The sequence below is a fragment of the Callithrix jacchus genome, chromosome 17 (assembly GCF_049354715.1).
Source record: "Callithrix jacchus isolate 240 chromosome 17, calJac240_pri, whole genome shotgun sequence".
Classification (NCBI taxonomy): Eukaryota; Metazoa; Chordata; class Mammalia; order Primates; family Cebidae; genus Callithrix; species Callithrix jacchus.
The window spans coordinates 4,400,485-4,472,573 of record NC_133518.1 but is presented as its reverse complement, the minus strand read 5'-3'; the positions used below and the strand labels follow the sequence as shown (position 1 = coordinate 4,472,573).

The 72,089-nt window shown below is 44.3% G+C and overlaps 4 pseudogenes; 3 read left to right on the top strand and 1 right to left on the bottom strand.

Moving 5' to 3' along the window:
• The first annotated feature begins 42,171 nt into the window (after positions 1 to 42,171).
• Positions 42,172 to 42,819, top strand: LOC144579944 (ubiquitin-conjugating enzyme E2 E3 pseudogene; annotated as a pseudogene).
• Positions 42,820 to 57,936: 15,117 nt separating this feature from the next.
• Positions 57,937 to 58,685, top strand: LOC118150961 (large ribosomal subunit protein uL30 pseudogene; annotated as a pseudogene).
• A 1,590-nt stretch (positions 58,686 to 60,275) lies between these two features.
• On the top strand, positions 60,276 to 71,618 carry LOC144579998 (haloacid dehalogenase-like hydrolase domain-containing 5; annotated as a pseudogene).
• On the bottom strand, positions 60,808 to 61,752 carry LOC144579997 (aldo-keto reductase family 1 member B1 pseudogene; annotated as a pseudogene).
• Positions 71,619 to 72,089: the final 471 nt, after the last annotated feature.

Here is a 72,089-nt window from a genome sequence, read left to right as displayed (position 1 = left end):
CCAAAAACAAAAACCACATGATTATCTCAATTGATGCAGAGAAGGCATTTGACAAAATTCAACAGCCCTTTATGCTAAAAACCCTCAATAAACCCAGTATCAGTGGCACGTATCTCAAAGTAATAAAAGCTATTTATGACAAACCAACAGCCAATATCATACTGAATGGGCAAAAACTGGAAGCATTCCCTATGAAATCCAGCACTAGACAAGGATGCCCTCTGTCACCACTCCTATTCAATATAGTACTGGAAGTTCTAGCCACAGCAATCAGGCAAGAAAAAGAAATAAAGTGTATTCAAATAGGAAAAGAGGAAGCCAAACTGTCTCTATTTGCAGACGACATGATAGTATACCTAGAAGACCACATCACCTCAGCCCAAAAACTCCTGAAACTGATAAGCAACTTCAGCAAAGTCTCAGGATATAAAATCAATGTGCAAAAATTCCAAGCCTTCCTCTACACCAATAACAGACTTAAAGAGAGCCAAATCAAGAACGAACTGCCATTCACAATTGCTACAAAAAGAATAAAATACCTTGGAATACAACCACAAGGAAAGTAAGGGACCTCTTCAGGGAAAACTACAAACCACTGCTCAATGAAATCAGAGAGGACACAAACAGATGGAGAAACATTCCATGTTCATGGTTAGGAAGAATTAATATCGTGAAAATGGCTATACTGCCCAAAGTAATTTACAGAATCAACACTATCCCCATCAAGCTACCATTGACTTTCTTTACAGAACTGGAAAAAATCACCATGAACTTCATATGGAACCAAAAGAGAGCCCGCATAGCCAAGTCAATTCTAAGCAAAAAGAACACAGCGGGGGGCATCACACTACCGGATTTCAAACTATACTATAAGGCTACAGTAATCAAAACAGCATGGTACTGGTACCAAAACAGAGAGATAGATCAATGGAACAGAACAGAGGCATCAGAGGCAACACAACATATCTACAACCATACAATCTTTGATAAACCTGACAAAAACAAGCAATGGGGAAAGGATTCCCTGTTTAGCAAATGGTGCTGGGAAAACTGGCTAGCCATGTGTAGAAAGCAGAAACTGGACCCCTTCCTGACACCTTACACCAAAATTAATTCCAGATGGATTAAAGACTTAAACATAAGACCCGGCACCATAAAAACCCTAGAAGGAAATCTAGGCAAAACCATCCAGGACATAGGAGTAGGCAAGCACTTCATGAACCAAACACCAAAAGCATTGGCAACAAAAGCCAAAATAGACAAATGGGACCTAATGAAACTCCACAGCTTCTGCACAGCAAAAGAAACAGTCTCTAGTGTGAATCGGCAACCAACAGAATGGGAAAAAAATTTTGCAGTTTACCCGTCTGACAAAGGGCTGATATCCAGAATTTACAAAGAACTCAAACAGATTTATAGGAAAAAAACAAACAAGCCCATTCAAAATTGGGCAAAGGATATGAACAGACACTTTACGAAAGAAGACATATATGAAGCCAACAATCATATGAAAAATTGCTCATCGTCACTGGTCATCAGAGAGATGCAAATCAAAACCACATTGAAATACCATCTCACGCCAGTTAGAATGGCGATCATTAAAAAATCTGGAGAGAATAGATGCTGGAGAGGATGTGGAGAAAAAGGAACACTTTTACACTGTTGGTGGGAGTGTAAATTAGTCCAACCATTGTGAAAGACAGTGTGGCGATTCCTCAAGGACCTAGAAATAGAAATACCATTTGACCCAGCAATTCCATTACTGGGTATATATCCAAAGGACTATAAATCGTTCTACTACAAGGACACATGCACACGAATGTTCATTGCAGCACTGTTTACAATAGCAAAGACCTGGAATCAACCCAAATGTTCATCGATGATAGACTGGATTGGGAAAATGTGGCACATATACACCATGGAATATTATGCAGCAATCAGAAATGATGAGTTTGTGTCGTTTGTAGGGACATGGATGAATCTGGAGAACATCATTCTCAGCAAACTGACACAAGAACAGAAAATGAAGCACCGCATATTCTCACTCATAGGCAGGTGATGAAAAATGAGAACACATGGACACAGAGAGGGGAGTACTAAACACTGGGGTCTATAGGGGGGAAAGGGGAGGGCCAGTGGGAGGGGGAGGTGGAGAGGGATTGCCAGGGGAGAAATACCAAATGTGGGTGAAGGGGAGAAAGCAAAGAAAACACACTGCCATGTGTGTACCTATGCAACTGTATTGCATGCTCTGCACATGTACCCCAAAACCTAAAATGCAATTAAAAAAAGAAAAGAAAAGGGACAACTCATCCCTGCCTCACTCATTTCCTCTTACTCATTGATACACCCATGCTCAGATTGCCTTCACTGGCAGGCAGGGCTCTGCACCACCCCTCTGGCTGGTCTTGTGTCTAGACTGGTCTACATGAGCCTTCCCTCTGCACGATATCCAACTGAATCTCACTGAAATGCAAATTGCACCATGTTACCCTGGTGCTTCAAATTCCTCAGTACCGCAACCTGATCTCCTGGAAGGTAAAGTCTAAGCTCATGGGCATAGTGCAGAGTTCCGCTGGACAAGGTCTCCTCCACACCCACTTTCCCTCCAGTCTTGGCATTCACCAGGGCACATGCTTCCTTCATGTCACAGATCTGCGTGTTGCTTCCCAGACACTCATGTGGGGATGCCCATGCTGAGAGTCAGGATCTGATGTTGGCCTGGCCAGGTTTGTAACCTGGTTCTGCCTTACCAGTAAGATGACTGGGGGCAAGTATTCTACCTCTCTGTGCTGTAGGCTTTACATCTGTGACCTCGAGACAATGCTTTCTCTGTAGGCTGTTTTAAGGATTAGATGTGTTTAGTCACCTAAGGCAGCAGTCCCAAACCTTTTTGGCACCAGGGATCGGTTTCATGGAAGATAATCTTTCCATGGACAGGAGGGTGTTTCTGGATGAAGCTGTTCTACCTCAGATCATCAGACATTAGATTCTATAATGACCATACCTAGATCCCTTGCATGTGCAGTCACTCCTATTAGAATCTAATACCCTGGCTGATTTGACAGGCAGCAGACCTCACTTACCCACCACTCACCACTTGCTGTGTTGCCCAGTTCCTAAGAGACCACTGACCAGTACCGTCTGTGGCCCAGGTTTGGGGACCCCAACCTAAGGCACTTAGAAAAAGCATGGCAAGCCTTCACTGGCAAGCATTCCTTGTGGCTGGTACCTTTCTGCCCTGCAGGCCCTGGCCCATGCAGCCCTCTCAGCCTTAGCCAACTCTTGCTCAGAGAGCAGGGCTGAAGAGTGCAGTTGGGCTCAGCAGGACCTGAACTTGAATCCCAGGAGCACCTGGTACCAATAAAGTAGTCTTGAGCATCAGTGTCATCAGCTGTAAAATGTAAATAATGATAATTCCCATCTCATGGGGTAGCGGTGAGAATAAAATGAAAACATGTGTTTAAGCACTCAGCACAGTGCCTGGCTCAAAGCAAGGGCTCAGTATACATTACCTGTCCCATTTGTATTGACGCCATGAAGGACTCCACTCAGACACCTTTTTCAGGACCATCTCTCTCTCTGCCATGACTGCTTCCCTTTGCCTGTGCTGGGAGAGCCCTCTAGTGCAGCTCTTGTCACGTTCCAATGTAAATGGGCTATAAATTCCTCTCTCCTACCAGAGCGAGACCCTGAATACCCCCAGAGTGGAGACCCTGAGTCTTCTATCCTGGCACATTTGGCCATATCCTGTGCTCAATAAAGTAAGTGTTCTGCTGAACCTAAAGGAATTTCTCCAACAAGAGTAGCTTCATTAAGTCTTCTGATCAAGTGAGGCCCTTCATATTAGAAATGTCAGGAAAAAAAAATCTTAGTGATGCTACTGTCTCTTTGCTTCCAGACCTTAACACAAGCAAGCAAGCAAACAATAACCCAGAAAGTTGTTTGGTGTAAGGCTCAGGAATGGACAGACTTCTATTAATTCTTAGAACTGATGCCAATGAATAGACTGATTGTATTGATAAATCATATATAAAACACACAAATGCTTTTAGTATTTACTTGAAAATTCCCCAATTGTTTTAGTGATTTTTGGAAAACCACCACACATAATCAGTGTAAAGTCTGGAACTATCCTTTAAACAAAACACACAACATAATATTTATATTGAAATGTATTTTCCTTCAAAAGCTTTCTCCATTTGAAAGCCACTCTTATAATCATGTGGGGACCAGCCCCTTTGGTATTGCCCTCAGGAGCACATTAGATCTTGTCTTCAGGCACAGTTTTACTTTTTTATGGGGTGTTTGATTTTGGGAAATAGTCAAAATTATCTGGTGCCAAATCAGGCAAGGTGGGGAATCAGGATCCCAGACAGACATGATGAAGGGCTGGATGCAGCTCTTAAAACAGATATGGGAGGCTTGTGTGAAAGAAAGTCTTGGATGACTGATTGAGAGTCAGTGTTGAGTAGGGACGGAGACTGGCTGCAGATGGGCTGAGTCAGAAGCTTGAGCCTGCTATCCATGAGCTATATGACTTTGGGAAGCTCCATTTCTCCATCTTAACAGTGGAGATAACATCACCCTCCTGCAGCATTGTGTCATGAGTCAGAAATAAATGTGCATACATGTGTAACATGTGTTGGTGCTAAACACAAGTAATTATTAACTTTAAAAAGTTATAAGTGGCTCTGTTAGAATAAGTATATAATTTTCCAAAAGGGCAATTCTTAAAGACAGCATGTACTTATTCCCAGCATTCATTCATTCATCAACTCAATTTTTCAACAAATGTACACTGAGTACTTATTTCAGACCTAGTACTGTTTTAGGTAAAATTATAATGAAACTAACAAATCCTCTGTCCTCCTATAAACAATATAATATGAAATAGAGTATCAACAAAATGATATAAAAAACTAAAATGGAATAAGGAGGATTAAGAGGAACAGTGGGAGAGCTGATACTTTTATATAGGGTAGTGAGGAAAGGCCTCACTAGGCATGAAAACACGAACACATTCAGGGAACAAGCAGAGATGAACCATGTGGACCACTGGAAGAAGAGAGTTTCATATTAAGGAAAGAATGGGGCAAAAACTTTGAATATGTTTTCTTGTAATAAACGGATGGATGGATGAATGGATAAATGGATGCATGAGTAGATGGATGCATGGATGGACAGATGGATGAATGGATGGATGGACAAATGGATGGATGGATAATGCATGGATGGGTGGATGATGCATGTATTCATAAATGGATGGATGCATGCCTGCATGCATGAATAAATGTATGATGCATAGATGGATGGATGCATAGATGAATGGATGAATAGATAGATGAATGGATACATGGATGAATACACAGATGCATGGATGGATGCCTGCATGTATAGATGAATGAATGAATGATGGATGCATAGATGAATGGATGGATAGATGGTTGGATGGATACATGGATGAATGCACAGATGCATGGATGGATGCATAGATGATGCATACATAGATGCATGGTTGGATTGATAGGTGGATAGATGGATGAATACATGGATGGATGGATGAATGAACAGTTAGATGCATGGATGGATGCATGTATGTATGTATGAATGGATGATGGATGAATGGATGGATGGATGGCTGCATAATTGGATGGATGGATGAATGGATAGATGGATGGATAGATAGATGGATGCATGTGTGGATGCATGAATGGATGGATCCATGGACAGATGCATAGATAGATGGATGGATGCATAAATGGATGAATGGATGGATGGATGAATAGATGAATGGATGGATGGATGGATGGATGCATAGATGGATGCATGGACAGATGTGTGGATTGATGCATAGATGGATGCATGGATGAATAGATGCATGGATGAATAAATGCATGAATGGTGTATGAATGGATGGATAGATGAATGGATAAATAGAAGGATAGATGGATGCATGGATGGATGATGGATGGATGCATAGATGGATACATGAATAAATGGATGGATGAATTGATGGATGGATGTGTGGATGGAAGCATGAATGGATAGATGGATAAATGTAGGTGTGGATGGATGTGTGGATGGATGGATGGATGGATGCATAGATGGATGGATGGATGCATGGATGGATGGATGGTTGGATGGATGCATAGGTTGATGCATAAATGAATGGATGGATAGATGGATGGATGGATGCATGCATGCACAAATGGATTCAGGGGTGAATACATGGATGGGTGAATGATTAAATGCATGGATGGATGACTGGATAGATACATAGATGAATTGATTGATACATGGATGGATGGATGCATGGATGAGGAATTGGAGAGAGAGAAAAATTGTTAAAAAGAAAGGAATCATACTCTTTGTGTATCCACACCCTAGATGGGCTGGTTATGCACTCAGGTGCTCTCTGGGATTGTGGAATGCTGGACCATGCTGCACTGTTCCTGCCACCTCAAATGGAATGAATTTACTGAAGGGCATTTGCTAGGATTTGAACCTAGTTTTGTCTGAAACCTGTAACCCAAGTCACCCGTTCTCCATGAAGCCATGAAAGCATTCCCAAGGTCCCAGTCAGGAGCCCCTCTGAAGGACTGAAATTATTCCCCCAAAATGGCTCAAACCTCTACATATCTCAGGATCACCTGGAGTACCTGTTAAAATAAGATCGTGGGGCCTCCCCACCATAGCTTCTGACTCAGCAGGCCTGGGGTGGAGCACAAAAGTTCACCTTTCTAATGAGTCCCCAGATAATGCTGATAATGGTGGTGCAGGGACTTCACTCTGAGAACCATTGCTTTATGTCAAATGAGTGTCCACGTTCCCTCAGTGTAATGTCTCAGTCTGATCATGGCCAGAGATACAGTAGGGCAGGAGCAGAAGTGTACCTGAAGGAATGTCTGCTGAGGTGTACCTGAAAGAATGTCTGCTCCCAGCCACCTCCAGCCTGGACGGAGGGTAAAGATGAATGGAGAGGAGGGCCCAGCAGGTCCAGGCATCACTTTGCTGAATGACTTTATGCTAATTCCTTTCAAACTACCACCTACTATACCCACCCAGCCATTTCTCAGCACCAGAGCTGAGGAGCTGACAGATCACACAAATGAGGAAGAGGTGCAGCTGATGTGGAAAGCATCATGGTATTATCCTAATGGCCCTGCCATGAGACACAGTCATGAAGAAAATGTTGCCCATACTGTTCCAGGCCATCACCAAGGAGTTACCAGGTGCACCTTCTCCCTGGAAGGGTGGGATGTCAAGGCCTTTCCTTAACACGTTGTTTCTGAGCTTCCCAGAACAAAAGTCTCTGGTCCTTGGTCCTCTGTCCCTGGAGTCACAGCCCCAGCTGAGACACTCATCTTCCTTTGGCCAGCTGCCTTGGAGATACAGAGGGCACAGCCCACACAGCAGTCTCCAGCCAGGGAGGGCCAGTTAGACTCAGAGACACATCAATACCAATGGGGGTGGGCAGACCCTATCAGAGATGCCTGGGGGAAAGGACCATCAGTGGGGCACCCTGATTCAAGATCCTGCATCCTTCTTTCCAGCAGGCATTGCTGAGTTTGCTCCAACCATTCCTCAGCTGGACATCACAGTATACAGTCCCTGCAACGCTAATGCATATGGGCATTTCTGTAAAGCACTGCCTTACAGAAAGTATGGGGTATAAAGCTTATCCATTGAGTACTGAACTCACTTATTCATTCATGCAACAAACACTTTTTAAGCTTCTACTATGCAACACTGTCCTGGGTATTATATCTCCAATATATAATATGATATGAATATGAAATAATATAATAGATATAATAATGAACATGACAGACAAAGCCCCTTCTCTCATGAAGCTTCTCTCATAAATTAATTTAAGTCACTAATCTGTAAGTTCATTCAGCACATGTGCAGTTGCTTACAGAGTAGGGCCATGTTCTTTGTGGTCCTCCTCCTGCTTCCCAGGCCACACCCAGCCCCTGGTGGCAGGTGTCACCTGACATTTTTTCAAATGCTCTTTAAGCATCCCCATGTGGCTCACATCTGGCTGTTGGCCTGCATTCGCAGCATGTGAAGCTGGCTATCCATGGTAACCAGTGTGTGTGGATATGCCCTAAGACCAGAAATGAGCAGGTGGCCTTGAGATTACTCGCCCTAGGGCAAGTTCTCCTGGGACAGAGCATAAAGCATGTGTCTTTCCAGAGCTCAAGGCAGATACTCAGTTAGGACAAGACTCTGTGTGCTGTCCATGGCTGTTTCTGGGACACAGAACCAAGCATCTCACACCCATCAGCACAGACCATCCCACCCTTCAGCTATAGTGACAATGAAACTGAAACAGAAAATCCAACCATCATTTCTCAGCAACCAGTCACCCAGAAATCCCCCACCTACTCCTTGAGGAAGTTCCGAGTTTTCCATCTATTTGTCCACAGGCCCTATGGGCATGGTTACCTTTGCTTGGGTGTCTTCTCCTGAAAACAGCAGTGCTGCTTTCCGTTGTGTTCTTTGTTTGGCCCCATCTTGCTTGTTTGTTTAAATCAAGCTGACTATGAAGGAAGATAAGCATCATAATAGTTTATTCTAAGAGTCTGACAGAGGTTTCCTATCATGCAGAAGCACTGAACATACCAGAGAAAAATAAGAAAAAATGTGTAACTTCAGAGAGAAAGGCATACAGAAGGATTAAAGGGATGGTAAGAAAGAAGAAAAATAATTTTTTTTTCTAAGATGGGTTTTCACCAAGTTGGTCAGGCTGGTCTTGAACTCCCAACCTCAGGTGATCCACCCACCTTGGACTCTGAAGTTCGTGGATTACAGGCATGAGCCACCATGCCCGGCCAAAAAATAAAATTTTTATATTGACAGTAGGATTGTGATATGACCTTTTCCTCTGTTTTTTTTTTTTTTTTTTTTTTTTTTTTTTTTTTTACTTTCTTTATTTCCAATCCACCACTGAAGCCCAGGGATGTCCAGGTAAGAAGGATGGATAATGAATGACAGGATTGACTGTGCAAAAACAGCATGAAATGACTAGTGAGGTTTCCATCACAATACAAGGCATAGGTGGAGGAAGGGCTGTGACCAATCACAGGGAACCCTGGGAAACAGGAGATGGTCTGTCTGGGTGGCTGAGCCAGGGGTGTGCTGAATCAAGCTCAGAACCCTTAGAGCAGCACCTGTAAAGGAGGAGAAAGTTTGTAAAGGAGCCCATCAGCCCTGAGCATCTAGGATACATCCAGCCCTGTGCCAGGTGCTCTCCTGTACATAATAGCCATGTGGGCAGCTACCAAGCATTGTAGGATGTGTCAGGTGCTGAGCTAACTGCTGTGTGTCTTATCTCCACTGGGTCACTGTAGCCCGTGAGGAAATGTCCTAATCACTGTCTCAGAAAACCTGAGATGATGGGGTTCACCAGGCTGAGGGACTTGCCTGTTTGGCAAAGTGAACCCCCGTCTGTCTGTCTTTGAAGTTAGTACTTTATCTACCTTCATGGCACTGACTCCTGTGGAAATGCACAGAAATCAGTTTACAGGAATGGAAGAGGGAAGGTCCATTTCCAGTAGTGAGAATAGCATGAGCCAGGCAAGGACCCACAGGAAGCCACTTGACAAACCAAATTGTCAGTGTAACTAAAGTACTGAGAGCATAGATGATGTGCGGGAACAAAGCTGGGAAGAAAGGCAAGGTGGAGCCTGGGAGTCTGCAGAAGCTGGGGCTGGGCGTGGCGTGGGAAGCAGGAGGGCCTTGCTGACAACATTAGAGGAAGACCACAAAGAACATGTCCCTAATCTGTACACATGCACACTGCTGAATGAACTTATGGATGAGTGACTTAAATGTCTTTTGTTTATTTCTAATTTTATTTATTTATTTATCTTCAGATATGATTTTTCTCTGTCACCCAGTGCTGTGGTGCAATCTTCCATGCCTGGCTAATTTTGGTATTTTTTGTAGAGATGAGATTTTGCCATGTTTCCCAGGCTGGTCTCAAACTCCTGAGCTCAAGCAATCCACCTGCCTTGGCCTCACAATGTGCTGGGATTACAGGCATGAGCCACTGCATCCAGCCTCAAATGTCTTTTAGAGAGGGAACTGGCAGTAGCATGGAAGTCCAGGAAGCATGTGGAGGCTGTGAGACCTGCAGAAGGGGGTGCAATATGGACCTCAGGAGTCAGGACCCTGCCGCGGTGCAGATCTGACAAGTGGCCGACACTCAGCAAATGGCCGGGAAGGCTCCACCCAGTGTCACAGACCAGTATTCTGAGCTCCAGGACTACAGACATACAGAGATGAATGGGGGAAGCAAAGAAGAGCCAGCTGCTGAATGGTTCATTCTGCCTGCAAACCTCACCCCCTAATCCTGCCTGTGGGTTTGGTATCATCTAGGTCCATGGGCCTGGGTGCACCAGGCAATAAATATCCCCGCTGCCTTTTCCAGTGATGGAAAGGGTGTTAGATGTGCTCTGTGCAATTTACATGACACCTCCTATCTGTCCCCAATAATCCCCTCAAAGAGTTATTGTCTCATTGGGTAATGAGAGTTTCCAACCTCACTTGTCTTGCAGAGTAGACCTCGACTCATGAAAGCCGCCTCTCAGAGTCCTCCTGAGGGACTGCTAACCTCTCTTCCTGGGTCCACAAGGGGCATGGTTTCAAAGCCAAGAACTTCCCAGAACCATGCCTCCATCACCCCCGCACCCTATCCAGGAGCTAGAGTTATTTGTCTAACTTTCCCACCCACAGGAAGGTAGACCACCCAGGTAAACTTCCTTTGTTTAGAAAGCCCAGGAAAAGCTCTGGGAGAACTGTGGGCTGGGCAGCTAATCGAATATCAAAGTCAAGGATCAATCACTCCAGCAGAAGTCTGAAGGAACTCCTCTCATGGGACAAGAACCCGAATAGGGAGGGAGTAATTCCCAGATTAAAAGTTCCCCTGACCCTTACCTGTGCAGACTCCATCTCTGGATCCCTTCCCATGACAGCATGGGAGCTCGCACTCTCTCTTTTTCTTTCTCTCTCTCTCTGCCTAATAAATTGCTTTTCTGCAAAGCTCTTAGTTTTTCATATTTACTTGAATAACATCACTGTGCACCTGGGTCTCCTCCCCATTCTTGGATGAGTGAGAGCTCAAGAACCTGGAAAAACACATCTGATCAGGGAACACTGGGCATCATTGGAATGCCCCTGCAGCCCATCTCCTGTCCCCCGGTTACAATCCCTCTCAGGTGAGGATCCCACAGCCTCAGACAGGCTCCATTGTGTGCCTGGAGGGCCCACACCCCACCCTGCAGGGGCTGCCCCTGGACTTCCGTAGCTGGGTCTCAGGAGTGTGGAGTCACCTGCTTGCAGCCATCTGGCAAGAGTTCATATTGAGGGTGGCAGGGGAAAGAGCCATCCTCTTCAGCTATGGAAACTGAGGCACAAGAGACTAGCATTGTCAGGCTTCAGTGAGCATCTGTTGTACTTTGCAATAGCAGACCAGTGGGGTATCCATTGAGAAGAATTTTGGAACAGCCAGTGGCTTACTTTGTTAAGGGTATGGGTGAGCTGGATTGGGGACTGCTGCTTTATGTGACCTCAGCAACAGCTTAGCAGAACCTGGCTGTGCCACTTTACTCCAAGAAGCTGCTCCCACAGCACAGCCTGTGCCTTAGAGGGGGCATAGTGTAGCTTTAGCTCCCATTCAAGAAGGGAACCCTGCTCTGGGCCTGAGGAGCCTAGAGAACAAACCTACAGAATGTGCTCCAATTCCTGGGGTATGCCCCGCTTAGGGCCCCCCCCACCCCTGGACTGGAGGCCTGGCTTGGCTTCTCCATCTTGGATGCAGTGTCTCTACACTCACCTTGCTGATGACAGAGTGAACATCCTAAAGCCCAGCACTACCCTTGCCACTGTGCCCAGGACCCTCTGTGTCCTCCACTGTCCAAGGGCACTCAGGCCTTCCCAGTCTGTTCTAACCTCATTCCTTCTTTCCCCACACCACAGCCAGAGCCCAAACCATATCTTCCCAATACCTGATGGGCATGCACACCCACTGCCAGGTTGAAGAGGGGCCATGTACTTTGGTCTACTATGTGTTGTCCCCACAATTTTATTTTGTATTTTCTCATCATCACCGCCAGACCCCCAAACTTTCCATTTCATATTCCTAGGTAACCATAAAGTGCAATCTTTCCTAGATGATTCTCCAATAATTATTCATAGCATCCCTGTCATTCACAAAAATGTCCAACTTAGATGACAAGATTCTATGGGTATTCTGCAGACATGCCCTGACTCATGGCCCCTCCAAGCCTGAGCAAAGGGAAGCCCTGCTCTTTGTCCCACCCTATTCCCAAGGCCCAGCCAGGTGCTTTTTCTGGCACCCCTCTATGCTGCCCATAGCCATGATCTCACCATTGCTGACCCCAGGGCACTGTGCCACAGGGTGACAGGGGTGAGAGCACATGGTTGATCTCTCTTCTGAAGTGCATGTAAAAGGCTGTGTATGAGTATGGAGCATCTTTCTGGGTGTTCACCCAATTTTTCAAGAATTGATCACCAAAAAGTGTTCTCTGACTACTCAGCCAGGCCAGGAGGCCAGGTTCTAACCAGGGCCTTGAGCTGAGGACAGGGATAGCTTCACTCATCAGGCCCTTCCTAGGCTGCAAGACTGGACAATGTCACAGAGCCAGGGCAACGTCCACCCCAGCTCCTCATGGGCCACCAGGGCAAAGGTCTCCAAGCCTCCAAACCTTTCTGTCTGCTGTCCTGAAGGCAGGGAGGGCCAGGGCAGCCTTGCTGATGCACAGGGGGACAGCTGAGGCAGGAATTCGGGCTTGGTTAAGCCCCAGATCTTCTGAGTACCACCCAGTGCTCTATGATTCTCTAGGAGGATCCTGGAAGTGCCAACAATGGTGTCAGAATTGCTGGAGTCCTTCAGCCCACAATAATCTTTGGGAAGCCTTATAGGCTGCTTATTGTGCTGGTTTCAGATGAGGTGCTAGCATCTAAGGATAGGAAAAAAGAAGGAAAAGAAGATATTTTTCAGGACTGGTTCACCTGCCTTCTAAGGTCCCCTAGGACCCAGATTCACCTCCACAAATGTCACTCACTGCATTTCTGTCCAAGAGGCCTTCATCACAGGCTTTAGATTTTACTGAGAGCTTAGTCCCAAGAGAAGCATCTCAAGTGCCTGGGGAGGCAGCTGTGGGAGAGAAGCTCTTGAACTGCCCTTGAGCCTGAGCATAAAAACACAAGGCTGCTGCAGGAATCAGCCTTACCCCTGGCAGATGCCAGTGGCTCCTCTGTGCCTAGGAGGTTTGGGCAATAGGACAGGGGTCTCCCACCAGCTTCCAGCCCAGGCTTATGTCCCAGATAAGACAGGGGGTGATGAAGCTGCCTGGCTGTGCCTTATTCCAGCCTTTTCCTCAGGAAGAAGAATGTAGTGGGCTTGGATCTGGCAGAAAATGACTTCCCAGGCTCCTTGTACACCTTTCTCTACACACACAAAGTTCAAGAGGAGCCAGGAACAGAGGCAGAGACAGGGGTCTGGTGGGCCATGTTGGGACACATGGCCTTTATCCCCAGGGCTGAAGTGTGGAGCTCTAGGGCCTGGAGCAGGGAGGAGGTTGTGGCTCTGAATACCCTTATAGAGGATCTGGTGCTCAGCTGAGATCCAGAAAATGCTTGCCTGTCTTTTAACCCAAACCCATCTGGTGTCCAGGGTCCCTTGCCATGTCTTTCCCTTGTGGAAGTGTCCAAAGCAGGCCAGGTAAATCTAAGGAAAGAAGAGTACCTAAGCCAGCATTTCCCCTTACCAGGTGCGTTGCCAAGCCCTGCTCTGCTTGCTTTTCTCATCAGCTGCTTCTGGTCCTGGCAGCTTTTACTGCAGGATCCAGATCTCCTGGACTGAAAGGGACTTAAGTATCATGATGAGGAAAGTTAGTTCGCTGCTGTGAGATTGGAAAAAAAAGAGAACCGAGCAGAAAGGGCGCTTGAATTAAGCGTTTCATGAAAATGAGGTACTGCTTGTGGATCATTCAACCCGTGTCCTCATGGCCTATCTGAAAGCCCCAGAAGCTCACCTCATCTTAGCCAAGCCTGACCCAGGGCCTGTGGCTCTTCATGTCCCTGAGTCCAGCTCTGCAGAGACAGGGCCCCTCCAGGATGCTGCTGTGCACCAGAAGATCTCAAGACCACCAATCGCTCTTTCTCCCATGACCCTGAGCACATCCACCAGACCCCCAGATCCCCAGCAAGGCCCCACTGTCCCAACCCCAGAGTGACCCTGCAGCCTTACCAGTCTACTTACCAGTCCAGCTAACCTTAGCAGGGTATCTGAGTGGCAGGAGTGCAGGGTTTCCACAGAAAGAACAGGATGGCAGATTTGATTTTTTTTTGAGACAGAGTTTCGCTCTTGTTACCCAGGCTGGAGTGCAATGGCATGATCTCGGCTCACCACAACCTCCACCTTCTGGGTTCAGGAAATTCTCCTGCCTCAGCCTCCTGAGTAACTGGGATTACAGGCATGCGCCACCATGCCCAGCTAATTTTTTGTATTTTTAGTAGAGACGGGGTTTCACCATGTTGACCAGGATGGTCTCGATCTCTTGACCTCATGATCTACCCGCCTCAGCCTCCCAAAGTGCTGGGATTACAGGCTTGAGCCACTGTGCCCAGCCGAAAGATTTGATTTTTGAGTGTATGTCTCATGCAATGATTGAAACAATGTATACAAAAACTAATTCATTATCTAAAATTCAAATTGAATTTGGGGTCCTCTGTTTGTATTTGAGAAACCTGGCCATGCTGCAGGTGTGGGAACTCCCTTCTGAGCTTGCACTGTGGCTCATTTTCCTCTGCCAGAAGTTTTTTACTATGTAACAGCCTAAATTTCTCCCTCAGCCTCATGCTCACCCCAGCCCTGGATGGCAGCAAGTAGAGAACAAGTGGCTTGCTTTGCAAGGGAGCACCTTCCTCTACTGGCATCTGAAATGGCTCTGCTTCTGCTGGGCCACGGAGAGGGTCAGTTGCCCTCAATCTCTTAAGTGGGACTAAACCAGACTGGCAGAGTCACCTGTGATTATGGACACAGAACAATCAGTGTTTTTCTGAAAAGAACCGGATTAAAAAACATTCTCAGTAGAATACACTGTTTTTGTTACATGGGGTGTTTGAATAAATTTTGAAGACACCACAATAGCATTTAGTAGGTGGGTTAGCAGAAGCCTGGGTCACCTGGCTCCTGTGCTAAGCAGTCCACACTGAGTCCACACTGCCCCCTGAGTCTCCCTACTGGGCCTGTGCAGGTGGAAGGTGACCATCACAGCCAGCAGAACTCTGCTGCAGAGCTCTATGGATGCTTCTAGATCCTAGGTCATCAGACTCTTCTCTCCCGAGATCCCTCAGGAAACTTACCTGTCTTCTTTCCTCTGCCACCACTGCCAGTGGCTTCTGACTTAGTCTACCAAAATGTAATGACTCTGGCTTACAATCTCCCTCCTTGCTTCGATGAATGTTCATCTTCTCTGAGTCTGTTGTTTCCTGTTCAATATGCTCAGCAATGAGAAAAATCAGAGCATTCAAAGCAAGGAAAGCCACAAAGGCTCACAGCAAGCACTGTCTCTGTTGTTCACAGACCTGGAAGGGAGAGTCCCCTCCCTGGTCTTTTCTGCCTCTGGGCATCATTTTTATTTTTCTGGAGAGCTGCCATCATCCCTCCCTCAGTACAGAATCCTCTCTTAATTCCCACACCTGGGCCAAGAAGACCTTCCCACTCCCAGGAGCTCAGTCCTTACCTGACCCTGTTACTTATGAGGAGTGGACATCCAGGTGGGCAGTGGTCCCCAGGTAGGTGCAGGGGCTGTAGCAGGGTCAGGAGGGGAGGACAAAGAATGTCTGGCTCCTTAGAAAGGGGAAGATGGGCTTGTAATCTGCAAGGGCCACTGGCTGCAGGAAGTTACATATGCAGGTTGTCGTTCAGGGTCCAAACTGTTAGTGCTACACACAGAGAATCCCAGGGAATGAACCTGAGAAGGATTCTGTCTGTAACAGAAAGGACCTGGCACTTTCCCAATGGCAGCAGCTGACTTTAAATCTTGTTCTCCCTGCCTTTTAATTAGCATGCCTTTTTGAGTACAAAACAAAAGTCTAACAACTTGGGATTAAGAGAAATGTGAGTATAATATAAAATTAGAAAGTGGAAAAGACTTAGACATGAACTGGGCTTCCCAGGACTTTTGTTCAAAATTAACCACAAACACTCATTGAAGGGAGTCAGGGCTGCAACCTTCAAAGGTAAACTCACTTTTTGGGATTTTCACATGCAAACCTGCAAATGAAGAAATAGCCTGAGCTGTGTAAAGGTCCCCTTTTGCTCTGTTCACTAGAAACACTCCTGTGCTGATGGAGCTCACCATCAGTCTGGACAGCAGAAGCCCACACTTGAAAGGGCTGATTACTCTGCCAGGAGTTCACATTCTCAGGGCTACTGTTTTGGCCAGAGGGCACTGCACCTGACTCACCACCTCCAAAGCTCTGGAGCCTGGTGGTATTTGGGAAAGCCTGAAGCATCTCTTTTCCAATTCCACTTAATCTCATCCTTTGAACTAATGGCTTTACAGTCCCATCAGTGCTCTGAAAAGTGGGGTCACAGATGAACTATTATCAAGAAGTAAGAAGCAGATGATCGATACTGTTCCTGGTTGACAATTGCAGACTGACTTAACTGGGCTTTTTTTTCTTTTTCTTAAAAAAGCTGCAGGTCCATTTGGACAAGATAAAAAAATCGATGCTTTCCCTGCACTCTGAATGGAGGCAGCTTTGTTCTCTCCCTTGGGCTAGCTCTGAGCACCTGCTGTTCACAGACGTCTCAAAAAGCACAAGCTAACGAGGCCCTAGGCACCTTGTTTCAATGAAGGGGAACCTGCCTTGCCTCTTTCTTTACAGGTTGATGGAGATGGGAAGATAGCATACTTACCCTTTTTCTCCACCCAGGCACAGGGGAGCTCTGTTCTGTTCTGTGGGTACCTATTTAAGTCTATCCATAAAAAGGTGACATGGTGACCAGCCTGGTGGCTTTGACCAACATTGACCCTCACCGACCCTCACCTTAGCTTCACTTTGATCTTCCAGGCCAGCCTCCAGCTGTGTCAGCTCCCCAAGTTCCAGGTCTCAGAGACAGTTGGTTTGCAACAGAGAGACGCTGACATCTGGTCTCTGCCTTCTGGTTCGAAAAGAGGGAGGGGAAGAGGATGGCAGGTAAAGTACAGCACAGCACAGCACAGAGATTGACATACTGGGTTTAAGAGTCAGTAAGGCCCTGGTTAGATTTACCAGCTGTGTGACACAGGGTAAATAACTCAACCTCTCTGAGTCTCCATTCCTTCCTCTATAAAGAACAGTGAATTGTTTCCACTTAGAGCATTGATTAGTGAGATACTCTATGCAAAGCCTGGATTGCAGTTTGTGGCATAGTGAGTGTTAACAGCATTGCTGTGATTGTTGTGCTGCTATCATTCTCCCAGAGCAGAGCCAGACACACCTGGAAACAAGCACAGATGGGGGCAGGGCCATGGCACAGAAGAGGTGAGTGATGTCTGGACTGTGGAAGGTGACCAAGGGACATGACAGCTTCTAGAGCTGTAGGGGTAGGGGGATGGGGACAATCTGCATTTCTGCCCCAGGAAGAGAGAACAAAATTCATCTCTGAGTACCGTGTCCTGTGTTGCTTCCTGAGGAGGTGACGATAAGCAGGCTTTGGGTTTGGACCTGGGAAGGTTACTGTAAAAAATTTTTTTTGAGCAACCATCTTTCTTTTTCTAACTCCTTCTCTTCTCATGGTAAAATCTTTAGCCTTAATCTCCACTAAAAAGTATAAAACCTATGAGCATCTCGTGGGTTTCTAAACTATTCAGAGGTATCAGTCTGGAGGAAAGAAAAAAGTGCAGTCCTTTTAATAATGTGCTGTGTGGCCTGATATGGAGCTGAGCCTTCAGGAACTGTGGGAAAGGAGCCTGCATCTCACCCTCATGGAGCCCCATCCAACAAATGCTTCCCCAGTGCCTGGAGGCTCCCCAGGAAGAAATGCCACTCAACTCAAGAAGACAGCCCCATGTGGAAGTTCTCTGAAGAGCTTTATTAGAAAGTCTTGTGATTACTAAGCCAGAAAACTCTTCAACACACACACACACACCTCTAATCATGCTGCAATGAAACGCCAGAGGAGAAGATTTCAAAGGTTTGGATCTGAGAAGCCTGTAACTGTCTCCAGGTGAAAGGGCTTGCAAGATCAGATATATTTATCCTCCGCCCCTGCCCAGCTCCATCTGCAGAGAAGTCTCAAAGATGACTTTTTAAATTTCTGGCTCCCTCATTTTGAAATTCTAACTACCACAGGGAGGCCATAACACAGAAGCAACTGATGTGCAAGATTAAATTACATGCCTGGCCACACATAAACAGTAGCAACATGGCACAGACCCAGTGAGAGACATGTACATGGGGTCAAGGCCACATAGAGCTGACCACAGGAACTCCCAGCATGGTGGCTCCTATTATCCCATGGGCCTCCACAGAAGCAGGTGAAACCCACAAAGGCCCTCCACCTAAGCCCACTGAGGCATAACCTGTGAACCAAGTCCCACATGGGGGCATGGGGCTCCCAGAGTACACTCAAAGCCACCCAAGAGCATCAATAAACACACACACTTGGGTGACCGGATCTAGGTTGAAGACCAAATCCAGCAGGGAGGCTGGATTTTCACCCAATCTTGAGGCTGCAAAGCCAACAGGTGTTCCACAGTGGCAACCTGCCTTCTTCTTTGGCCTGAAGCTACTCTCCATCTGGAAGCTGATGGACAGTGACAGTTAGCCTCATCCATGATGGGAAAAATGAGCCTAGAGTCCATCTATGGGTGTGTTTGGGGCTAGGGAGGCCCTAGAGGAGGTGGATGAAGTCCAGATCTGGAATTTTGTACTCTAGCCTCCTGACCTGCCAAGACTCTCTGAACTGCTTACTTGCCCTCAGCAGGAGTTGAAGAAGCAGGACCACCCACTGTTCTGCCTGAGGTCACCCTTTGTTCTTTATGACCCTGGTTGTCTGAGTCCCAGGCACTGGACACATTATATTTATTTACTTATTTATGAGACAAACTCTTGCTCTGTTGCCCAGGCTGGAATACAGTGGCGGAATCTGAGCTCATTGCAACCTCTGCCACTAGGGTTCAAGCAATTCTCCTGCCTCAGCCTCCTGAGTAGCTGGAATTATAGGTGGCCACCACCACGCCCAGCTGATTTTTGTATTTTTAGTAGAGACAGGTTTTTGCCATGTTGGCCAGGCTGGTCTCAAACCCCTGACCTCAGGTGATTTGCCTGCCTCAGCCTCCCAGTGCTGGGATTACAGGGGTGAGCCACTGGGCCAGCTGCCTTTATTCCATTCAGTCTGCCCCTCTTGTTTTATTGCTTGCCTGTTTAACTTGCATCTGCCTGGCAAGGTGTCAGAACCCTGGTATTGGGAAGTGGTCAACTTGTGTGTTGGTAAAGAGCATTTACTGACAACAGTATAGGTTTAAAAGAGGAAAGTTTATTACAAAGAAGTCAGGTTGCAAAAGGGTGCAGTGGGGTGCCTCATTGTGAGAGGACCGAGCGTGCCTCAGTGAATTTTTCTTAGGAGCATTTATGGACCTTAAAAGGAGAGCTTGAGGGTAATCTGGGTCACGTTAGCCACGTAGGTCATAATAAGTGATTACATTTCTAGACATTTTTGTGCCTTGATATGAGCAAGCATTGCAAAATGAGTTTCCACCTGGCAGTGCAGAGATGTATAGACATGTAAGTTACTTATGAAAGTTGAAAGAGGCCTGAAACCAGATGTCGACTTTAGATACTAGACAAGTTTAATTACTTCTATATTCCCAGATAAGGAGTTTTGCCTCCACATGGCCTGTTTGATGGTCTCCAGGGGTGTTTGCTCCCATTTAAATTTCTCTAATAAGGAGTCTTTTACTCCATTCTCTGTTCAATGGACACCAGGGCACTTTACTCTCCTTAGTGTCTGTCACCTTTTCTAGTCTGTAAATATTCCTGAAAGCAGGGATCACATTTGTATGAGTTCATTCTCATGCTGCTGTAAAGAACTTCCAAAGACTGGGTAATTTATTGAGGAAAGAGGTTTAATTGACTCACAGTTTCACATGTGAGTCACTGGAAGGCCCTCTGGAAACTCACAGCCATGGTGGAAGTGGAAGTAAACATGTCCTTTTTCTCATGGCTGCAGGAGAAAGAAGAGCCAGCAGGGGAAATGCCAGACCTAACACCATCAGATCTCATGAGAACTCACTCACTGTCATGAGAACAGCATGGAGGAAACCATCCCCATGATTCAATTATCTCTGCCTGGTCCCACACTTGACATGTGGGGATTATTGCAATTCAAGGTGAGATTTGGGTGTGGATACAGAGCCAAACCATATCAATATCTGAGCCAACCTCTGTGTCATTTCCAGTGTCGAGCCCTGTGAGTTACACATAGAAAGTGGTCATTACAACTTAAACATGTTAAACATGTGATACAGCAATACTTACATTCTTTTGACCCTCAGATCAAACTGGGCACAAAAGTGGCCAGTGTTTTTGCCTTTTGTGGAAAGGAAGTATGGAAAGTGGGCAACGCACTGAGGTGTGAGATCCAGGCCCTGGAGTTGACATCTGCATTGGAATGCCCTTACCAGAGTGGACTGAAAGCACCCCGGCTGTCAGACAGTCTCCAGGGCCTGAAGTGGATATTTTTTCCTGCATGAAGTCTCCTGCAGGAAAGTGTTTGAATCCTAGCACCTGGGGGAATGACAGTATTTGAGGTGATAACATCAAGGCCCAGAAGGCTGACTCAGAAATGACATCTGGGAGGAAATCACTTAAACCCTCACCCCTTTGCTGTCTTGAACCTTCTGCAGCCTGGGCAGTGGGGTGGCACCCAGAGCACTGGCTTAGCCATGAAGACTTGAGCGTGCACTCCAGCTCTGCCTTCTCCTAATAACTGGGTTATCTTGGAGAGTTACTTTGGTTCTCTAAGCCTTCACACGCTCCTCTATAAAAACATGAAATTTGAGGTATTAAAATAAATACTTGTTTAAAGTACCAGACACACTGAAGTGATCAACGGCATGAATTTTCTTCCCCTTTTTCTTTTCCCCTTAAAACTCAAAACTCCCCCCTCATAATTATGGATTCTCCATATCTTGAGTGCAGAGATTGAAACAGTGGTGGTCAAGGTGATAGGGAAGTTCAATCTAGGTTTTCTGTAGCTATAAAAGATGGGCACCATGGTCATGTTCCCCCCAAATTCATGTTGAAACCTAATCCCCCCCAAAGTGATGAGTTTAAGAGTTGCAGCTTTTTGGAATCAATTAGGTCATGGAGTGGGAAATTTCATGGATAAGATGAGTGTCTTCTTCAAAGAGGTTCAAGAGAAACACTTCATCCTTTCTAGTATGTGAGGACAGAATAAGAAGGCATCATCTGTGAACTAGGAAGTGAGTCCTCCCCAGACACCAAACTTGCTGGTGACTTGGTCATAGATTTGCAGCCTCTGTAACTGTGAGCAATAAATTTCTGTTTTTTATAAACCACTCAGCCTATGGCATTTTGTTATAGCATCCATAGCAGACTAAGACAATGGGTGACTCTTGTTTCAGAAGTATAAAGATCTTGTCAGTGCAGTGGAGGTGGAAGGTCTCTCCCAGCCATGGCTTTCTCTGATTACTGGAGCAGGGACCCTTGTGCCCTCAACATCATTACAAGATGGCTTCAAGGCTGCACCTACCAGGACACATGGCCCCTGCTGGGAATGTAGAGAAAGCTGACATGTCCAAACATCAATCATCTTCATCCTTGTTCTCTCTTTTCTCATTGTATTGATCAATTCATGTTCTGGATCCTACCAGGGCCAAAATCATCTTTTCTGTTCTCCCTGCCCCACTTTAACTTCTTTGAAAAGAGACAGCTCCTCCCCACCATCAGACAATAATTGCTTAACCCGAAATTGAGGAGAAAGGCAGTATGAGCTTGCCTTGGAAGTGAAAGTAATGGAGCAACCTAAGCCCCGCTGGCTAGTCTTGCTGCTTGCAGCAGTGCACACTGGCCTTGAGGTGCTTCATACACAGGCCCAGAGTTTTCTCTTCTGGGATGTTATGGAGAAATGACCATCCTGGAGGAAGAAGAAGGTGTCTCCTAGGGACTTCCAGGCCTTAGCGGTCCAGGGAGGCTCATTTAGCCATCCTCCCTGGCTTAGTTAAGACATCCCATCCTCGAAGCCCTGGGGAGAGAGGCAGCTATCTCTCCCTAGAGTTGTGTCCCCAGGCCTCTGAATTCCGGGCAGAAGCAGGAAGAGTCCCAGCATTTTGTAAGAAGAGAAGGGCAGGTTCATGGTTCAGCCACTGGATTTTAGACACTGTCCTGGACTTCTGACCCTGATGATACCTGAACTTACAGCTGAGCATCTTCTCCTGAAGTTCTCAGTAGCTTCTTGCTTTCTGGAGCTCCTTCTTGCCTGCGCCATCCACTCCATTTCCATTTCAAGGAGCCCCTTGTGGTTGACATTTGAATACTACCTCACAAGAGTCAGCCTTATTTCATACCTCAGCACTGTTCATCTCTTTCCTGCTTTAAATGGCTTCCTCTCCAGGATTCCAGAATCCCAGAATCCCACACTCTCCACCTGTAGTTCTTTCAGTTTCTTGCAAACTTCCCCTTCTCTGCCCCTTCTCTCTGGGAAGTGTTCCTTTTGCACAATAATGGCCACATCTGTAGCTTCAGCCCTGACTTCACTCCTGTATTCTAGGTTTATTTATCTATCTGCCTCTACCACCTCTGCAAGCATCTCAAATTGAGAAGATCTAAAAAAAGGGTTGAATTTACACATCCAAAACTGTTTCACCCATCTTCCTTATTTTTGTAAATGGCATCATTACATGCTCATTCCTGAGACTAAAACACCCTAGGACTCATCCATGGTTCTTCTCTTTCCCTGGAAACACTGGTCTGGCCCATAGGAGATTCTCCTGAATTCTACCTTCTAAGTCTTTTTCTAATCCAACCATCTTCCCTGTCTATCTCCATTGCAACCAGTGCCATTCAGCACACCATCATCTCTTGCCTGGACAAGGCAACAACCTCTTGTCTATCTTCCTTTCTTCCCTCTGAAATAAAAATTTATTATTCTCTCAGAAGGGAGAGCAGCTTTCCAAAGTGTGCATCAGATTGCATGACTCCTGTGCACACTGAACATGATTCTACAGGGCCCAAGAGAGCCAGTCTCCCGAATCATCTGGCTCTCCTGCACACCTCACCATGCCCCAGAACACACATCCTTTACCTCTTTCAACATCTCAGGGATGTTTCTCTTCCTGGAGTCACCACCCCAGGGCTGCACACATAGCCACTGCTTCCTATGACTCAGGCTGGAAAATCACCCACTCAGAAAGGCCTCCAACAACACGAGTCAGAACCTGAGGTTTCTTCCCACCTCAGTCTCTCTCTCTTTATGCTCTATTTAGATTTATATTATCTTTCTCTTTTCTTCTTTTTTTTTAAGTTGTAGTCTTGCTATAGGCTAGAGTGCATTGGCTATTCACAGGTGTGAATAGCTCACAAAAGCCTCGAAATTCTGTGCTCAAGGGATCCTCCCACTTTAATCCCCCAAGTAGGTGAACCTACGAACACATGCCATGGTGCCTCGCTCCTATTTAGATATTTTCACAGCACATATTACTATCTGAATGTGGCTCAACATTTTCATTATTTACCTATCTATTGTCTTTCTTGCTGGCAGTAAACCAGAAGAACATGTTCTCTGTATGCCCACTAAAACATTGTATGTATGCCTGCAATTGCAGCTACTCAGAATCCTAAGTTGGGAGAGTGACTTGAGCCCAGGAGTTTGAGATCAGCTTGACTAATACAGCAAGGCGCCATCTCAAAATATATGTATTGGAAAATTATTATAACATTATCATTTTATTGCATACATTTCATGTATGTATTTTGTGTATATGTAACATATGCATAGCATAACATTTATTATTTTAACCATTTTTAAGTGCAATATTAAGTGACATTAAGTACATCCACACTGTTGTCCAAATATCACCATCTTCCATCCCCAAAACTTTTCCATTAACTGAAACCTTGCCCTCATTAAACACTCTTTATTCCCTTAATCCAGATCCTGGAAACTACCATTCTACTTTTGGTATCTATAAACATGACCACTCTTGGTACCTCATATAGGTAAACTTATATGTTATTTGACTTTTTGTGATTGGTTTATCACAACATATATATGGAATTACAAACCAAAATATGGTATATGCACATGTGTGTATATTTGCTCATGAATGCTATTGATCAGAAACCATTATTTTTATATGCCAGGGCTTCCAGTTACTCTTTGGGGCCCTTTTGTTTACATTTGAAGGACTCCCTTTAACATTCTCTGTAGGGTAGGTCTTGTGGTAATACACTTTCCAGAATTAGTGTTTTTGGAAATGTCTTTATTGTGCCTTCATTTTTGAAGGAGGTTATTTTTTTCAGATATACAATTCTTAGTTGAGAGTTTCCTTATTTGTTTTCTCAGCATTCTAAATATGGCCTTGAATGTCTTCTGGCCTGTAAATTTCCCACTGAGAAATTCACTGATCATCTTCTAGGGAGTCCCTTTTACAAGGCCAGTCACTTTCTTCTTGCTCCTCTAAAGACTGTCTATTTTACTTGATTTTAGGCAATTTAACTATAATATGACTCAGTGTGGGTCTCTTATGGTGATTTTATTTGAACTCATTGAGATTCATGAATTTGTAGATCCAAGTATTTCTTGGAAAATTTTTAAGCATTATTATTTTTAAAAATCTCTGTGTTTCTCAATATCTCTTCTGAGACTTCTGTAATGCATATATTTGTTCAGTTGTCAGTGCCTTTTAAGTCCCTGAGCTCCTTTTGCTTTATTTATTGTTGCTGTTGTTCCTCAGACTCATAACTTAAATTACCTACCTTCAAGTTCACTGATTTCTTTTTTTGACTTTTTGAATCTGCTGTTGAACAGCTCTAGTATATTTTCCAATTTGATTACTGTATTTTTCAGCTCTAGAATTTGTTTGCTTTTTTAAAAATAATTTTGGTTATTTTCTTACTATTTTATGTATTTTTTATATATTGCTTTTCTAATTTTCCTCAATTCTTCACTTGTGTTTTCCTTTAACTCTTTTAAGCCTATTTAAGTGTTATTTAAAATTTTTTTTATCTAGTAAGTCTGATGTGTGTGATTCTTCCAAGAGAGTTTCTGAAAACTTATTTTGTTTTTGCAAATAGATGATGTTTTCCTGTTTCTTTGTATGCCCTGTAATCTTCTTTTAAAAACTGGACATTTAAAGAAACAGATGGCTCTCTCAGTCTTTAAAGACTGGTGTGGCAGACTTTTGCTAATTACTAAAACATGTCATAAGTCTGGATCAGCCTGGGAGAAAGCCTTAAGTTCTTTTCTGGGCATGTGTCCTACCTAGGCCTGTATGTGTGTGTATGCTTTTTCTCTTTTTCTTTCCTCAATTGCTCCCATATAAACAGCTGCTTTTACATGTCTTAATGACCCTCACTCAACTTCTCTCAGGCTGAGGCCTGAGATGTTCTATTGTATTTTTCTGCTTATAAAGGGGAGTCTGCAACCTCACCTTTAGCTCTCCCATGCCTTGGTGTCTGCCGTTGCTTTACAAGGCTTCCAGCAGCCTGAGATCCAAGCCATGGCACCATTCTCCACCTGAGATCCCAGCCAGGCAAAACAGAAATGAGTCCTTTGGGCAGTCGCATACAGAGTAGAATATTATAGATTAGTGCTACTCTCTTTCTTCCAGCCTGTGGGAGGAAACTGGGAATTGTGCTGCAAGATGCCAATGAGGGGTAGAGCGAGAGTAAATATAAATTTCACAGCATTACCTGCTGGCTTAAATGTAACTTTTTCTTGATTTTATGTTTTCTTAGTTGCTGTCAATGCTGGATTTGTTTCAGAGCTCCTATAAAATTTTTATCATCTCTAGTTGCTTTTCTAATTTTTCCACGGGGAACAAAGGTTTGAAGTTTCCAGTCCACTGTCTCACTGTCATCACTTCTGAAAAGCCCATTTTTAACATTATGGAACTAAGACTCAGAAAAGCTGGCAAGTGACAGCACTTTGACTAAAATCTGTGAATGCGAATTTTTTTACTAGTGTTTTCTCTTTTACACAGTTAACCTCAGCTCAGCTTCTAATAATCAGAGTAATAATAATGTGCATACAAATGGCACACTACAGTTTAAAAACTAGTTTTGTTTTCTTACAAGACATCTAGAGATGCTGTGTAGGGTAGTTGGGAGAGGGGGAAATGTCTCATTTGCTAGATAAAGAAACTGGGCTATTTGTCCCAAGTCACATACAAATTAGTAGAAAACTTGTATTAGTCTTTTCGACTCCATATGGTCATTTTGGCATCTGCCCTACACTTTCAGAGGCTTGGAAGGTGCAGGTGGGAGGATGAGGAAAAGCATATCAGAGTGGGATAATCTTCAGGCAGGCACCTCACCTTCCCCTACTCCAGAAGGTGCCTGCCATGCAAAAGCTGTAGTCTATGGCCTGTGAGAAGCCCCTGGAATGGAGCAATGGATGGAAGAGTCACGGGGAGGGTCAGAGCATCAGTCTCGCTGGACCTTGGTTGTGCAGGGTCTGCACTGAGGCTTCCTCCTGTTCCCTTGTTCAGGTCTGCTGGCCTGCTCCTCTCCCTCCTTTTCACATCCCATACTCTGCAGGGACAGCCTGAAGGCTGCTCTGCACCTGAATCCAGTCCCATGGCCAGGAGGACTTCCCTGTGCCCACCTCTTTTGTGACAAAACCTGCCATGGCTGCTGTCCTGGGTGGGGACAGAGGGAGAAGAAGAGGCTGCCCAGGGCTGCAGTTTTTATTCTCTGAAGCTAGAGACACTGCCCAGGAGATTTCATCAGGACTTCTGCTCCCAGACCCCTTTTTCTCCAGACACCCTGATACCCAAGACCTAAAGCCACCTCCTTGGAAGTCTCTTCTCAGTCAATGCCCTGTCTCCTGAGTAAGCTCTGGTCCTCCCTGCTTCCTGACACCCCCTGGGAGGTCCCAGACCCCCTGTACATGCCCATAGCTGTGAGAGTTGTGCAGGAACCGCCCCAGGGACATGGCCTCATTCTGGTGTGCAGAAAGGGCCTGCAGTGAAAACCTGCTTGCACACTTCTACACCAGGACACTGGAGCCTGCTGTCCACCTTGGGCTGGGGATGGGAAAGCAGCACCTAAGGGCTTCATCGCAGGTGAAGTTAACTACAGGAGTAGTTAACAGTACAGTCTCTAAAGCTAAGTTATTGTTGGGTGTGGAAAACAGAGAATAGAAGCGTACAGTTGATGCTCTGCAGTGATCACTAATTTTCAAAAAATAATTGGACAGTTTTTCTCCAGTTACTAATTGTTTCAGACACTTAGGTCATGATAACAAACAAAATCTGAACTACAGTACAATGGTTTCTAACACTCTTGAACTTGGATCTGGTTTGCAGAGTAAGGGAACAAGGGAAAATAATGGAAAGTGCAACTTAACCTGGAAGGTTATTTGGGGAGTAACAACCTCTCAGGAGCATACATAGAGCTCAAGGGTCGAGGGATGTGAAGTGCTATTGATATGAAATTCTTTTCTAAGCAATTTTCCTCAGTGCCCTCAGAAGAGACCTTTAACTATATTCCTTTAGCGTGTCAGGGAAGACACATCTAGCTGCTTCCTCAGTGCCTCCAATTACCACTCATCTCTATTTTATTTGACTTTTATTTGCATAAAGTGAAACTATCTTCCAACTCCATGAGGTTTCAGGCAGAAAGGCATTGAATTGTCAACATTCACATTTCACTCCACCTCTGCTTCGACAAAGACAGATGCAACAAATCCCAGAACAGTTCTTCAATCAATAGAGTTTCCTTTCTTAAAATTAAGAGTGTTTGGAGAGGAAAAATACATTGGTGAAGCAAGGAATTTATATGGCAGTAGAACTATGCTGTGGGACATGGTGGTGGATACGTGGCATTGTGAATTTCTCAGAACTCTTATTGTGCACAATGCAAAGACTGAACCCTAACAATGAAGATTATAGATTTTAGTTAACAATAATGTATTGTAAATGTTTGCTAATTTTAACAAATATACCACAGTAACGCAAGACATTGACAATAGAGAAACTGGAGGAGAGGCATACTTAGCAACTCTGTGTACTGTCTTTTCAATTTTTTGTAAGCTTAAAACTCCTCTAAAACTAGTCTATTAATTTTAAAAAGTAAGTGTTCACTTTTCCATTACTTATAAAAATTACCATGAAATAAAATGGTCTTTCTTTGACAATATTTGTAGTCAAAGTCAATTAAATTTTGCTTTAAAAGATGGTTGCTGGATGCCCCACAAGATGGCCCTTTAGAAGAAACTCAGCATTGCAGCTCCCAGTGAAAGTGAGAGGGTGAGTGGATGCCGCATTTCCAGACAGATCTTTGTTGCCCACAGACCAGGAGACTCCCAGGCGGAGAATGTGTGGGCTGGCACGTCTGATGGGGGCTCTTAGCCAACAAGAGGGTCCCAACCTGGAAAGGGGGTGTGCAGGAAAAAAAAAGAATGAACAGATGGGGTCTGGAAGGTTGAGAAGTCAGATGCTTCATCAACAGCTTTATTGAACTCAGGGTCTGATTATATACATTACAAGTAGAAGTGTTTACATCATGGGATCAGTGTTTCGTGGGAACAGAAAGTTTTACAATACAATCACAAGTCACCATATTTTGGATAAATATGCTGGGAACAGGGAGATACACAATCAGGTTAAAGTGGGGGGTGCAATTATCAGTCACAAGAGTCCGGGTGCAACATCTAAGTTCAAAAGTTTAAAAGAAACTATCTAGGGCAGGAGTTTCACAAGAAAATCACAGGCCACATTATAAATCATTAAGTCACAAGCAGTATTTTAAAACCATATCAAGGGTCCAGGTGCAGGAAAGATATAAACAAATCAATTTTTACTATCAACTTGTTTTGAAGATTTAAGTCATAACTTTAAGAAGAAACTATAATGAATAGAGAAACAAAAGTGGACACTGTGAGAAACAAAAGTAGACACTGTGAGAACCAAAAGTGGACACCATTCCTCCCATCACCTCGGCAAAATAGAGTAATAACTTATGTTATTTTTTTATATATCACATAAGCTTTCTTGCAGTCCTTCTTCCCCATAACTCTACTACCTCCAACAGGGGGCCTGTGTCCAGGATTAAACTCAACCATATAGCGTGACCCACTACTTGGGAGTCTCACATGGGAGCATTCCCACAGTTACCCCTTTCTTTGTTTTCAAATGCAACTCAAAAAGTTTGAGGCGCATTTGTTGGAGAGAGGAGAACACAAGGCGAAAGAGAACTGGAAGAAAGATCATGAGAAGGCGTACAATGACTCCAATGCCAATCAAGGAGGAGAGAGATGAAAGGTGAAGTCCCTGTGACCAGGAAAGTATAGCATTAACTACATCTTTTGCCACAGAAGAATCGTCAAGTAACCTTTTACGGGAGAAGTCAACAGCATGAATTTCTTGTTGTAATTTAAAAGATCCAGAGAAAGGTTGTCATCAGACCAAATTCCCTGAAGATGTGCCTTGACTAATGGCCATTGCCAGGCAGAATCATAGTAAAGAGCATTAGTTACACAAATATAATTATAATCCACATGACAATTTTGAATATTATAAATTTTGTCACCTAAAATGTTTACAGTTTGTTCCAAAGCATTAAGTTTTTCATTAAGTTTTTTGTCAATGTCCAGTTGAGTACCCATAGAAACAGAAATATTTTTAGCAAGGCAGTTAACATAAGTTGCAGTCTGAACACTATGAGCTAAACTAACAGCAGCTATGGCAGCAGTCGCGACCACAGACACAATGGCCAAAATGCTAGCAATGAATATACTAATAAAACATTTAGAACAAACCATAAGGTCTCAGACCTGGTGTAAGATTTGCAGGCCTCTTTCATCATACCAAGAGCCAGAGATATTTACAGGAAGCCTCACATATGAAGGTTGATGGACAATCAATATAGTGGGAACAGGAAACAGTGAGGAATCAAGACAATTAGTCAAAATGCAATTGTTACAGAAAACAGGATAATGACCCTTACATTCTGTGATGGATACATTACCAGCAATGATAGTATAAGGAGAGGCAACACAAGCTTGTACATAGATATCATGTTTAGAAGGATAAGAAGAACTGTGAGAGCTAGCCCTAACAAAACTAGGGGTTAAAGCCAGAAACAATTTCCAGAGAGAAGTGTAAGCTTTTCCTGTTTTTGTAGTAAAAATAGGAGTGCTCCAGCCACCAGGCATTTCATATCGAGTAAGTTCAGTCCCAAGAAGAATGTATGATTGGATAGACCAATCATACAAGGTAGAGTCTGTGGGCAGAGTATAACGAAGGGCTTGTTTCTTCTGGTTGGGAAAACACATTTTCCAAGGGGGTGACGGGTCTAAAAAGGAATTGCTGGGTCGACACCGTCTTCGCTATATAAGAGGAAATTCTGGAGAAGAAACATTGTAAGATTCCCTAATGCCTAAATAGAAAAGGCTCCAGACTCTACCAAACAGTGTCTCACTGAGGAGGATATTACTAGGGCCATTAAAGGTATGAATTTGTTTTTTACCAAGATCAAAGCAGAATGGGCCAGATGGAAATGATAATGAAGAAAGTTGCAGAGAAACAATATTAACATATGAATAATCATCCCAAACTTTTGATGTATAAAAGCACACACGTGGGGTGGCAGCTTGAGCAGAGTAGGTATAAGTAGCCATCTGAGGAGTAATATGAGAAGAAGAAGGAAAGCCAAGAATGGAGGTGTCATTAATGTAAACTGGAAAAGCAGGGTCATCCCAAGTGACAGGTCTAAGTAAAGGGGGGGTCATGTACATATGCCCATAGTGTCTGGGAATGTGGTGGCAAAGGAAAGGATCAAGCAGTAGGTACTTGACAGGACAAAATAGTCATCATAGCAACAAACATAATAATAGGAGTATGAGGAGAGTGTTGTTGATCAACCAGTCGAGCAGCTTCAGCACTGAGTCTTTTCAGTTGTGTCCATGTCGGAAGATCGCAGTGTCAGAAGGCAATCGTCGTTCATCTGGTTCTCCGTCTGTGGCATGACGGTGGAGTTGTCAGGTACATTTGCCGAAAGCAAGGAATCAGGGTGTTTGATCTGTCCATTGACAGGAAATCCATGCTTGACCAGTCATTCTGGAACACACACAGGGGTGTCAGCAGGCCTAGGAAAGACACAAACATGTCCTCGTCTGCAAATGAGGACTGGATCAGGCCCATTCCATTTGTTAGTGAGGACATCTTTCCATAGTACCTCTGGATAAGCAGAAGCTTTCAGGTGCCAAAAGCTGTCAGCTGCTGAACGACCTCCAGAATCAATAGTTAAAAAATTAAGAACATACAAGGCATGTTTAAGCCAATTACGAGGCGTCTTGTGTAATTCAATGCCAAGTTCTCCTTTGCGTAGTTTTTGTAAGGTTATTTTGAGAATTGCATGAGTACGTTCAACAATTCCTTGACCTTGCGGGTTATAAGGAATGCCTGTACGGTGCTGGATCTGAAATTGTGAACAAAAGGAAGAAAAACCTTTGCCAACATAGGCAGGACCATTATCTGTTTTCAATATTCTGGGTGGACCTATTATAGAAAAAATGAGAAGGCAATGAGCAATGGCATCTTTAGTTGCTTCTTCGCATCTTCAAACTTTTGTATAACATCCTGGAGTCGCCTTTCTGCAGTAAGCTCCTGCCGGCTGTTCTCCTCTTTCAGAGAGGAAATAGTTGTCTGAAGTTCTGCTATGATCTGTGAAGATTTGGCAAGCTTCTAAGGGCCAAGTAGCCTGTTCTGTCAAGGGCTCATAAATTCCCTTTCCAATCAGCATGTCTACAGTAATAGGTATATTATCATGATTATTTCTTTCAGCCTGTTCATAAGCAGCATCTTCATAGTTAGCTCTCCATAATAAATGCCACCAGAGAGACATGCTTTAGTCATACGACCCCAGTCACAAGGAAAAAGAACCAAAAGAGTCAAATTTTCAATAAGAGAAATAGTATACAGAGCTGTGGGACCATATTGTGCAACCACTTTTTTTTATCTCTTTCAAAGTTTTTGGTGGGATAGAATCATAATTTCTAATTTGATTTTCCTGATTATCAATTACTTCTATAACAGGATAGAGAGCAGAAAACCTATTATCATCTCTATGCAAAGACATTAGAGCATGAATTAAAGGAGTTATCGGAGCAGCTGTAGTAGATTGCACAGTGACCGGCATGGCTCCGGCAAGTGCTGCTGCTTGCTGCACTATCAGATAAAATTGTTGTTAATTAGTAAGCACTCGCAAACAAAGTGAAAGTAAATCCTGAAACTGATGAGCAAGATCAGGAGGTAAAGTAAAAGTGTCTGATCCAGGGACCCATTGAGGAGCAGCCTCAGGAGTGGGCATGGCAGAGCTAGGTTGAATAACAATAACACCAGTTAAAGGTACATCAGCCAAATTAGAATCATACTCACTATGATGACTGTAAGATCTTCTTTCAGCAATTTCCTTCTGATTGGGAGGAACAGGTGGTAGATCAGCACCTGGAGCACGTAAAGGTTTGGAAGTATGGGAAACTGACAATTTACGTAGGGAAGCAGAAGATGTATAAGGCGGAGCCGAAGGTTGGGAGGGACAAACACACAATCAGAGCTTGCTCCAAACAGATGACAAAATGGTGGCTTGAGGTACATCCTTATTGTAAAAACAGAATTGTTCAATCTTTTCCCCAGTAATGGCCTAAGCAGACTCATCCAACATACCTCCATCAGGAATCCAAGGGCAAATTTCCTGAATGACCTGTAAAAACTCCTCTACTTGTTTTAATTTTATTTCATGACCCTGAGTTTTAATTATTGAATGCAATAACTGTACAAACAAATAATGCTCCTTTGAATTTAACTGCCCCATTTTTACTCCAGATGAAAATTATTCTTACCTTCAGAGAATGATTAAAATATATACAAAATCAATAATACTTGATAATACAGGCTTATCTCAATACTCACTACCACGTTCTCTCACTGTTTAAGCATCACCAAAATCCCCAATATCCAGCGCCTTTGTGTTCGCCAAACTGTGGGGACTGGCACGTCTGCCAGGGGGCTCTTAGCCAGTAAGAGGATCCCAACCTGGAAAGGGGGGTGCACGAAAGAGAAGAAGAAAGAACAGATGGGGTCTGGAAGGTTGAGAAGTCAGATGCTTCATCAACAGCTTTATTGAACTCAGGGTCTGATTATATACATTACAAGTAGAATTGTTTACACCATGGGATCAGTGTTTCATGGGAACAGAAAGTTTTACAATACAATCACAAGTCCCCATGTTTTGGATAAATATGCTTGGAACAGGGAGATACACAATCAGGTTAAAGCGGGGGGTGCAATTATCAGTCACAAGAGTCCAGGTGCAACATCTAAGTTCAAAAGTTTAAAAGAAACTATTTATCTAGGGCAGGAGTTTCACAAGAAAATCACAGGCCACATTATAAATCATTAAGTCACAAGCAGTATTTTAAATACCATATCAAGGGTCCAGGTGCAGGAAAGATATAAACAAATCAATTTTTACTATCAACTTGCTTTGAAGATTTAAGTCATAACTTTAAGAAGAAACTATAATGAATAGAGAAACAAAAGTGGACACTGTGAGAACCAAAAGTGGACACAATGCCTTTCATCACCTCAGCACAATAGAGTAATAACTCATGTTATTTTTGTATATCACATAAGCTTTCTTGCAGTCCTTCTACCCCATAGCTCAACTACCTCCAACGGGGGGGCCTGTGTCCGGGATCAAGCCCAACCATATATAGTGACCCACTACCTGGGGGTCTCACATGGGAGTGTTCCCACAGGAGAAGCCTCACAGGTCGCCAGGGCACCTGTTTTGGCCAGCGTGGCTATTTCAGCTCTTGCGGTTGTTTTGCCAGCACCCAGGAACGGTGACTCTCCATACAAAATACACTGGTCTGGTTGCCCTTTGAAGCGGGCAATTGAAGCTCCGGGAAGGCAGATTCACACATTTATCTGATTAAATGGGTCTGAAACGGATATAGGCTAGGAGATTCCCAGGCAGTACCGTTGTTTCAGCTGGTGCAGTGGGTCACCACAAGGGAAACCACACAGATCCCAGCACCCTTTCAGCAGGCAACTGGAACACCTGGGAAAGAGTCAACCATTCAACTTAAAAGAAAAGGGCTCTGAGGCAGAGAGCTATGTGATCAGGCTCAGCGAGTCCCACCCCTACAAAAACAAACAAGCAAAAAAACCCCAGCTATTGGAAACGTTCAGGGTTGAGAGTTTCACGGCAAGCACAGCTGAACCCAGGACGGTGCAGTTTGGTGGGGGAGGGGCATCAGCCATTACCGAAGCATTCCACCCCTATGGAGGTAGTCCCCTATTGCTGAGGCAGCCTGCTGTTGCCAAGGCAACATGCCATTGCCGAAGAAACTTGCCATAACAGAGAGAGTCCGCAATTACAGAAGTGGGCCATCATTGCCGAGGCAGTTCTAACCACACACATATAAACAGAACTGCAGGGAAGCTCACATGGCAGAAGGGTAGAGCTGACAGCAGGGTGGAGCCAACAACAGGGTGGAGCCAAAAGCAGCTCAGCAAAGCCTCTGCAGGCAGTCTGGAGGCTGCCTCCTTCCTGTGCAGGGCAGTCCTGAAAAAAGAGAAAAAAAAAGGCAGCAGCACAACGGATAATCATAAATAAAGCCCTAACTCCCTGGGACAGAACAACTAGGGAAACAAAGGTAGTTTATGAGTTTTGCTGCAGCAGACTTAAACCTACCTGCCTAGCATCTCTGAATGAACAACAGAGCTCACAGCTCAGCACTGTCTCCTCAAGCAGCACCCTGACCCCCATATATCCAAAGAGTCACCTCACAAAGGACTGATCAGACTGACATTTGGCAGGCATCATTCTGGGACAAAGATAGCAGAAGAAGAAATTGGTAGCAACCCTTACTGTTCTGCAGCTGCTGCAGGTGATCCCCAGGCAAGCAGGGTCTGAAGTGGACCTCAGCAGTCCTACAGCAGAGGGGCCAGACTGTTAGAAGAAAAACTAAGAACAGAAATAACTTCATCATCAACATTCTGGATGTCCACTCAGAGACCCAATCTGAAAATCAGCAACTGCACAGATGGCAGGAGGGTAAATCCACAAAGATGGAAAGAAACCAGTGCAAAAAGGAGGAAAACACCCGAAACCGGAACACCTGGCCTCCTACAAGAGATCACAACTCCTTACCAGCAAGGGAACAAAGCTGGATAAAGAATGACTGTGATGAAATGACACAATCAGACTTCAGAAGGTGGGTAATGAGAAACTTCCGTGAGCTAAAAGAACATGTTCTAACTCAATGCAAAGAAACTAAGAACCTTGAAAAAAGATTTGATAAAATAATAACAAGAATGGACAACTTAGAGAGGAATATGAGTGAATTGATGGAGCTGAAAAACACAACACGAGAACTGACCAAGCAGAAGAAAGGATATCAGAGGTCGAAGATCAACTCAATGAAATAAAACGAGAAGGCAAGATTAGAAAAAAAAGCTCAAAAACTAATTAACAAAGTCTCCAAGAAATGTGGGACTATGTGAAAAGACCTAATCTATGTTTGACAGGTGTACCTGAATGTGATGAGGAGAATGAATCCAAGCTGGAAAATACTCTTCAGGATATTATCCAGGAAAACTACCCCAACCTAGCAAGGCAGGCCAATATTCAAGTCCAGGAAATACAGAGAACACCACAAAGATACTCCACAAGAAGAGCAACCCCAAGGCACATAATCATCAGATTCACCAGGGTTGAAATGAAGGAGAAAATGCTAAGGGCAGCCAGAAAGAAAGGTCGGGTCACCCACAAAGGGAAGCCCATCAGACTCACAGCAGAACTTTCAGCAGAAACCGTACAAGCCAGGAGAGAGTGGGGGCCAATATTCAACATCCTTAAAGAAAAGAACTTTCAACCCAGAATTTCATATCCAGCCAAACTGAGCTTCAGAAGTGAAGGAAAAATAAAATCCTTACTGAACAAGCAAGTACTCAGAGATTTTGTCACCACCAGGCCTGCTTTACAAGAGCTCCTGAAAGAGGCACTACACATAGAAAGGAACAACGACTACCAGCCACTCCAAAAACATACCAAATGCTAAAGAGCATCAACAAAATGAAGAATCTGCATCAACTAATGGGAAAAACAGCCAGCTAGCATCAAAATGGCAGTATCAAATTCACACATAACAATATTAACCCTAAAGGTAAATGGGGTAAATGCACCAATCAAAAAACACAGACTGGCAAATTGGATAAAAAGCCAAAACCCATCAGTGGGCTGTATCCAGCAAACCTATCTCACATGCAAGGATACAAAAAGGCTCAAAATTAAGGGACGGGGGAAGATTTACCAAGCAAATGGGGAGCAAACAAACAGGACTTGCAATTCTCATCTCTGATAAAATAGACTTTAAAGCAACAGAGATCAAAAGAAACAAAGAAGGACATTACATAATAGTAAAAGGATCGATACAACAAGAAGAGCTAATGATCCTCAGTATATATGGACCCAAAACAGGAGCACCCAGATACATAAGGCAAGTTGTTAATGACTTACAAAGAGACTTAGACTCCCACACAATAATAGTGGGAGACTTTAACAGTTTACTGTCAATATTAGACAGATCAACCAGACAGAAAATTAACAAGGATATCCAGGACTTGAACTCAGACCTAAAACAAGCAAACCTGATAGACATTTACAGACCTCTGCAACCCAAATCCACAGAATATACATTCTTCTCAGCTCCACATCACACCTACTCTAAAATTGACTACATACTTGGAAGTAAATCATTCCTCAGCAAATGCAATAGAACGGAAATTATAACAACCAGTCTCTCAGATCACAGTGCAATCAAGTTAAAACTCAGAATTCCGAAACTAACTCAGAACCACACAGCTTCATGGAAACTGAACAACTGGCTCTTGAATGTTGACTGGATAAACAACGAAATGAAGGCAGAAATAAAGAAGTTATTTGAAACCAATGAGAACAAAGACACAACATACCAGAATCTCTGGGACATATTTAAAGCAGTCTCTAGAGGAAAATATATAGCAATAAGTGCCCATATGAGAAGAATGGAGAGATCTGAAATTGACACCCTAGCATCAAAATGGAAAGAACTAGAGGAGCAAGATCAAAACAACTCAAAACCTAGCAGAAAACAAGAAATAACTAAGATCAGAGCAGAACTGAAGGAGAGAGAGACACGAAAAACCCTTAAGAAAATCAATACATCCAGGAGCTGTTTTTTCAAAAAGATCAACAAAATAGACAGACCATTAGCTACATTAATAAAAAAGAAAAGAAGGCCGGGCACAGTGGCTCACACCTGTAATCCCAGCACTTTGGGAGGCCAAGACAGGTGAATCACGAGGTCAAGAGATCAAGACCATCCTGGTCAAAATGGTAAAACCTGTCTCTACTAAAAATACAAAAAATTAGCTGGGTATGGTGGCATGTGCCTGTAATCCCAGCTACTCAGGAGGCTGAGGCGGGAGAATTGCCTGACCCAGGAGACAGAAGTTATGGTGAGCTGAGATCAGGCCATTGCACTCCAGCCTAGGTAACAAGAGGAAAACTCCATCTCAAAATAAATAAATAAACAAACAAATAAACAAAGAGAGAATAACCAAATAGATGCAATAAAAAACGATAAAAAGAAAATCACCACAGATCCCACAGAAATTCATACCATCATCAGAGAATATTACAAACAACTCTACGCACATAAACTAGTAAACCTGGAAGAAATGAATAAATTTCTGGACACTTGTGTCCTCCCAAGCCTAAACCAGGAAGAAGTCAAAACCATGAATAGACCAATAAAAAGATCTGAAGTTGAGGCAGCAATTGAGAGCCTACTACACAAAAAAAGCCCAGGTCCAGATGGGTTCACAGCCTAATTCTACCAGATGCACAAAGAGAAACTGTTACCATTCCTTCTGAAACTATTCCAAATGATCCAAAGAGAGGGAATCCTTCCCAAATCATTTTGTGAGACCAACATCATCCTTATACCAAAACCTGGCAGAGACTCAAAAAGAAAAGAAAACTTCAGGCCAATATCCATGATGAACATAGATGCAAAAATCTTCAATAAAATACTGGCAAGTCAATTGCAGCAGCACATCAAAAAGCTTATCCACCATGATCAAGTAGGATTCATCCCGGGGATGCAAGGCTGGTTCAACATATGCAAGTCCATAAACATAATTCACCACATAAAGAACCAAAAACAAAAACTACATGATTATCTCAATTGATGCAGAGAAAGCCTTTGACAAAATTCAACAGCCCTTTATGCTAAAAACCCTCAATAAACTCGGTATTGATGGAATATATCTCAAAATAATAAAAGCTATTTATGACAAACCAACAGCCAATGTAATCCTGAATGGGCAAAAACTGGAAGCATTCCCTTTAAAATCTGGCACTAGACAAGGATGCCCTCTCTCACCACTCCTATTTAATATAATACTGGAAGTTCTAGCCAGAGCAATCAGGCAAGAAAAAAAATAAAGGGTATTCAAATAGAAAAGGAGGAAGCTAAATTGTTTCTATTTGCAGATGACATGATAGTATATCTAGAAGACCCCATTGTCTCAACCCAAAATCTTCTGAAACTGGTAAGCAACTTCAGCAAAGTCTCAGGATACAAAATCAATGTGCAAAAATCACAAGCATTCCTATACACCAATAACAGACTGAAAGAGCCAAATCAAGAACGAACTGCCGTTCACAATTGCTACAAAGAGAATAAAATACCTAGGAATACAACTAACAAGGAACATAAAGGACCTCTTCAAGGAGAACTACAAACCACTGCTCAATGAAATAATAGAGGACACAAACAGATGGAGAAACATTCCATGTTCATGGTTAGGAGGAATCAATATTGTGAAAGTGGCCATACTGCCCAAAGTAATTTACAGACTCAACGCTATCCCCATCAAACTACCATTGACTTTCTTCACATAACTGGAAAAAACCATCAAGAACTTCATTTGGAACCAAAAGAGAGCCCGCATAGCCAAGTCAATTCAAAGCAAAAAAAAAAAAAAAAAAAAAAACCCACAGCAGAAGGCATCACACTACCAAACTTCAAACTATACTACAAGGCTACAGTAATCAAAACAGCATGGTACCAAAACAGAGATATAGACCAATGGAACAGAATGGACAGGCTGAAATGCAATGGTGTGAACTTGGCTTACTGCAATTTCTGTCTCCTGGATTTAAGCAATTCTCCTACCTCAGCCTCCCGAATAGCTGAGATTACAGGAGCCTGCCACCACATTTGGGCAATTTTGTGTATCTTTAGTAGAGACAGGGTTTCACCACGTTGGCCATGCTGGTCTCGAACTCTTGACCTCAGGTGATCCACCTGCCTTGGCCTCTCAAAGTGTTGGGGTTGCAGGCATGAGTCACCAGGCCTGGCCTTAATTATTTTTATTTATTTATGTGTTGCTTTTTGTAGAGCCCGGATTTTATCATGTTTCCCTGGCTGGCCTCCAGAGTTCCAACTCTTGGGCTAAAAGTGATCTGTCTGCCTCTCACATCCAAACTGCTGGGATTACAGGCATGAGCCACCACACCTAGCCTATTCATGACTATGTTTGCAGAAAAGAAACTCGGGCTGGGCATGGTGGCTCACGTCTGTAATCCCAGCAGTTTGACAGGCTCATCCAGGTGGATCACGAGGTCAGGAATTCAAGACCAATCTGACCAAGATGGTGAAACCCCATCTCTGCTAAAAACACAAAAATCAGTCAGGTATGGTGGCACATGCTTGTAGTCCCAGCTACTCAGAAGGCTGAAGCAAGAGAATCGCTTGAACCCAGGAGGAAAAGGTCACAGTGAGCTGAGATCATGCCACTGCACTCCAGCCTGGGTGACAGAGCAAGACTTCCTCTCAGCAAAAAAAAACTTTAAAAACAAACAAACAAAAAAAACAACTCTGGGCCAGGCACAGTGGCTCACGCCTGTATTCCCAGCACTTTGGCAGACCGAGGTGGGCAGATTATGAGGTCAAGAGATTGAGACCATGGTCAAACCCCATCTCTACTAAAAAATACAAAAATTAGCTGGGTGTGGTGATGCGCATCTGTGGTCCCAGCTACTCGGGAGGCTGAGGCAGAAGAATTGCTTGAAACCAGGAGGCAGTGGTTGCAGTGAGCCAAGATTGTACCACTGCACTCCAGCCTGATGCCTGGCGACAGAGCAAGACTCTGTCTCAAAAAAAAAAAAAAAAAAAAAAAAAACTCTGGAAGGATACATGAGAGGCTAATACAAGTGACAAGCTGTGAGGGAGTTCGATTAAGACTTCACTGTCTTCGCTTGGATGTTATTGATTTTTTTTAACTGTGTTGTCTATTTGTGTTAGGCAGAATGGCTTCCTAAAGATCTCTGTGCGCTAATCTTAAAAATATGTTGTATTATATACAGCACAGAGAATTTTGTGGATCTAATTAAGGTCGTGGACCTTTAAATGAGGAGATCAGCTGGAATTATGCAGGTAGACCCAATCTAATCCCATGAGTCCTTAAAAGCAGAGAGCTGTCTATGGCTGAATCCAGAGAGATTGAACATAAGAAACCAGCAATTTGAAGGGTGGCAGGGACTCAGAGCCTACAGAAAGCATGACAGGGAGTGCAGGCACCCTCCAGGAGCAGAGACATTCCCCAGCCGAGAGCCAGCAAGGAAAGAGGGATCCCAGTCACACCACCTTCAGGAGCTGACATTAGCCCACCGCCTGCATGAGTGTAGGAGCAGGCTCTTCCCCAGAGCCTCCAGTCAGGAATACAGCCCTGCCAGCACCTCAATCTTGGCTTGCAAGATCTTAAACAGAGGACTCAGCTGACCATCCCTGGACTTATTTTTTAATTTAGAGACAGAACCTCATTCTGGCGCCAAGGCTGGAGTGCAGTGATGCCATCATTCTTACCTCACTGGAGCCTGGACCTCTCAGGCTGAAGGGATCCTCCCACCTCAGTCTCTCTCCTGAGTAGCTGGGACCACAGTCACGTGTCACCACACCTGGCTAATTTTTGAAAAAATTTTTGTAGAAATGAGGTATTGCTAGGGGCCAGGTTGTGGAGTTGGGAGCAACTGTTCCTGTTCCCAGACCTCCCAACACTTGTCAGGTACCTCTCTGGGTGCTGGCTTTCTGAATCTATAAAAGGGTCTCATAATTCCTGCTCAGGGAGCTGTCAGGTTAATTTATGCACATGAGGTTAGACTATGAAATGTTTCCTCATTTCCACACACAAGAGATAATTCTCACTGACACTGAGACCTGAAGAAAGTGTCCATGTTGAGGACTAAGGCACAAAGCCCCCCCACCTGCAGCCACGTGGGAGATCTGGAAGTGCGTCCTCAGCTCCTCGGGCAACTGCAACCCTGGACACCAGTCTGACCATGTCAGGAACCCCTGAGCCAGAGCCTGGATCCTGGCCTGCAGAAACTGGGGAGTAAGAAAGATGTGTTGTTTTTAGCTGCCACATATTGTTACGCCAGAGTCAATAATTAATGATGGGAAATGACAATAAAATTTCAGACATTTGGGGGCGGGCAGCTTTGTTCGTGCAGGGCGCCCATGCCGCCAGTGTCTGTGAGCCAAGGTGAGGCCAGCTGGGCTGCTCACATCACTCGGCGCCTGGTGTGGCGAGAGCTGCCCGCGGCTCCCACGCGACCCTCCCACAAAGGGCCACGGAGCTGCATGGCCGCCGCCGCTGGCCGTGACTCACCTCAGTGGGTGTGGAAATTTGTTGCACTTCTTGGGGCTTTGTTTGTTTGTTGTTTGTTTGTTTGTTTTTCCCTTGGGTTTTTATTTTTTTTTTATTATTTTGGACAAAATGTCAGCCCGGGATGTAAAAACTGAGCGAGGAACCTTGGTGGCATTGGGAGCTTTGCAGAAGTTTTCCAAGAGATAACTTCACCAAGATGTCCAGTGATAGGCAAAGGTCCGATGATGAGAGCCCCAGCACCAGTAGTGGCAGTTCAGTTGAGGACCAGCCCGACCCAGCCACTCCGGAGCCTGAAGAACAAGAAGAAAGAAAACCTTCTGCTACCCAGCAGGAGAAAAACACCAAACTCTCTAGCAAAACCACTGCTAAATTATCCACTAGTGCTAAAAGAATTCCTAAGGAGCTAGCTGAAATAACCCTTGCTTCTCCTAATTGCAGTGCTGGGCCTAAAGGAGATAACATTTATGAATGGAGATCAAGTATACTTGGTCCACCGGGTTCTGTATATGAAGGTGGTATGTTTTTTCTGGATATCACATTTTCATCAGATTATCCATTTAAGCCACCAGAGGTTACTTTCCGCACCAGAATCTAACACTGCAACATCAACAGTCAGGGAGTCATCTGTCTGGACATCCTTAAAGACAACTGGAGTCCCACTTTGACTATTTCAAAGGTTTTGCTGTCTATTTGTTTCCTTCTGACAGAATGCAACCCTGCGGATCCTCTGGTTGGAAGCATAGCCACTGAGTATTTGACCAACAGAGCAGAACACAACAGGATAGCCAGACAGTGGACCAAGAGATAAGCAACATAATTTATATGCAGTGTGAAGGAGAAGAAGGCATCTTCTCACTGTGCTGCAAATCTTTATAGCCTTTACAACACGGACTTCTGTGTATGTGTTATACTGATTCTACTCTGCTTTTATCCTTTGGAGCCTGGGAGACTCCCCAAAAACGTAAATGCTATCAAGAGTAGAACTTTGTAGCTGTAGATTAATTATGTTTAAAATGCCTACTTGCAAGTCTTGCTTCTTTGGGATATCAAAATGTATTTTGTGATGTACTAAGGATACTGGTCCTGAAGTATACCAAATATTACAGTGCATTTTAGCCTAATTCATTATCTGTATGAAGTTATAAAAGTAGCTGTAGATGACTAGGAATATGTCATTTTTATTAAATCCATATCTGAGTATGTGGTTCATGCTCTTGTGAAAAATGTTTTGCCTTTGACCTTTGTCAGTTTGTAATGAGAGGATTTCCTTTTACCCTTTGTAGCTCAGAGAACACCTGATGTATCATCTCAAACACAATAAACATGCTCCTGAAGGCATAAAAAGATTTCAGTTTGATGTTTCTGCCTGCTCCTGACTCAACAGCTCAGATGGACTAGTCTGCTCAGCAACAGCCCAGCCTGGAATCCACTGGCTCCTGACCTGAGTCACTGAGTTATCACCACTGGGGTGATATGGTTTAAGTCAGTGTCCCCACCCAAATCTCATCCCAAATTATAATCTCCATGTGTCTGAGAAGGGACCTGAGATCTGGTTGTTTAAAAGTGTATGGTGGGCTGGGTGCAGTGGCTCACGCCTGTAATCCCAGAACTTTCAGAGGTGGAGGCGGGTGGATCACCAGGTCAAGAGATCAAGACCACCCTGGTCAACATGGTGAAACCCCGTCTCTACTAAAAATACAAAAAATTAGCTGGGCTTAGTGGCACACACCACTCAGCTACTCAGGAGGCTGAGACACGAGAATTGCTCGAACCTGGGAGGCAGAGGTTGCAGTGAGCCGAGATTGTGCCACTGCATTCCAACTTGGGTAACAAGAGTGAAACTCTGCCAAAAAAAAGTGTGTAGGCCAGGCACGGTGGCTCACACCTATAATCCTAGCACTTTGTGAGGCCGAGGCAGGTGGATCATGAGGTCAAGAGATCGAGACCATCCTGGTCAACAAGGTGAAACACCATCTCTACTAAAAATACAAAAATTAGCTGGGCATAGTGGCATGCGCCTGTAGTCTCAGCTACTGGGGAGGCTGAGGAAGGAGAAATGCTTTAACCCAGAAGGCAGAGGTTGCGGTGAGCTGAGATCATGCCATTGCACTCCAGCCTGGGTAACAAGAGCAAAACTCTGTCTCAAAACAAAAAACAAAACAAAACAAAAAAAAGTGTGCAGCACTTCCTCGGGTTCTCTCTTTCTCGCTCTTTCCCATACCAGAATGTAAGACATGCCTCTTTCCCTTAGCCTTCCACTACTATTGTAAGTTTCCTGAGGCCTCCCCAGTCATGCAGAACTGTGAGCTAATTAAACTTCTTTTCTTTATAAATTACCCAGTCTTGGGCAATTCTTTATAGCAATGTGAAAATGCACTAATCCATGGAGCATGGCCCACATAGGGTGAAGGAGAGTAGAAGAGGAGTCTAGTTAGCCCCAGAAACTGTCCTGCTCTGTGAATGTGGCTGGGAAATGGTAACACATGAGCTAGCAGAGGAGGTCTGCACAGGCCTCACAGCAAGAAGGGAGATAAGTGGCCATCTAGTGAGCCCCTGTCTCAGACTCAGACACTAGCACTCTCCCCAGCGGCCCTAGGGTTAAGACCTTCAGGAAAGAGGCTCCTCAGGGGCGCCTTCAGATGGGCACCATTCTGGGGACCCAGAGCTTGCCCTGGGAGCACAGGGATAGCTTCTGAGAGCATCTGGCCTCTGCCTGCCCTTCTCAGTGGTCAGGCTGACCTTGAATCTCAGTTCCAGAGAGGGCCAAGGCTCATACTCAATGCTAGGAAAATGCTAGAAAAGGCCCCCTCCTTCAGTGCCACACCTAGCCTTTGACACCTTGGGCCCTGCCCTCAGTGGGGAGGCTTCTGTGCTCAGTGATTGCAGGGCCACCTCAGAGGCACCTCTGGCTCAAGAGGTTCAAGAACTGATTTGATGTGTGCTGCTCCTACTCCAGGAAGACATCTAAAAGATTGTCAGCTTTTTTTTAAACCTTCAAATTATAACGTACTGGATTATGCATCCATTTTCATAGAAAACAGAGCTACTTGCCCACACATCCTAAGTGATAACCCCCAATGATTCCAAAATAATGTCTTACACGTGTTTTACTGTTGAGGCAATAATCAGTCTAAACTTCACGTGAGACTCATCTGGGAGCTCTAAAATATGTAAGTAGTACAGCTACACCCCTGGAGAATCTGACTTAATTATCTGTCCTAGATAAAGAGTAAATAGTATAGTAAGTGCTATTAAATTTTTATTATGTGCCCACCTCACACCCATCACACCTATCAGGAGAGCCCATGGCTTGAATACTGGGTATATCTCCAGACAAGGGATCTTGCTGAAACCCCTGAGGATGGGACTTATGTGACCAGATGACCAGCCACAGGCCTGTAGGAAGATGTAATAATCCATTAATGACTTTGGAAGGTGTCACCACCTGCCTGGCTAATAAAGGAAGGTATTTTTATTCCTCTTGATTACAAAGCTTTTGCCTCATGTCATTATTACATGCATATTGTTTTCTTTTATCCACACTAAATTAGTGAAATTATTGGTCTACCAAATGCGTCTGGAAATGAACAGGCATAAATTTCATTAGAATCTGGGAAAACACTGCTCTCTGCTCATATCTGAATAACTCCTTTATTAAACAAAGAAGGGCATGGGGATATCAGGGATGTTTTTATAGATGGAAAAGAAAAAAGAAAAAGAAGAGGCTGCTGGTAATGGTGGAAGAAACTGCCAAAAAAGACAGATGATAAGAGCCTTTCGGGTCCTTTGTCCTTGTTCTAAGAATAGTGCATTTTTGCAGATGAATACATGTGTGATCTGGTCCTGTAGGGCACAGAAGTCTGACAGTCTTCTTTCATTATGTCTTGTTTTCTGTGATGTTACTGGTCACCGTTGGCAGTGCTTCTGTTGGTGTAATCCTATCTGCATTCCTTGCTATTCTTTGAGATGGTCGATTAAGCTTATGTTTCACATTTATACTAGTCTTGTTATTAAATAGTCACTTGGTAACACCTTTAGTGTTCTGTTTTAAACATATTTTTTCATTTAGTGCATGATGAATAGGCTAAGAATTTTCCAAGTCTTTAACTTTCAGTTTCTTTTACTTTAAAAAATTGCATCTTCAATGCATTTGTCTCTTCTTGCATTTCACTCTAAGAAGTCAGAAGGAGCTAAGCTACTCCTTCAACACTTTGCTTAGAAATGTCCTCAGCTAAACATCTAATTTTATCACTCATGAGTTCTACCTTGCACAAAACTCTAGAGCACAGGCACAAATAAGACAAGTGCTTCCCCACTTGTAATAGGATCATCTTTCTTCACTGTACAAGGTCATGTTCATTTTCACTGGAGACCTCATTATTGTGGCTGCTGTTGTCCATGTCCCTACCGGCATCCACTTATTGATTACTTTGGTACTCACTAAGAAGACAGAAGATTTTTCTGTAGCTCTTTTGTTTTTCCTAACTGAACCTCCACCAAAATTACCTTTAAGAGTGTGTTCACAACAATTCAGATTTTTTGGCATACACTTCAAAACCCTTCTGGCCTCTGTGCATTACTCAGCCCCCAAATGCTTCCACATGCTTAGGAAATTTTAGATATTTGTTATAGCCAAAGCCCCACCTGGGTACCAGTTTCCTGTCTTCACATCACAGTGAGGGTGGCTGTTCTAGACACAGCCAGCATCAGACACAGGGACAGAGAAACACAAAGAGCATCCATAGGGCCCACAGCTGGCTGAGAGGCCCAAGCCCCAGAACATGATTTGTGAGGAAGCCAAAATAACCTTGCTGACTGTCACTCTTACCTCCTAGAATCTCCAGGAGCTCAGAATGCTCAGCAGTCAGCATCACAGAGGAGCAGCACTGGTGTCTCATCTCATCAACTCTCATTTTATACTTTGGGAGCTGAGGTCCAGAGAAGCCTAGGGACAGGCCAAAGCCACCAAGCCCCTGGCAGGAGGGCTGCCCTGGGTGGGGAATCTCTGTGCATCAGGACTCTTGTCTCACCCCCCTTGCAGTTTAGGTGGCCTACTCTGGGGTTCCTTCCTTGTGCTTCTATCCCACCTTCACATGAAAAATTGTTCTGAGCACAAAGACAGAGTGTTGCCTCCTTTGGAGCTGAAGACCCAAAGAAGGGCTGACTGAGCTCTATCTCAAAACTATTCAGCAAGCCCTTATAGGAGTCTCCAGGAGGTGCCAGGTTCCAATAGGAATGCTGCAGGTTTGGGAAACAAACAGACCTTGTTTAAAACCCAAATCTGCCACCCACTGGCAGCATAATCTGGGATGACAGTAAGTTAGAAACTTGTCTCAGCCTCAGATTTTCATGTACAGAACTTAGACACAACGCCTACCTAGAGAACTGAGATGACAAACAAAGTAATCAGTCAATCAATCAATCATTTTGTTTCATAAAGCAAACTACAAGGAATTGTTTTACATAAAACCTGTAATTGCTCCTTTCCATCAAAGGGAGATCGAGAATTCGTGGAGAAAAGTTAACATCTGAGTCTTATCATTCAAGGATGCATGAGACTCAGGGTCCCAAGAGAAGGTGCCAAGCAGAATGACCAGAGAGGTAGCCATCCCTGAGAAGCTGGAAGAAATGGTTTCTCTAAAAATTTTGAAAAAAGAAATGTAGAGAGCAATGTAAAAAAAATAGATCTTGGGGCCCAAATCACTGAGCTAGAGGGAAAAACTCATGCTGAAAAATGCTCTCCCCATTTGAGCTATCCATGTCTCTGCTGGAAAAGGCTCCTACAATACTTGTGGAAACCTGGGAATACAGGGTTCAGTATGCCCAGAATATGAAGCAGGGGTTAAATTTCTTGCTCTAGATCCTTGCAGGTAAGTGGTTTTCTTAACTGGCTGCTCTTTATTTCTCTCTTCAAGGAAATTTTTAAGTACCTCCCTGCAAAGATGTGATATAATTAGGTCATCAGATACCAAGTGTGCATTCACACACAGGTCTTCTGGTCATGGTGGTTTTGGATTCTGCCTAGTTCATATGAAGAAGGAGACCCAGGCATCTGAGATCAACTTCCTCTTTGACTATCACACTGCATTTCAATAGAAAAGGCTGATGGACTGGCACCTTTTGTTTCACCTTCCTGTAGGTGGCCAGCTTGGTCTTGAGGAAACTCTCCAGAAGACACTATTTTTACTTAAAACAAGATCAAACCAGAAACCTTTTCACATGTGAGTCCCAAAACTGTAAACCAGAACCCTTTCATATGTGATTCCTGAAACTGTAAACTGAAACCCTTTCCATATGTGATTTCTAAAGCTATAAACCTAAGATACTTCCATGTGTAATATCTAAAGTATAAGCCTATATAAAGGAAGAACCTTCCTTTTTTAGATAAGCTGAATTTGGGCAGAACAGTTTCTCACTCCCAGCTGTAATAAACCCTTTCCTTTCCCATTCAATGTTTGGAAGCTCTGTTTCTAGTGGCCAATCCTACTACACATAGACATCAATCTGGTCCTGAAAACCTCACCAACAACCCTTGCCCTCACTTGAAGTTGGAAGAGCAGGCAGGTGCTGAGAGCATTTGGCACACACCCAAGCTCTAAGCAACAGCTGCAGAGCTGGGAGATTCTCCCCACCCTTTTCAGGCTGACTTGATGTACATCTTATACATATAGACTAATGTCTTATATCTCCCTAAAATGTGTAAAATCAACCTGTCCTCCAACCACCATAGACACATGTCATCAGGACCACCCGAGGCTGTGTCACAGACATGCATCCTAAACCTTGACAAAATAAACTTTCTAAATTAACCGAGTCCTGTCTCAGATTTTTAGGGTTTACAGACAATGTGTTGTTTTGCTATATGTGTACATTGTAGAAAGAGTAAATTAGGTTAATTAACATATCCATCACCTGACCTACTTATGTTTTTGTGGTGAGAACATTTAAAATACACTCTTTTTAGCAATTATTAAATGTATAATACATTATTATTAACCATGGTCAACATGCTGTGCAATAAATCTCTAAAATTTACAACTCCTGTCTTACTGAAACTTTATATCCTTTGACCAACATTTCTTCTTCACCCATCCCCTGGCAACCACCATTCCACTCCCTGCCTTCATGAGATTATTTCTTTGATTCACATCTTTGTGAGATCATGCAGCACTTTTCTTTCTGTGCCTGGCTTAATGCATTTTACATGCTGTCCTCCATGCTGTTATAGCCATTCTACCTGGTGTGAATTGATGCTGTGGCTTCAATTTGCATTTCTCTGATGACTAGCAATGTGGAGAACTGACAAAGGCTTTCAGAGGTTTGAAAAGAGAAGCGGTTACTGCTGTGGCTTACTGGATTTTTATTAAATACCTCCGGGCTAGTTTCTCTGGGATGTAACAAAGTGAGCACATTTGCCTCTCCCTGTCATCATCTCTGTGTGACAACCCTACTCATTCTTGCTGCTGCTATCTTTGTCCCAGATGTGGGTGAAAAAGAGGAAGGCAGCAAATCATAATTAGCTAGGTGTGGTGGCATAAGCCTCTGTTCCCAGCTACTCAGGAGGCTGAGGTGGAAGAATCACTTGAACCCAGGAGGCAGAGGTTGCAGTGAGCCAAAATTGCACCACTGCACTCCAGCATGGGGACAGAGCAAGACTGCATCTCAAAAAGAAAAACAAGAAGTTTTCCAGGTGATTCTAAGGCTCAGCCCCAGCTACATCCAACCTGCACTCAGTTGGGCCTTCTGAAGTTTGTGTAAATGGAGGTACCACTCCAACAATCCTTCAGGAAGGGAGCAGCTGACAGTAGCGCCTGGGCAATAGTGGTGGAAGGGCAAATAGAAGTGTCTGGTGGGAAGGGGATGGGTGAGGTGTGGCTGGGGTTCCAGAATGTTCAGTGCAGAGAGCAGTGGGCAGAGCTGAAAAGGGTGTGGTATGCATGTGCAAATACAGCCACCAGGGGCCAGGAGGCTGAGGCCACCTTGCAGTCCTGCTACAAACCTCCCTTGTAACTGGCCTTTCCCTGCTTCTGTTTTCTCTCCCCTCCCCTAGGAGGCTGTGGACGAAGGACAGGTATAGGCAGTGGGCCTGGCTCTGCCACTTGCTGGAAGCTGGATCCAGGGTCTTAGCTTCTCTGAAGTCAGGCTCTCCATCTGTCGAATGGGGGAAAAGTGCTTGCCCACCTCCTAACGCTGAGTGTCTGCTGGCTATTGAACCTATGAAGCCCGTGTTTCCACATCTTCTACAATAGGGACAGTCATAGGTGATGGACAGAATGGGAAGGAGTTAGCAGGAAAAGGGCAGAGCTCAAAAGAGGCAGCCAAGAAGTTGGGTTCCTCTGCCCTTCCTCCCTCTATCTCAGCACTATCCCCCACTGCTCTTCCCCTTCACAGTGCTCTTCCCACTGTCCTGCTGAATACTCATCCATTTGGAGGCTCTGCATGGAGCTTTTGGTTTAAAGACAAGGCCCAGAGAGGTAGACCAGTGATAAGAAAATGCACTTTAAAGATAAAGGACCTGGTCAGGCATGGTGGCTCACACCTATAATCCTAACACTTTGGGAGGCCAAGGCTGGTAGATCATGAGGTGAAGAGATCAAGACCATCCTGGCCAACATGGTGAAACCCCATCTCTATATTTAAAAAAAGAAAAAAAAGATAAAGGACCTGCTTATATCAGTCACAAAGAACAGTTCTGAGCGCCTGTTCCTTTTTTTTTTTTTTGAGACAGAGTCTTGCTCTGGTGCCAGGTGCCAGGCTGTAGTGCAGTAGCACAATCTCAGCTCATTGCAATCTCCACCTCCCAGGTTCAAACAATTCTCCTGCCTCAGCCTTTCTAGTAGCTGGGACTACAGGTGTACACCTCCACACCCAGCTAATTTTTGTTTTTTTTTTAGTAGATACGGGGTTTCACCACATTGGCCGGGATGATCTTGATCTCTTGACCTCGTGATCTGTGCACCTTGGCCTCCCAAAGTGCTAAGATTACAGGCATAAGCCACCGTGCCTGGCCTTAGCACCTGTTCCTAATGCTCCCTCAGTGGCAGGACTGAGCCCTAGAGAGAGAAGAAAACTAGGTGACTTCTCACATCCATTTATTCAACCACTGGGCAAACACTGATGTAACAGTTATGTAGTGAGTGGCAACTACAGTGCTTGGTGATGCTCCTGGTGGTAGAGGCATCTGGGCCTGGAGCATTTCAACACAGTGCACTGCAGGCCAAGACAGAGGGTCCTCCCAGGGAGGCCACCTGGTCTTTGTTGTCTTAGCATAGAGGGTAAAGCCTTCCAGGAGTAAAAGACCCAGCTGACACTGGAAAGTGGGAGCTGGCTACAGGACGGGGGAAGGGAAATGTACAGCCCAGGATGTGTGTGCATCTGACCAAAGGCCTGAGGTCAGTACTAGGAGCTGGAGGTTGTGCGTGGTGAGGGATGGTGGTAGGGGTGATACAGAGAGGCCAGTGCTGTTGGAAAACTTTTGGAGTTTTCAAAAGGAAGTGACACAATCTGATTTGCTTTCCTAAGGTCTCTCATCCAGAGGACAGAAAACATGGGCAGGGATTGTGGCTGGAGAAATAAAACTGAATCCTGGGTGATGCAGGTTCTCAGACAGCTGGGCTTGTAAGAGATGCTGAGCAGCCAACATCCCCTCCCTGCTGCTGGAGGAAGGCTTTCAAGAACAACACAACCATCACACCAGGAAGTGTGGACAGTCCTCCTGCTGTCCTGTTAGCAGGTGGAAAGAAAATCCTTCACCCCCACAAAGTCACAGACCCCACATCTGACCTATAGAAAAGGCTGGACAAAGCATGCACAATCACATGAGAGGCCTTTCTTTTCCTACTTTTTTTCTTAGTTCTTATTAGTATTATTATATTTTTATTTTTCTGAGACAGAGTCTTGTTCTATTGCCCAGGCTGGAGTGCAATGACACTATCTCGGCTCACTGCAACCTCTGCCTCCCAGGTTCAAGCAATTCTCCTGCCTCAGCCTCCTGAATAGCTGGAATTACAGATATGCACTGCTGCACCTGGCAAATTTTTGTATTTTTAGTAGATACGGGGATTCACTAAGTTGGCCAGGCTGCTCTTAAAGTACTGACTGTGTGATCTGCCCACCGCAGCCTACCATAGTGCTGGGATTACAGGCATGAGCCACCACACCAGGCTTAGTTTTTATTATTATTATTTTTTTTGAGACAGAGTCTTGCTTTGCCACCAGGTATTAGGCTAGTGCAGTGGTGCGATCTAGGCTCACTTCAACGCCGCCTCCTGGGTTCAAGCAATTCTCCTGCCTCAGCCTCCTGAGTAGCTGGGACCACAGGCACATGCCACCATGCTCAGCTCATTATTGTATTTTTTTAGTAGAGATGGGGTTTCACCATGGTCTCGATCTCTTGACCTCATGATCCACCTGTCGTGGCCTCCCAAAGTGCTAGGATTACAGGCACATGCCATTATGCCTGGTCAATTATTATGATTTTTTTAGAGATATGTTCTTGCTCTGTCACCTGGCCTGGAGTGTAGTGGTGTGATTATGGCTCACTGCAGTCTCAAACTTCTGGGCTCAAGCAATTCTTCTGCTTTGGCTTCCCAAAGTGCTGGGATTACAGATGTGAGCCACCACACGTGGCCCAGAGGGCCATTTTTTGTCTTTGGATTTTCAGAACCCACTTTGAAGGTGGCAAGTCACAGGTGTTGGCATGATTGATGATGATTCCTGAGGCGGTCAAAGCAAAGGGCCAAAATACAGACAGGCTCACCAGGCATGACAGCAGTGATAAAGGAAAAGCCACTCCCCCTACCCTCCAGAAAATAAAATTAAAAATATAAATGAAATAAATAATATTATAGAGAGTTGTAAAGATAAATATTGGTGCTGGCAAGGTTGGGATGGCCAGGCACAGTGGCTCACACCTGTAATTCCAGCACTTTGGGAGGCTGAGGCAGGCCGATCAGTTGAGATCAAGAGTTTGAGGCCAACCTGGCCAACATGATGAAACACTGTCTCTACAAAAAATACAAAAATTATCCAGCAGGGTAATTTTTATATTTAATTTTTAAATTAGTGATGCCTGCCTGTTGTCCCAGGTACTTAGAAGGCTGAGACATCAGAATCACCTGAACCTGGGATATACAGGTTGCGGTGAGCACTTCAGCTTGAGTGACAGCAAGACTCCCATCTCAAGAAAACTGAAAGGAGAGTGTGTGGGAGATGGGACACAGAAAGATGGGAGGTAAGTGGTTTGTGCTTGATCTCTAGGGATATTTAAGTGATGCACTGAAAAATGAAGAGCTAGGCTGGGTGTGGTGGCTCACACCTGTAATCCCAGCACTTTGAGAGGCCGAGGCAGGTGGATCACAAGGTCAAGAGATGGAGACCATCCTGGCCAACAAGGTGAAACCTCGTCTCTATGAAAAATACAAAAAATTAGCCGGGAGTGGTGGCGTGTGCCTGGGTCCCAGCTACTAGGGAGGCTAAGGCAGAAGAATCACTTGAACCGAGGAGGTGGAGGTTGCAGTGAGCCGAGCTTGTGCCACTGCACTCCAGCCTGGTGACAGAGCAAGATTCCATCTAAAAAAACACAACAAAAGAAAGAAAGAAAGAAAGAAAGAAAGAAAGAAAGAAAGAAAGAAAGAAAGAAAGAAAGAAAGAAAAAGGAAGGAAAGAAAGAAAGAGAAAATGAAGAGCTAAATGCAAACAAACAAGGAAACCTCACCCAGGCTCCTCCATGTGCTGGTGGCATTTATCATAATTGCCAAAGCTGTGTTGTGATTGCACAGGTGGAGGGCTGCCGGGGTCCTGGAGGCACGGTGCTCACTTCCAGCATTGCAGATGCATCTGTTTATGATAATTGTTAGCCAATGGCACATGAAGAAGCCATACAGTGAATGGATAAGCTGACTGGCCACTTGTTGCAAGACACCTGGTGTCATCTGCTTCTTCCCTGTTACACCAGGTTGAGAAAACCCAAATGTCCAACAAACACCCACACACCCAAATACCTACTTTTTTCCTCCACACTTTCAATCATGTGTGCCTTCCCATGGCAGTTTGGTTCTTTGCTCTGAGTCTGGCACTATGAAGACCCCACGGTAAACAGCAGCTCTCCATCTGCTATGGGAATGTATATGGAATGAAAGGTCATAGAAATCTATGAATACAAAATTACAAACTGTGATGCAAGTTGTGGAAGAAAATAAAATAGTATCATAGGAGTGGAACCAGGAGTGCAGCCAGGGCTGCCTTTCAAACGGGGCATTCCCTGAAGCCCTCCCTGAGAAAGGACCCTTTTCATCTGGATCTCAAGGATGGGTGGGAACTGCACTGGTAAAGAAGGGGAAGGGGATGGGTGTGGTGGCTCATGCCTGTAATCCCAGCACTTTGGGAGGCAGAGGCGGGTGGATCACGAGGTCAAGAGATTGAGACCATCCTGGCCAACATGGTGAAACCTCGTTTCTACTAAAAATACTAAAAAATTAGCTGGGCATAGTGGCATGCATTTGTAGTCCCAGCTACTCGGGATGCTGAGGCAGGAGAATTACGTGAATCCAGAAGGCAGAGGTTGCAGTGAGCTGAGGTTGCACCACTGCAATCCAGCCTGGTGCCTGGTGATGGAGTGAGACTCTGTCTCAAAAAAAGGGGGAGGGGAAAGGAGCTTCTGGCAAAGGGATTGCATGTCAAAGCCTTGGGAGTGAAGGCCCCTCACTTGAGAGGCCACAGGAAGGCTGGCCAGCCGGTCAGGAACTGGAGGAGGTGGTGGAGACATGGTTCTCAGGCCAGATAAGGCTGGCCTAGCAGGCCCAGAAAAAGCTTGCATTTTACTTGTTGTGTTGCTGGTAGACTTTGAAAGGTTTTCAGCAGAAAGAGCATGAGAGGCACACTGAGATTTGTGCTTTTAAATCGCAGAGTGGAAGATTATTGGAAAGGAGTCAAAAGTAGAAACTACTGAAATGAGTGGCTGGGGGACGATGGGGTCTTGTGCTGGGTTGCCATTGTGTAGATGGAAGGAGTGGGCAGGCTGAAGGGTAAACATGGGAAACCACAGTTAGGGCCCACTGTGGGTGGGAGATGCAGACAGTGTCAGCTAACTCCTCCTCATTTTCTAGAATGGAAATCAGGTTTATGGCAGAAACAACTGGGTGGATGGAGGTGCCACTCACTGAGAAGTGGAGTTGGAAGAACAGCAGATTTTGTGGGGAGGGAAGGTAGAAAAGTCAATGTAGCCAAGTTAAGTTGTTTGCCTCTTCACTGTCATGACATGAGGAGAGAGACATAAACTCACCAGCTCCTCTGTCACCCAGCATATGTTTGAGCATTTGCATTCCGACAAAAAAGGACAATCAAAACAAATATTTTTTTGGCAGCTTCTGGGAATTCAGCAGGGGGAAGTGACAAGGAAGACAGCGGAACAGACATGGGCAGCACAGCCCCGAGACTGCCTGTCTCGTTCCAATACTTAGTGGAGAGTGAACTTCCACATCTGTAAAATGGGCAGATTACCTCCCTCATAGGGTTGTCCTGAGGACCACATGAGATGGTGTGGACCATGCACTTTTGTCCAGTGTTGGTGCATAGTAAGTACTCACTCATTGAGAGCAACTTGTGAGCAAATGTTTAATGAGTGTTGCACTCTAATGGGGAAGATGAACAGGGAGCAAATAGCCTCAAGAGTCATGAGTTGCTGGAGTAGTCAGTCTTACTATTCAGTCTGCCCCTTAGAGTCATGAAGTCAGGTGTTCTCCCCTCCTGGGTTAGTGATGGTCTGCTGGGCTCTGCTCGGGTGTAGCATCTGCGATTTGCATGTGACACTGTTCATTTCTTTATTCTACTCCAAGCTTACCTTAGCAGCTCAACAGCCAAAAAACAGAAAGAAGGCTCCTCGCTTGGGCTGTGCACTCACACTCATGGTTTAGAGTCAGGTTCCCAAGAGTTGATCCCCATGCCAACCAGTCTTAGCTTGCTTTCTTTCTCTTTCTTTCTTTCTTTCTTTCTTTCTTTCTTTCTTTCTTTCTTTCTTTCTTTCTTTCTTTCTTTCTTTTTCTTTCTTTCTTTCTTTCTCTTTCTTTCTTTCTTTCTTCTTTCTTTATTTCCTTCTTTCTTCTTTCTTTCCTTCTTCTTTCTTTCTTTCTTTCCTTCTTTCTTCTTTCTTTCTTTCTTTCTTTCCTTCCTTCATTCTTCTTTCTTTCTTTCCTTCTTTCTTTTTTCTTTCCTTCTTTCTTCTTTCTTTCTTTCCTTCTTCTTTCTTTCTTTCCTTCTTTCTTTCCTTCTTTCTTTCTTTCCTTTGTTCTTCTTTCTTTCTTTCCTTCGTTCTTCTTTCTTTCTTTCCTTCATTCTTCTTTCTTTCCTTTCTTTCTTCTTTTTTCTTCTTTCTTCTTTCTTTCCTTCTTTCTTCTTTCTTTCCTTCTTTCTTCTTTCTTTCTTTCTTTCCTTCTTTCTTCTTTTTTTCTTCTTTCTTCTTTCTTTCCTTCTTTCTTTCTTCTTTCTTTCCTTCTTTCTTTCTTTCTTTTTTCTTTCCTTCTTTCTTCTTTCTTTCTTTCCTTCTTTCTTCTTTCTTTCTTTCCTTCTTCTTTCTTTCCTTCTTTCTTCTTTCTTTCTTTCCTTCTTTCTTCTTTCTTTCTTTCCTTCTTTCTTCTTTCTTTCTTTCCTTCGTTCTTCTTTCTTTCCTTCTTTCTTCTTTCTTTCTTTCCTTCCTTTGTTCTTCTTTCTTTCCTTCTTTCTTTCCTTCTTCTTTCTTTCCTTCTTTCTTCTTTCCTTCTTTCTTCTTTCTTTTTTCTTCCCTTCTTTCTTCTTTCTTTTTTTCTTTCCTTCTTTCTTCTTTCTTTTTTTCTTTCCTTCTTTCTTCTTTCTTTCTTTCCTTCTTCTTTCTTTCCTTCTTTCTTTCTTCTTTCTTTCTTTCCTTCTTCTTTCTTTCTTTCCTTCTTTCTTCTTTCTTTCTTTCCTTCTTTCTTCTTTCTTTCCTTCTTTCTTCTTTCTTTCTTTCCTTCTTTCTTCTTTGTTTCTTTCTTTCCTTATTTCTTTCTTTCCTTCTTTCTTTCCTTCTTTCTTCTTTCTTTCCTTCTTTCTTTCTTCTTTCTTTCCTTCTTTCTTCTTTTCTTTCCTTCTTTCTTTCTTTTCTTCTTTCTTCTTTCTTTCTTTCTTTTCTTCTTTCCTTCTTTCTTTCTTTCTTTCCTTCTTCTTTCTTCCTTCCTTCCTTCCTTCCTTCCTTCCTTCCTTCCTTCCTTCCTTTCCTTCTTTCTTTCTTTCAGATGAAGTCTCACTCTGTTGCCCAACCTGGAGTGCAGTGGTGTGATCTCAGCTCACTGCAAACTCCACCTCCCAGATTCAAGAGATTCTCCTTCCTCAGCCTCCTGAGTAGCTGGGACTACAGGCACATACCACCATACCTGGCTAATTTTTTTTGTACTTATTAGTAGAGATGGGTTTCACTGTGTTGGCCAGGCTGGTCTGGATGTCCTGACCTTGTGATCTGCCCACCTTGGCCTCCCAAAGTGCTGGGATTACAGATGTGAGCCACCACCCACTGCCCCATTCTTAGCATTCTAGAGGCAGTAATTTTCAAGTTTTTGAGTTGAATCTTTCACTTTTTAATTTTTTAAAATTTTTCTTCTACCTGCAATCTGAAAGCAATTGCTCCTTTATTTGAGCTGAATCATTCAGTATCTCCATGCATATCATCAGAAACTGTTTATATTGCTATTCTTGATTTTTTTTCCATTTTAGGCATTATCTGCCAGCTTCCAACTGCAGAGATAAAGATCGCCTTTCCACCCTGATCAGCATAAACATGCTTTCTGACTCTATCATCCTTTCTATCATCCACTCTTTGGCATAACTTTGTGACCTCTCTATTCATTGATTATTTTCACGTGCCTGTGTAGACACCACTGAGTTGCACAGTTAAGGATAACTTTTGGCTCCTTTTTCAGCTGGAACCATGGAGGGTGGAGAAGAGAAAAAGAAGAAGAAGGTTTCTGCTGTGCTGGAAACTTTTAAGAAAAAGCGAAGGAATTTTGCAGAGCTGAAGATCAAGTGCCTGAGAAAGAAGTTTTCCCAAAACATGCTTTGAAAGGCAAGGATGAAGCTTATCTATGAAAAAGCGGAGCATTATCACAAGGAATATAGGCAGGTGTACAGAACTGAAGTTTGAATGGCGAGGATGGCAAGGAAAGCTGGCAACTTCCGTGTACCTGCAGAACCCAAACTGGCATTTGTCATCAGGATCAGAGGTATCAGTGGTGTGAACCCAAAGGTCTGAAAGGTGTTGCAGCTTCTTCACCTTCATCAAATCTTCAATGGAACCTTTGTGAAACTCAACAAGGCTTCAATTAACATGCTGAGGATTGTAGAGCCACATATTCCATGGGGGTACCCAAATCTGAAGTCAGCAAATGAACTAATCTACAAACGTGGTTATGGCAAAATAAAAAAGAAGCAAATTGCTTTGACAGGTAATGCTCTGATTGCTCAATCTCTTGGAAAATATGGCATCATCTTCATGGAGGATCTGATTCATAAGATCTATATATTGGAAAACACTTCAAAGAAGCAAATAACTTCCTGTGGCCCTTTTAATTATCTTCTCCATAGGATGGAAAGAATAAAAAGAACACCCATTTTGTGGAAGGTGGAGATGCAGGCAACAGGGAGGATCAGATAAACAGGCTTATTAGAAGAATGAACTAAGGTGTCTAACATGATTATTTTTCTAAGCCGGTCAGTTAATAAACAGTACCTGCTCTCACTTGAAAAAAAAAAAGGATAACTTTTGCTCTACTGCACAATTCTTTGTATTTCTTAGAGTTAATAATTGTCATACTTTTTCTTTGACTTTGTTTTTTATGTGTCTTTATTTATTCAGACTCTCCTTTGGGTATGTAAAACTCCTGTGAATAATGAATACAATCAAACACTTTAGGTATTATGCCAATTTCATCTTGAAAAACATCTTTTCCTGAGGGCTTTTACCAGTTCCAGCTGGTCAAGGACCAATGATCCTTAGGTCTGGCAGACAGCTGTAGGCATCAGGTCTTTCTTTACCACCAATCTGAGAGTTTCCTCTGCCTTTTCTTTTGAGAAAGAGAGAAAGATACACACACACACACATCATATATACACACATATATATGATATATATGCAATTATATATACACACATATATGATATATATACAAATATATATTATATATACATATATACACATACATTATTTATACACGTTTATATCATTTATACACATATATTATATACACACATATATATCATATATACATATATACACATATATATCATTTATACATATATACACATATATATCTCATATTCACACACATATATATTATATATACACACTATATCTCATATATACACACATGTATATCTCATATATATATATATTTTTTTTTTTTTTTGAGATGAAGTTTCACTTTTGTTGCCCAGGCTGGCATGCATGGTGCAATCTTGGCTCACTGAAACCTCCACCTCCTGGGTTCAAGCGATTCTCCTGCCTCAGCCTCCCAAGTAGCTGTGATTAAAAGCATGTGCCACAACACCTGGCTTATTTTGTTTTTTGTTTTATTTTTTAAAAAGGCGAGGTTTCACCATATTGGTCAGGCTGGTCTTGAACTCCTGACGTCAGGTGATCCACCTGCCTTGGCCTGCAAAGTGCTTGGATTACAGGCGTGAGCCACCGCACCCAGCCTAATTTTGTATTTTTCAGTAGAGACAGGCTTTCTCCTTGTTGGTCAGGCTGGTCTTGAATTCCTGACCTCAGGTGATCTGCCTGCCTGCGCTTCTCAAAGTGCTGGTATTACAGGCGTGAGCCACCGTGCCTGGCCTGATTTTTATTTATTTATTATTTGTTTTATATATATATATATATATATAGATGGAGTTTCACTCTTGTCACCCAGTCTGGAGGTCAGTGGTGCGATTTTGGCTCACTGCAACTTCTGTCTCCCAGGTTCAAGCAATTCTCCTGTTTCAGCCCCCAAATAGCTGAGATTACAGGCACCTGCCATCACCCCCAGCTAATTTTTGTATTTTTAGTAGAGATAGGATTTCACCATGTTGGCCAGGCTGGTCCTGAATTCCTGAACTCAGGTGATCCACCTACCTCAGCCTCCCAAAATGCTGGGATTTCAGGTGTGAGCCACCATGGCTGGCCTGCTGGTTTTGTTTCATAACCTCTTCTGCAAAGTACCAGTGGACTAAAGTTAGAATGGAAGCCCCTAGGAAGCTTCTTCCTGGGCCCTGGGCCTTATGCCCCCAGGGTGGATGGGTAAGGGGCTCTTCTAGGCTTGTTGGGGAGCTGTGCCCCTGCCCAGCTGGGCACACTGTGGGTGGAGGGCATGTGGATGGATCACCCTAGCTGGTATCTTAAGGGCCTACCTCCTGCCCTGCAGCCCTCACCTGTGACTCTGCTTTTATTTTTCCTCCACAAAAGCATTTTTTATTTGAGGCAAAGAGAAGTCTTGCTGAAAGGGTTACAGATCCAAGCAGTCAAAACTCAGCTGTTAGTGGCACCATTTTGACCTGGCAGATTTTGCTTCCCTTTGGTCAGAAAAGGGTATTCAGGTTGTACTTTCCCGAGTGGGGCAAAAAGAAGGACAAAGCAAACTGGAAGAGACTTCTAGTCTACTGACGGGCCTTGTCAGATCCAACATCAAGCCAGACACGCTCTCACTGGCCACTCTATAAGTTGTTGTCCCACTGCTGAATGACACAGGCTATACTACATTTGCAAGGAAAAAAATGAGGCAGGAAACACAGGTATAGGTCACTTATGGACAAGCAGGCATCCACAGCTTCAAAACTCTTCATGGAAAATGTAATCCTTGTGGGAGGCACAGCTTACCAAGGCACAGACCCTCCAGTTCCAGACTCAGTTGTAGCTGAGTAAGGTGGTCATATCCTGGCTGCTCTGTTCAGAGTCAAAGACCTTAAAGTTCTCAGCAATGCATTCTGGTGTCACAGACTCGGGGATCACCACCAAGTTCTTCTGCCTGAGGACCCAGATCAGCACCTGGGCTGTAGTTTTATTGTGCTTGTCTGTGATTGCTTTGATCCTGGGATTCTCCAGGAGGGAAGCATGCTCAGGCTTGGCCCAGGGCCTGTCAGGAGAGCTGAGGGGGCTGTAGGTGGTCACCACAATGCCTTTGGACTGGCAGTACTGGATTAACTTGAGTGAGGTATGGGTGGCACTCAATCTGGTTAACTGCAGGCTTATACTTTAAGCCAGGTTTGTTTAAGATCCTCTCCACCTGGGGATGGTTGAAGTTGGAGATGCCATAGCTTTCACCAGCCCTTCATCCACCAGCTCTTCCATAGCCCCCCATGTGTCCAGAATGTTGGTGTCACTGGGAATCACATTGCCCAACTCATCCAATGGGAAATATTCCTTCCCAGGCTTAAAGTCAGTTGGCTAGTGAATAAGGTCCAGGTAGTCCAGCTTGAGGTTGCTGAGCATCTTCAGGCAGGCTCATTTCAGCAGGCCCTTCTCATGGAACCTGCACCACAACTTGCTGCTGATGAAGAGATCTTCATGCTTTACCACCTTTTCCCTGAGCTTCTCCTGAATGGTTCCCCCCACCTCATTCTCATTGTGGTACACATGGGCACAGTCGATGTGGTGGTACCCAACGTTGATGGCCACCTTCACAGTTCCAGTCACCTGGCCTGGAGGGGACTTCCAGGTGCCCAGCCCGAGGATGGACATCTTAGCACCATTGTTGAGCACAAGGTGGCTGGCCATTGCTGCTGCACTCCCCACACCCCTGCCCGGAACCATACCCCCTCTGTTCTTTAAAGGGGTGCTCCTCCTAGAGGAGCCGGTCCACTGGGAGACCAGCCTGCAGCTGATCATGGATGTCCTCCTCAGTAATGGGATCTCTGGGACTAGCCTGGAGACAGCCCCTTACCCCACCTCCCTGTCCTGGCTAGCAACATGGATCTCCTGTGGATGGCTGAAGCCAAGATGCTGAGGTGAGGACACAAAGCTCTGGCCTTGGCCTGGTGGCCCACTCCTGGCTGCTGCTTGGGCAGTCCTGTGGGCAGTTCCCACTGTCATTCTGACACCCAGGGTAGTTGGACCTTACTTAGGTAGGCCTCATTGCTGCAATAACCTGGCCTTTGGAAGGGCTTTCAAGGATCACTTTACATGTTGGTTACTAAACCTAAACTACAGATTACAAAGTCTGAGGAGAGGATGCTTCACACATGCCCCCTGCCCTGGTAATCTTAACTGAACACTCTCCTCGTGTCTAGTGGAACCTAAACCATGGACACCTTTTGTGCCATATCAGTGCACATTATTCAGTTGCTCTTCCTTCCTTGGCTCCACCCTGCAGCATTGGTTCTTTCACTTTCTTGTTTCTTTGCACCCTTAAGACAGAGGGAAGGGGAAGCAAGAATTTATCTTTTTTGGCAGGGACAGTGATCTCCCTGTCTCATCTAGGCTGGAGTGCAGTGGTGCAATCAAAACTTACTACAGCCTTGAACTCCTGGCCTCAAGTGATCCCCCTGCTTCAGCCTCCCAAAGGGCTGGGATTATAGATGTGTACCATCCCGCAGGCCAAGGATTGTTCTGATGGTTGTATAGACAAGAAAACTGAGACCCAGAGAATAAGTGGCTTTCTCAGGCCATTGCAAGTGCCTACACTCCCTGCTCAGCTGTGTTGATGTCATTGGTCCTGTTTTATTCTGCAGCTAGCAAGCGCAAGTACAGGCTGCCCTTTTTTGGCCCTCAAGGTGCTTACTCAAAGTCCAGCTGACAGTTGCTGTGTACTGTTTGGCTGCTGTTATCTGCATGGGCAGACTCTTGAGTTTCAGCCTGTGGCTGCCCTCCAGTCAACCTTGTGAGTGCTCATCAGCAGAGGGTGGGCACGGCCCAGTGTTGCCTCAGGGCACGTCTTAGTAGCCCCAGAGAGATGGGGGGTGCTCTTGTCACTTTTAAAGTGTGTCTCTGTGGCTTGAAGCTTGGCATTGCCTCTGAAGTATTATTCCTAGAGGAGGGTATGCTAACACTATACCAGGAAACTTGATTGGTTATGTTTCTGTGAACTAAAAAGCAAGAAGTGGATTTCAGTTTATAAACCAGATCTGAGATAAACTTTTCTAATTAAAAACAATTTATTACATACATGACACTGAAACATGCGATGGCTCATGCTTGTAGTACCAACACTTTGGGAGGCCAAGGTGGGTGGATCACCTGAAGTCAGGAGTTTGAGACCAGCCTGGCCAACATGGCAAAACCCTATCTCTACTAAAAAAAAAAAAAAACAAAAATTAGTCAGACATGGTGGCAGGCGCCTGTAATTTCAGCTACTTGGGAGGCTGAGGCAGGAGAATTGCTTGAACCCAGGAGGTGGAGGTTGCAGTGATTCAAGATTGCACCCAAGCACCAGCTATCATATTTTTTTTTTAAATTTTTTATTGGATTTTAGGTTTTGGGGTACATGAGCAGACCATATAAGACAGTTGCGTAGGAACACACATGGCAGTGTGCTTTTCTTTCCTTCTCCTCTTCACCCACATTTGGTATCTCTCCCCAGGCTATCCCTCCCCACCTCCCCCTCCCACTGGCCCTCCCCTTCTCCCCCAACAGACCCCAGTGTTTAGTACTCCCCTTTCTGTGTCCATGTGTTCTCATTTTTCATCACCCACCTATGAGTGAGAATATGCAGTGCTTCATTTTCTGTTCTTGTGTCAGTTTGCTGAGGATGACGTTCTCCAGATTCATCCATGTCCCTACAAACGACACAAACTCATCATTTCTGATTGCTGCATAATATTCCATGGTGTATATGTGCCACATTTTTCCAATCCAGTCTATTATCAATGGGCATTTGGGTTGATTCCAGGTCTTTGCTATTGTAAACAGTGCTGCAATGAACATTCGTGTACATGTGTCCTTATAGTAGAACGATTTATAGTCTTTTGGATATATACCCAGTAATGGGATTGCTGGCTCAAATGGAATTTCTATTTCTAAGACCTTGAGGAATCGCCACACTGTCTTCCACAATGGTTGAACTAATTTACACTCCCACCAACAGTGTAAAAGTGTTCCTTTTTCTCCACATCCTCTCCAGCATCTGTTGTTTCCAGATTTTTTAATGATCGCCATTCTAACTGGCGTGAGATGGTATCTCAATGTGGTTTTGATTTGCATCTCTCTGATGACCAGTGACGATGAGCATTTTTTCATATGATTGTTGGCTTCATATATGTCTTCTTTCGTAAAGTGTCTGTTTTGAATGGGCTTGTTTGTTTTTTTCCTGTAAATCGGTTTGAGTTCTTTGTAAATTCTGGATATCAGCCCTTTGTCAGATGGGTAAACTGCAAAAATTTTTTCCCATTCTGTTGGTTGCCGATCCACTCTGGTGACTGTTTCTTTTGCCGTGCAGAAGCTGTGGAGTTTAATTAGGTCCCATTTGTCTATTTTGGCTTTTGTTGCCAATGCTTTCGGTGTTTTGTTCATAAAGTCCTTGCCTACTCCTATGTCCTGGATAGTTTTGCCTAGATTTCCTTCTAGGGTTTTTATGGTGCCAGGTCTTATGTTTAAGTCTTTAATCCATCTGGAGTTAATTTTAGTATAAGGTGTCAGGAAGGGGTCCAGTTTCTGCTTTCTGCACATGGCTAGCCAGTTGTCCCAACACCATTTGTTAAACAGGGAATCCTTTCCCCCTTGTGTGTTTTTGTCAGGTTTATCAAAGATTGTATAGTTATAGATATGTTGTGTTGCCTCCGGTGCCTCTGTTCTGTTCCATTGGTCTATATCTCTGTTTTGGTACCAGTACCATGCTGTTTTGATTACTGTAGCCTTGTAGTATAGTTTGAAATCCGGTAGTGTGATGCCCCCGGCTGTGTCCTTTTTGCTTAGAATTGACTTGGCTATGCGGGCCCTCTTTTGGTTCCATATGAAGTTCATGGTGGTTTTTTCCAGTTCTGTGAAGAAAGTCAATGGTAGCTTGATGGGGATAGCGTTGATTCTGTAAATTACTTTGGGCAGTATAGCCATTTTCACGATATTAATTCTTCCTAACCATGAACATGGAATGTTTCTCCATCTGTTTGTGTCCTCTCTGATTTCGTTGAGCAGTGGTTTGCAGTTCTCCTTGAAGAGGTCCCTTAAGTTCCTTGTGAGTTGTATTCCAAGGTATTTTATTCTTTTTGTAGCAATTGTGAATGGCAGTTCGTTCTTGATTTGGCTTTCTTTAAGTCTGTTATTGGTGTATTGGAATGCTTGTGATTTTTGCACAATGATTTTATATCCTGAGACTTTGCTGAAGTTGCTTATCAGTTTCAGGAGATTTTGGGCTGAGGTGATGGGGTCTTCTAGGTATACTATCATGTCATCTGCAAATAGAGACAATTTGGCTTCCACCTTTCCTATTTGAATACACTTTATTTCTTTTTCTTGCCTGATTGCTCTGGCTAGAACTTCCAGAACTATATTGAATAGGAGTGGTGAAAGAGGGCATCCTTGTCTAGTGCCAGATTTCAAAGGGAATGCTTCCAGTTTTTGCCCATTCAGTATATTGGCTGTTGGTTTGTCATAAATAGCTTTTATTACTTTGAGATACGTTCCATCGATATGGGGTTTATTGAGGGTTTTTAGCATAAAGGGCTGTTGAATTTTGTCAAATGCCTTCTCTGTGTCAATTGAGATAATCATGTGGTTTTTGTTTTTGGTTCTGTTTATGTGGTGAATTACGTTGATAGACTTGCGTATGTTGAACCAGCCTTGCATCCCCGGGATGAATCCTACTTGATCATGGTGAATAAGTTTTTTGATTTGCTGTTGCATTCGGCTTGCCAATATTTTATTGAAGATTTTTGCATCTATGTTCATCATGGATATTGGCCTGAAGTTTTCTTTTCTTGTTGGGTCTCTGCCGGGTTTTGATATCAGGATGATGTTGGTCTCGTAAAATGATTTGGGAAGTATTCCCTCTTTTTGGATTGTTTGAAATAGTTTTAGAAGGAATGGTACCAGCTCCTCTTTGTGTGTCTGGTAGAATTCGGCTGTGAACCCGTCTGGACCTGGGCTTTTTTTCTGTGGTAGGCTCTTAATTGCTGCCTCGACTTCTGACCTTGTTATTGGTCTATTCATAGTTTCAGCTTCCTCCTGGTTTAGGATTGGGAGGACGCAGGAGTCCAGGAATTTATTCATTTCTTCCAGGTTTACTAGTTTATGTGCATAGAGTTGTCTCTAATATTCTCTGATGATGGTTTGAATTTCTGTGGAATCTGTGGTGATTTCCCCTTTATCATTTTTTATTGCATCTATTTGGTTGTTCTCTCTTTTCTTTTTAATCAATCTGGCTAGTGGTCTGTCTATTTTGTTGATCTTTTCAAAAACCAGCTCTTGGATTTATTGATTTTTTGAAGGGTTTTTCTTGTCTCAATCTCCTTCAGCTCAGCTCTGATCTTAGTTATTTCTTGTCTTCTGCTGGGTTTTGAGTTTTTTTGATCTTGCTCCTCTAGCTCTTTCAATTTTGACGATAGGGTGTCAATTTTGGATCTCTCCATTCTCCTCATATTGGCACTTATTGCTATATACTTTCCTCTAGAGACTGCTTTAAATGTGTCTCAGAGGTTCTGGCATGTTGTGTCTTCGTTCTCATTGGTTTCGAAGAACTTCTTTATTTCTGCCTTCATCTCATCGTTTACCCAGTCAACATTCAAGAGCCAGTTGTTCAGTTTCCATGAAGCTGTGCGGTTCTGGGTCGGTTTCTGTATTCTGAGTTCTAACTTGATTGCACTATGGTCTGAGAGGCTGTTTGTTATGATTTCAGTTGTTTTGCATTTGTTGAGCAGTGCTTTACTTCCAATTATGTGGTCAATTTTAGAGTAGGTGTGATGTGGTGCTGAGAAGAATGTATATTCTGTGGATTTGGGGTGGAGAGTTCTGTAAATGTCTATCAGGTTTGCTTGCTCCAGGTCTGAGTTCAAGCCCTGGATATCCTTGTTGATTTTCTGTCTGGTTGATCTGTCTAATATTGACAGTGGAGTGTTAAAGTCTCCCACTATTATTGTGTGGGAGTCTAAGTCTCTTTGTAAGTCATTAAGAACTTGCCTTATGTATCTGGGTGCTCCTTCATTGGGTCCATATATGTTTAGGATCGTTAGCTCTTCTTGTTTTATCGATCCTTTTACCATTATGTAATGGCCTTCTTTGTCTCTTTTGATCTTTGTTGCTTTAAAGTGTGTTTTATCAGAGATGAGAATTGCAACTCCTGCTTTTTTTAGCTCTCCATTTGCTTGGTAAATCTTCCTCCATTTCTTTATTTTGAGCCTTTGTGTATCCTTGCATGTCAGATGGGTTTCCTGGATACAGCACACTGCTGGGTTTTGGCTTTTTATCCAATTTTCCAGTCTGTGTCTTTTGATTGGTGCATTTAGTCCATTTACATTTAGGGTTAATATTGTTATGTGTGAATTTGATACTGCCATTTTGATGCTAAGTGGCTGTTTTGCCCGTTAGTTGTTGTAGATTCTTCATTATGTTGATGCTCTTTAGCATTTAGTGTGATTTTGGAATGGCTGGTACTGGTTGTTCCTTTCTATGTGTAGTGCCTCTTTTAGGAGCTCTTGTAAAGCAGGCCTGGTGGTGACAAAATCTCTGAGTACTTGCTTGTTCGCAAAGGATTTTATTTTTCCTTCACTTCTGAAGCTCAGTTTGGCTGGATATGAAATTCTGGGTTGAAAGTTCTTTTCTTTAAGGATGTTGAATATTGACCCCCACTCTCTTCTGGCTTGTAGTGTTTTTGCCGAGAGATCTGCTGTGAGTCTGATGGGCTTCCCTTTGTGGGTAACTCGACCTTTCTCTCTGGCTGCCCTTAGTATTTTCTCCTTTATTTCAACCTTGTTGAATCTGACGATTATGTGCCTTGGGGTTGCTCTTCTTGCGGAATATCTTTGTGGTGTTCTCTGTATTTCCTGCATTTGAGTGTTGGCCTGTCTTGCTAGGTGGGGGAAGTTTTCCTGAATGATGTCCTGAAGAGTATTTTCCAGCTTGGATTCATTCTCTTCATCCCCTTCTGGTACACCTATCAAACGTAGGTTAGGTCTTTTCACATAGTCCCACATTTCTTGGAGACTTTGTTCATTCCATTTTGTGCTTCTTTTTCTAATCTTGGTTTCTCGTTTAATTTCATTGAGTTGGTCTTCGACTTCAGATATTCTTTCTTCTGCTTGGTCAATTCGGCTATTGAAACTTGTGCATGCTTCGCGAAGTTCTAGTATTGTGTTTTTCAGCTCCTTTAATTCATTCATATTCCTCTCTAAGTTATCCATTCTTGTTATCATTTCCTCATATCTTTTTTTAAGTTCCTTAGTTTCTTTGCATTGATTTAATACATGTTCTTTTAGCTCACAAAAGTTTCTCATTATCCACCTTCTGAAGTCTAATTCCGTCATTTCGTCACAGTCATTCTCCGTCCAGCTTTGCTCCCTTGCTGGTGAGCAGTTTTGGTCCTTTGTAGGTGGTGGGGTGTTCTGGTTTCGGGTGTTTTCCTCCTTTTTGCGCTGGTTTCTTCCCATCTTTGTGGGTTTATCCACTTGTTGTCTGCGTAGTTGCTGACTTTTCGATTGGGTCTCTGAGTGGACACCCAGATTGTTGATGATGAAGTATTTCTGTTACTTGGTTTTCCTTCTACCAGCCTAGCTTCTTTGCTGTACAACTGCTGAGGTCCACTCCAGGCCCTGCTTGTCTGGGGTGCACCTCTAGCAGCTGTGGCACAGTGAGGGATGCTACCCGTTTCTTTTTCTGCTATCTTTGTCCCAGGATGATGCCTGCCAAATGTCAGTCTTTTGGATATAGAGGGGTCAGGGAGCTGCTTGAGGAGACAGTCTGTACTTTTTTGGAGCTCAATTGCTGAGCTGTGAGCTCTGTTGTTCATTCAGGGCTGTTAGGCTGCTATGTTTGATTCTGCTGCAACAGAGCTCATTAAAAAAACCCTTTTTTTCTCAAATGCTCTGTGTTGGGGGGTTCGGGCTTTATTTTTCGATGTCCCATGAGGTGTCCTGCCCAGCTAGAAGGCAGACTAGCCACTGTTTGGCTGCCGAGGCTCTGCCCTGCTGTTGTGTGATTCGCCCTGTTCCTGCAGGCTCTGCTGTGGCCTCCGCCACGCCCTGCGGCGGAGTCTCTTCGTTGTAGCATGTTGCCTCAGCAATGGCAGGTTGCGTCAGCAGTGGGTGTGTATCTCAGTAGGGACGGGTTGCCTTGGCAACGGGAGGCTGCGTCAGCAGTGGGCATGTATCTCAGTTGGGGCGGGTTGCCTCGGTAGTGGTGGACGCCCCTCCCCCACAGAGCGTCTCGGACCGTCTGCTCAGGATAGTTTGAAATCGCGGTTTTTTTCGTCCCACTGGGTATCCCAAACGATCTGTCCCTGCAATCCCCTGGGCTGGCCTACTGTCCAAGTCTCGTTCGGTCTCAAGTCCAGCCCTCTCAAGTCTCAGGTTGCCGGTTCAACAGGGCACCCGGACAAGCATGCCCTGTGGGGATTGCTGGGTAGGGCCGGCCGCCGCCACCCCAGCTGCCGGCTTCGCCAGGCAGAACTACTGCCTGGCGTCCCATGGCTTTTTTATACTTGGGAGTTTCCCCGTTCTGTGGGCAACAAAGATCAGTCTGGAAATGCAGCTCTGACTCACCTGTTTGCGCATTCGATGAGAGCTCCAATCCTGGGTTTTTCTCACAGTGTCATCTTGAGTCCTCCCCCACCAGCTATCATATTACTATTCCACATGGCAGGAAGGAGTTGGGGAGGCCAGAGAGGAATACCCTGTTACCAGTTTATCTTGTTTTATTTTTTTAGATGAAGTCCTGCTCTTTCACCCAGTCTGGAGTGCAGTGACAGAATCATGGCCCACTGCAACTTCCACCTATCAGGTTCAAGTGATTCTCCTGCCTCAGCCTCCCAAGTAGCTGGGACTACAGGTGTGTGCCATAACACCTGGCTCACTTTTACATTTTTAGTAGAGACAGGGTTTCACCATGTTGGCAAGACTGGTCCTGAATTCCTGATCTCAGTTGATCCACCTGCCTCAGCCTCCCAGAGTGCTAAGATTACAGGCATGAGCCACCATTCCTGTCCTCTGTCCCCAATTTTAAGGCTGCTTATTAAAAGTTTAGCCCAGGCCAGGCACAGTGGCTCACCCCTGTAACTTTGGGAGGCTGAGGCAGGCAGATCACAAGGTCAAAAGATCAAGACCATCCTGGCCAATCTGGTGAGACCCTGTCTCTACTAAATACAAAAAGTTAACCAGACATGGTGGTTCATGCCTGTAATCGCAGCTACTCAGGAGGCTGAGACATGGGAATCACTTGGATCTGGGAGGCAGAGGTTGCAGTGAGCCAAGATTGTACCACTGCACTACAGCCTGGTGACAGAGTGAGACTCCACCTCAAAAATAGGAAAAAATTTAGCCCAGCATTTGTGCGTTTCTTGACTGTAGCTTAATCACACAGCCATGCCTTATTGCGAGGGTGGCAAGGGAAGGTCTTTTTCACACTTAGTAGTAGTATGGTCAGCTGAAGCAGACACCAGCAAAGATGGGGAGAAGGGCAATGGTCATCTGCCCAGCTCTACAGCAGGATTTAAGATCTAGAATCAAACTGAGTTGCAATACTGGCTCTGTTATCTTGAACACATTACTGAATCTTGTGGTGCCTCAGTTTTTTTGTTGGTATAATGAGGATATTAGTGTCCTCTCCTAGGAGTTTTCTGAGAGGGAAATGTGAAACACCACTTCCAGTGCCAGCACACTGTCTGCTACATGCCAGCTCTTACTCTGGGGAAAGGCTGGTCTGCATGGGTGCTGCTTAGAAAATGGCAGTTGTGTTCTCTAGAGGGGCCCAGAGATCAGGAAGACTGAACTGCTTCATGGTCGTTTCTGGCAGGTTTGGCCATGGCACCTTTCTGCTTTTCCTGGAAACCATTTACCAGAAAGTGACTGGCAAGGAGCTGAGATATGAGGGCCTGATGGTCAAACCCAGCATCCTCACTTACCAGTATGCAGAGGAGCTGCTCAGGTAACAGGCAGAGAGGCAAAGCTGGGCTGACCGCATCCAGAAGCTCTATGCTGTGGGGTAGGCTCTACTTCCCCTCCTCCATCTCTTTCATGATGTCTCCTTCCCTCCATCTCTTCTCTTACCCCGTTTCCCTGTATCTGATTCACTCTTCTGCCCTGAAACTCTCCTCTGCTCCCTTTGCTTTGCAACACTGAGTTAGAGCTTTCTTCTTTTTCCTTTTCCAGTGTGGCTGCCCCTGCTGGGACAACCCTATGTCTGATGTGTATGATGCCAATCTGTTCCACCAGTACCTGCAGAAGGCAACATGTGATGGGGTGCCAGAACTTGGGGCTGGGGGCCCACGGCAGTAACAGCCCTCAGCAAGTCAGAGCTGCATTTCCATCCTGGTGTGCACAGGCATGTACAATCCCAGGGACCTGCAGTCCATGGAACCTGTGCTTGGAGGAGTGAAGCCTCCATTCTATGGGCACTGAGACTTCTGCTTCAGTTCAGGGCTCATGGAGGCCTCCCACATGGTGAAGGACATGAATGAGGCTGTGCAGCTGGTCTTCTGCAAGGAGGGCTGGGCTTGGGAGTGAGGACAGTTTGGTGGAGGTGAGTGGGTGAGGCCCATTGGCTGGGCTCTGACCCATCACTGGGCTCAGGTCAGGGCTTGGTTCCCTTGCCACCCTTTCTGCTGCTTCACGTGTGTGGTGTTACTGGTTACTTGGAAGAAAACATGGCTCTTTTTTCCTGCTGGGTAGCATTCTCTATGGAACTGTTGGAATTTTCTGGGCCCAGTTTCCATGTGCCTCTCCTGGCAGTCTAACCCCAGGCCAGTCTCTTTACTGGTGTGCCTCAGTGTCCTTCTCATTTCAGTAGGGACTTCTGGAAAGGGGGAGCAGTGTGGAATACTGTGGATGACTCTGCAGAGCCTTTGCTGGCACTGAAGGAGTGTGTCTGGTTGGCAGAGTATCTAACACCAGATGCTACTTTTTACTGTAGTTTATTACCCAGAGATTTGGGGCTAATTTTTTTACAATTAAAATAATAAATAGTCACAATGCCCT